This window comes from Pristiophorus japonicus, chromosome 2 (assembly GCF_044704955.1).
Source record: "Pristiophorus japonicus isolate sPriJap1 chromosome 2, sPriJap1.hap1, whole genome shotgun sequence".
NCBI lineage: Eukaryota > Metazoa > Chordata > Chondrichthyes > Pristiophoridae > Pristiophorus > Pristiophorus japonicus.
The window spans coordinates 135,436,704-135,508,792 of record NC_091978.1 but is presented as its reverse complement, the minus strand read 5'-3'; positions in this window follow the sequence as shown (position 1 = coordinate 135,508,792).

The window sequence follows — 72,089 nt, the reverse complement described above, 5'->3', positions numbered from 1 at the left end:
AAGGCCCTGTACAACTGTAGCAACACCTCCCTGCCCCTGTATTCAAATCCCCTCGCTATGAAGGCCAACATGCCATTTGCTTTCTTAACCGCCTGCTGTACCTGCATGCCAACCTTCAATGACTGATGTACCATGACACCCAGGTCTCGTTTCACCTTCCCTTTTCCTAATCTGTCACCATTCAGATAATAGTCTGTCTCTCTGTTTTTACCACCAAAGTGGATAAACTCACATTTATCCACATTATACTTCATCTGCCACGCATTTGCCCACTCACCTAACCTATCCAAGTCACTCTGCAGCCTCATAGCATCCTCCTCGCAGCTCACACTGCCACCCAATTTAGTGTCATCCGCAAATTTGGAGATACTACATTTAATCCCCTCATCTAAATCATTAATGTACAATGTAAACAGCTGGGGCCCCAGCACAGAACCTTGCGGTACCCCACGAGTCACTGCCTGCCATTCTGAAAAGTACCCATTTACTCCTACTCTTTGCTTCCTGTCTGACAACCAGTTCTCAATCCACGTCAGCACACTACCCCCAATCCCATGTGCTTTAACTTTGCACATTAATCTCCTGTGTGGGACCTTGTTGAAAGCCTTCTGAAAGTCCAAATATACCACATCTACTGGTTCTCCTTTGTCCACTTTACTGGAAACATCCTCAAAAAATTCCAGAAGATTTGTCAAGCATGATCTCCCTTTCACAAATCCATGCTGACTTGGACCTATCATGTCACCATTTTCCAAATGCGCTGCTATGACATCCTTAATAATTGATTCCATCATTTTACCCACTACTGAGGTCAGGCTGACCGGTCTATAATTCCCTGTTTTCTCTCTCCCTCCTTTTTTAAAAAGTGGGGTTACATTGGCTACCCTCCACTCGATAGGAACTGATCCAGAGTCAATGGAATGTTGGAAAATGACTGTCAATGCATCCGCTATTTCCAAGGCCACCTCCTTAAGTACTCTGGGATGCAGTCCATCAGGCCCTGGGGATTTATTGGCCTTCAATCCCATCAATTTCCCCAACACAATTTCCCGACTAATAAAGATTTCCCTCAGTTCCTCCTCCTTACTAGACCCTCTGACCCCTTTTATATCCGGAAGGTTGTTTGTGTCCTCCTTAATGAATACTGAACCAAAGTACTTGTTCAATTGGTCTGCCATTTCTTTGTTCCCAGTTATGACTTCCCCTGATTCTGACTGCAGGGCACCTACGTTTGTCTTTACTAACCTTTTATTCTTTACATACCTGTAGAAACTTTTGCAATCCGCCTTAATGTTCCCTGCAAGCTTCTTCTCATACTTCATTTTCCCTGCCCTAATCAAACCCTTTGTCCTCCTCTGCTGAGTTCTAAATTTCTCCCAGTCCCCAGGTTCTCTGCTATTTCTGGCCAATTTGTATGCCACTTCCTTGGCTTTAATACTATCCCTGATTTCCCTAGATAGCCACGGTTGAGCCACCTTCCCTTTTTTTATTTTTACGCCAGACAGGAATGTACAATTGTTGTGATTCATCCATGCGGTCTCTCAATGTCTGCCATTGCCCATCCACAGTCAACCCCTTAAGTATCATTCGCCAATCTATCTTAGCCAATTCACGCCTCATACCTTCAAAGTTACCCTTCTTTAAGTTCTGGACCATGGTCTCTGAATTAACTGTTTCATTCTCCATCCTAATGCAAAATTCCACCATATTATGGTCACTCTTCCCTAAGGGGCCTCGCACAATGAGATTTTGTAGGTGTAGAACCGGTACCTCACCATCAGAACACTTTCCTTCAGGTTCAGATGCTCCTGGACCAGTGTGCACAAATCATCGTACGATTTCGTTGTAGTAAGCAGATTTTACATTAGGCCATATGTTGGTGCCCTGCAGACAGCGAGGAGAATCGCCCTTCGTTTGGCAGCGTTCGCTTCTCCTTCCAGCTTCTTGACCACGAAGTATTGGTCGAGTCACTCCACGAATGTTTCCCAATCATCTCCCTCCAAGAATTTCTCCAGGATGCCCACTGTTCTCTGCATCGTTGGGTTCGTCATCTGTATCTCGTCACCAGTTGTTATGTATGAATAAAGAGTCTGACTGGACACTGTGAACTCAAAGTATAAAGTGTGACCATCGTCTTTTATTGCAGATCTCCAGAGTGCCTCTCCAGCCTGTGAGACCTCCTTAAGTACCTGTGCTCCCAAGGGATTATGGGATCCCTTGGGGCTCCAGGGGATGAGCCCTCTGGTGGCTGTACAAGGTATATACAAGTTTACATATATAACAGATTGAAAGTGCAATAATGTCTGTGAGCACATCCACGGCCACCACTGAAAACCTACGGGCCAGGTTTGCCATGCACGGCTTGCCTGATGTCCTAGTCAGCGACAATGGGCCGTGCTTCACCAGTGCTGAATTCAAAGAATTCATGACCCGCAACGGGATCAAACATGTCACATCTGTCCCGTTCAAGCCCGCATCCAATGGCCAGGCAGAACAGGCAGTTCAGACCATCAAGCAAAGCTTGAAACACGTGCCGGAAGGCTCCCTGCAGACCCGGTTATCCCAAGTACTGCTCAGCTACCGCACCAGACCCCACTCACTCACCGGGATTCCCCCAGCTGAGCTGCTCATGAAAAGGGTGCTTAAAACAAGGCTCTCTCTTGTCCATGCTGATCTACATGGTCACGTGGAGGACAAGTGGCATCAGCAAAGTGTGTATCATGATCGCGCAAATTTGTCACGCGTTATTGAGATCAATGATCCTGTGTTTGTGCTCAATTATGGACATGGTCCTAAATAGCTTGCTGGCACGGTCACAGCCAAAGAGGGGAGTAGGGTATTCCAGGTCAAACTGACCAATGCACAAACGCACAGAAAACACTTGGACCAAATCAAACTGCGGTTCACCAACAGCTACGAACAACCTGAAGAGGACACCACCAACTTTGACTTTCCAACACACACACAAGTGGCAACTGACATCACAGTTGACCACAAAACCGAACTCATCATCCTCAGCAGCCCGGCAAGGCCGGCTGCCCAACAGCCCAGTGAAGAACTGACCAACCCACCCAGACCAGCATTTGTACCGAGACGATCGACAAGGGAGTGCAAAGCCCCAGATCATCTCACCTTGTAAATAAGTGTACTGTTGACTTCACGGGGGAGTGATGTTATGTATTTAACCCCTTGTAACCTGCATCACACCTGTCCACCAGAGGGTCTACCTGTTGGAGTCCCAAGGGATGCCAGCATCCCTTGGGAGCACAATATATAAGCAGGACACCCACGAGGTACCTGCACTCTGGAAACTTAATAAAGGAGCAAAGGGCACACTTGCTCATTGCACACAGACAGACATTCAATCTGACCATTTATTATGAGTGTAACAGGTGGCTTGCCACTAATGCCCAAAAGCTGAAGCAGGCATGGGAGGTAATTACACAGGAGTTAATGTGGGATTATCTACCAAGAGAATCTGAAAGGATATCGGAAGGCCTCAAAAGGTGCCAAGGTGAAAAAAGTGAGTGTGAACTAAGGTCGTCTGCCATGTTTGTAGGTAGCTCCTGATGACAGCAAAAAATTACCGATGTCCAGTGAGTATGCTTGATCAGATTTGTATACTTAATCCAAATGTATCCAATAAATTCATGTACATGCAACAAGGAGGGACAAAGTGAAATGTGTGAAGACTAACACAGCAGGATCTGAAATAGAGAAACGAGACGAATGCATCTATAAAGGACTAACGTTGGAGGAGGAGCGGCAGTTCGAGCAGCGCGAGTCCAGGGTGCGTGGAGAGGCCTATAAAGGCCCAATGTCGGAGGAGGAGCGGCAGTTCGAGCAGCGCGATTCCAGGGTGCGTGGAGAGGCCTATAAAGGCCCAATGTCGGAGGAGGAGCGGCAGTTCGAGCAGCGCGAGTCCGGGGTGCGTGGAGAGGCCTATTAAGGCCCAACATCGGAGGAGGAGCGGCAGTTCGAGCAGCGCGAGTCCGGGGTGCGTGGTGTCGAGAGGCCTATAAAGGTGTGCTTGTGCAGCTCCAACCAGGAGAAAAAGCAAAAAAGAAGTAGAAAGAAATCAAAAGGTGACGTCACAGCCAAAGGGGTAAGTGATTGGCTGGTGATTGGAGAATAGCTTTTCTTTTTCTTTTTATATCAGTAAGTAAACCGTTAACATTGTTGTCTTTTTCTTTTTTATATCAGTAAGTAACCTGTTAAATTGTTGTCGCCAAATTCAGTGTATCTAAGGGTTAAGTCATGGCAGGAGAGCTCGGTCACATGATATGCTCCTCCTGTACCATGTGGGAACTCAGGGACACTTCCGGTGTCCCTGACGACTATGTGTGCGGGAAGTGTATCTGCCTCCAGCTCCTGACGGACCGCGTTGCGGATTTGGAGCTGAGCGTGGATTCACTCTGGAGTATCCACGATGCTGAAAATGACGTGAGTAGCACGTGTAGCGAGTTGGTCGTACCGCAGGTGAAAGGTCCACAGCCAGCTAGGGAATGGAAGACCAGCAGGAAGAGCAGTGCAAGGAAGGTAGTGCAGGGGTCCCCTGCGGTCATCCCCCTGAAAAACAGATACACCGCTTTGAGTACTGTTGAGGGGAATGACTCATCAGGGGAGGGCAGCAGCAGCCAAGTTCATGGCACCGTGGCTGGCTCTGTTGCACAGGAGGGCAGAAAAAAGAGTGGGCGAGCGATAGTGATAGGGGATTCAATTGTAAGGGGAATAGATAGGCATTTCTGCGGCCGCAATCGAGACTCCAGGATGGTATGTTGCCTCCCTGGTGCAAGGGTCAAGGATGTTTCAGAGCGGGGCGGGACATTCTGAAAAGGGGGCGTAGTTTATAAGCCCCCAAATAATAACTTCACGGTGGGGCGGACAATAATCAAGGGAATAATAGAGGCATGTGAAAAAGAAACGGCAGTAATCATGGGGGATTTTAACCTACATATCGATTGGTCAAATCAAATCACACGGGGTAGCCTGGAGGAGGAATTCATAGAATGCATACGAGATTGTTTCTTAGAACAGTATGTTACAGAACCTACAAGGGAGCAAGCTATCTTAGATCTGGTCCTGTGTAATGAGACAGGAATAATAAACGATCTCCGAGTAAAAGATCCTCTCAGAATGAGTGATCACAGTATGGTTGAATTTGTAATACAGATTGAGGGTGAGGAAGTAGTGTCTCAAACGAGCGTACTATGCTTAAACAAAGGGGACTACAGTGGGATGAGCACAGAGTTAGCTAAAGTAGACTGGGAACACAGACTAAACGGTGGCACAATTGAGGAACAGTGGAGGACTTTTAAGGAGCTCTTTCATAGTGCTTAACAAAAATATATTCCAGTGACAAAGAAGGGTGGTAAGAGAAGGGATAACCAGCCGTGGATAACCAAGGAAATAAAGGAGAGTATCAAATTAAAAACCAATGCGTATAAGCTGGCCAAGGTTAGTGGGAAACTAGAAGATTGGGAAAATTTTAAACGACAGCAAAGAATGACTAAGAAAGCAATAAAGAAAGGAAAGATAGATTACGAAAGTAAACTTGCGCAAAACATAAAAACAGATAGTAAAAGTTTTTACCGATATATAAAACGGAAGAGTGACTAAAGTAAATGTTGGTCCCTTAGAAGATGAGAAGGGGGATTTAATAATGGGAAATGTGGAAATGGCTGAGACCTTAAACAATTATTTTGCTTCAGTCTTCACAGTGGAAGACACAAAAACCATGCCATAAATTGCTGGTCACAGGAATGTGGGAAGGGAGGACCTTGAGACAATCACTATCACGAGGGAGGTAGTGCTGGACAGGCTAATGGGACTCAAGGTAGACAAGTCCCCTGGTCCTGATGAAATGCATCCCAGGGTATTAAAAGAGATGGCGGAGGTTATAGCAGATGCATTCGTTATAATCTACCAAAATTCTCTGGACTCTGGGGAGATACCAGCGGATTGGAAATCAGCTAATGTAACGCCTCTGTTTAAAAAAGGGAGCAGACAAAAGGCAGGTAACTATAGGCCAGTTAGTTTAACATCGAGTGGGGAAAATGCTTGAAGCTATCATTAAGGAAGAAATAGCGGGACATCGAGATAGGAATAGTGCAATCAAGCAGACGCAGCATGGATTCATGAAGGGGAAATCATGTTTAACTAATTTATTGGAATTCTTTGAGGATATAATGAGTATGGTGGATAGAGGTGTACCGATGGATGTGGTGTATTTAGATTTCCAAAAGGCATTCGATAAGGTGCCACACAAAAGGTGACTGCAGAAGATAAAGGTACGTGGAGTTAGGGGAAATGTATTAGCATGGATCGAGAATTGGCTGGCTAACAGAAAGCAGAGAGTCGGGATAAATGGGTCCTTTTCGGGTTGGAAATCGGTGGTTAGTGGTGTGCCACAGGGATCGGTGCTGGGACCACAACTGTTTACAATATACATAGATGACCTGGAAGAGGGGACAGAGTGTCGTGTAACAAAATTTGCAGATGACACAAAGATTAGTGGGAAAGCGGGTTCTGTAGAGGACACAGAGAGGCTGCAAAGTGATTTAGATAGGTTAAGCAAATGGGCTAAGGTTTGGCAGATGGAATACAATGTCGGAAAATGTGAGGTCATCCACCTTCGTAAAAAAAACAGTAAAAGGGAATATTATTTGAATGGGGAGAAATTACAACATGCTGTGTTGCAGAGGGACCTGGGGTCCTTGTGCATGAATCCCAAAAAAGTTAGTTTTCAGGTGCAGCAGGTAATCAGGAAGGCGAATGGAATGTTGGCCTTCATTGCGAGAGGGATGGAGTACAAAAGCAGGGAGGTCCTGCTGCAACTGTACAGGGCATTGTTTAGGCCACACCTGGAGTACTGCGTGCAGTTTTGGTCACCTTACTTAAGGAAGGATATACTAGCCTTGGAGAGGGTACAGAGACGATTCACTAGGCTGATTCCGGAGATGAGGGGGTTACCTTATGATGATAGATTGAGTAGACTGGGTCTTTACTCGTTGGAGTTCAGAAGGATGAGGGGTGATCTTATAGAAACATTTCAGATAATGAAAGGGATAGACAAGATAGAGGCAAAGAGGTTGTTTCCACTGGTCGGGGAGACTAGAACTCGGGGGCACAGCCTCAAAATACGGGGGAGCCAATTTAAAACCGAGTTGAGAAGGAATTTCTTCTCCCAGAGGGTTGTGAATCTGTGGAATTCTCTGCCCAAGGAAGCAGTTGCGGCTAGCTCATTGAATGTATTCAAATCACAGATAGATAGATTTTTAACCAATAAGGGAATTAAGGGTTATGGGTAGCGGGCGGGTTATCCAAGACGACTGGAGACCTGCTCTGCTGCACGGGCCTAGTGCGCACACATATCGCAGTGTGGACTGGCTCGTGCTGCCCCTGGGCCCCTGGCCCCAAACTCACGCCCCTCCTGGGCCCCAATCACATCCCTCCACAGTCTCTCGCCGCTCCTTCGCCCCGACCTCACCGCTCCTGCTGTATCTGCCCACGCTCCAATCACTGACCTCGACCTTCATGACATCACTCTTCGCTGTCGTCGCAGCTCGTGCTGCTCCCTGAAGTGGCCTCCACGCTGCTCCCAGGCGCTGCACATATGCTCCTTTTATGGCCCCGACCTGCCACTGGTGTTCTCACGCAGGTCAGGGCCTCCACGCTGCACACAACTCGACAGCAGGTTTCATTAATCTCCTGGACACTGCTGCGATCAAACCGGGAGGCATTCAAAAAAATGTGTTTTAATGAATTTTCTGCTTCAATTCTTGTGTTTACTAGTTATCAAAATATTGGAAGTGGGAATAAAGGCTGTTTGACGGGGTGGGGTGGTTGGAGATGGGTGTTCATGTGATGAAACCTCCAGGAATATGTCCAACCAGAGTTGGTAGCCCACGCACTGGTCTCAGAGCTCGGTAGGTAATCACAAATCCCCATGTTCCGAGTAACTTTATGGCAAGTCCAGGTTTGGTCTTATAAGTAGAGTTTGCTAAGTGTCGTCTCTTTTGTTATTTTTGTATTGGAGGAGCGTGAGTTAAAAGTTCTGTGAGTAATTTGGCCTCCACGTACCTCAACCCATCTGCACCCTGTCTTTTAATAAAGACAAGCTTTTTTGCAAATTTGTCTTTGAGGCACAAATATTTTGTACTGGGTACATTCTGGAGCAATAAAGTTTTAAAACCTTATGTATTGTTAATCTGTAAGTGATGTACTTTTTCTGCGCTTGTGAAAATTATGTACACTATGCAGATCGTGACATCAGTGAGTGCGACACTTGACTGCCAACCTGCCTTTTTCAATTTTGCAGTTCCAATTGTCGGAATGCCTTGGGTGCGACGAGCTGAGCAAGTATTGATGAGCAGGAGGGAGGCTCCAGCAACGGTATTAAAAGGATCATCAGCAACTTATTGCAGCTGACATGTTACTTCAATTTATGGAACTTTCTGCAACTGCAGCAGCTTTATAAACTTTCAATGCCTGAAGTTCACAGGGAGTGTTTGGGCAAGTGGAGAATGCCTTCATTCTTATTGAAAGCCTTCTGCTCACAACATTTGCTCACAGTCATGGGGGCTTTACTGGCAGTCCTCCTCGTGCTTGCGTAACTTAAGGAGAGGGAGTGGAGGCAGTGAAGAAGAAGAGAAGATGCGCGCAGAGAGAGGAGGCCAGGAGGGCTTTCAACAGGAGGCCTTGCGCACATAGTGTCTTCCAAGACCATTTCCCTTATATCCAATTCAGCGAAGAGCAGTGTATTCGGAGGTGCTGCTTCACGAAGGAGATGGTCACAGAACTCTGCCACCTCCTGCAACCAGACCTGCAGCCTGAGAGCAGTGCGGGACCACGGCTCTCCCAGTGGCAGTCAGGGTCACCGTGTCCAGCAATTGCTTTGCCAGCGGATCCTTCCAGTCGGCAGCAGGAGACATAGCTAACATTTCACAGTTCACTGTCCATCGCTGCATCCGGGAGGTCACCGAGGCTCTCGACACCAGAAGAAGCGACTATGTTATCTTCTCTCTGAGCAGAGAGTAGCAGGACAAGTGCGCATGTGGCTATGCCAGGAACGCGGGCTTCGCCATGGTGCAGGGTGCCATCGACTGCACCCATGTGACTTTGCAGAAACCATATAACAATCCTGAGATCTTCCAGAACAGCAAAGGCTACCACGCACTTTGGTCGACATGGTCTCTTCAGTTGTCTTCCATCACTTTCAGCCTGGAGATCCTTGGCTTCAAGCACCGCGCAGAGCCCCATGAAAAGTTGGAGGAGGACTCCTCCATGCACCTTGGCATTGCCAAAAGGCCCTCTGGCAGGCTTGCCATTGCACCTAGCAATTTGGTGTGCATGGCCATCACCCTTCTTCTGAAGGCCACCCCATCGAGGTCCTCATCTGAATCCAGTGCAGCAGAACACGTGCAAACCCGCCCTCCAGGGAGCTTGCCCCTGAGCTACCCTTGCCCACTGGCCTTGTTGTAGACCATTCGTGCCCTGTGCCTCACCCTGTGCTGATCCTGCTTCTACACTAGCCTCCAAAGTATGGACAGGGCTAGTTTCTGAGCTGATGTCTGCGAGTGAATCTGTGTCTTCTTCTGCTTCCCCTTCGCTCTCCTGCATCAGCTCGGGGACAGGCTGCTCAGGTGTTTGTTCTTCATTATCTGAAAGCAGAAAGGCACAAAGGTAGGGCTATGGTGAGGGGATGGGGGGCGGGGGGGGAGCAAGTTTTGCATGCACACAGCATCAGCAGCTTGAATGTGAGAAGAGATTGTGGATGAGGAGGAAGTGGGATGTGAGAAGGAGGATTAGGAATGAGCATACCATTGTTGTCCCAAAGGGGTTTAACCTCGCCAGTTGCCATGGCCTCTATGATCTGCGGCCCAATTATCTCCAGCTCCCTCTCCTCCAATTGGCTGAGGTCATGGATGGCACCCTACCTCCGATCTGTCTGCCGTTGCTCCCTCTGGTTATGCGCGACCTTGGCCTGCAAGAGTAAGAGAAGCGAGTGAGTGAGTGTGGTGCAATGTGTTTGGATTATGTGACTGCCATAGTTGAATAGCTGTCAGTGTGTGGAAGATGTGAGATGTGGGTGTGAGTGTTGCAGCATTGGTAAGGTTGTGAGGGTGAAGTGAATCTCTGATTATGAGGTGTGATTGGTGAAAGCTAGAGATTGTTGCAAGGTGAATGCTGGGGCTATGGTACATTGAGCAGTGTGTGTAGTGCTTGTGGTGCAGATGTTGGGATATGGCATTTGCTGAAGCCTTCACTCACTTTGATCTGCCATATGAGGTCATTAAACTTCTTTTGGCACTTGATGGCCGCACAGTGCTGGCCGTCACCTGGCGGCTATTTCCTGACAGAGCCTTCGAGAGGTGTGTGGTGAGGGTTTCCTGCCAGAGTGTGGGAAGATGACACCCACCTCATCTTCATGGCAACGACCAGTGCCTCAATAGCCACATTGCAGAATCTATGAGCTCTCTCCCTTTGCTGAGGCTCCGCCATGGGTTTGCACTGCCGTCTTCTTCCAGATGAAGTTGTGAGTGGCTTGACAATGAGGTGCAGTAGCATCAATGCACTTCCCCTTTAAGTACTAAATAAAGCCTCTGACAATGACTGGCAATTAGACTGGACCCGATATTGGCCAACCTGTTGAATGTTAAGCAGATAAGCTGTTGTTTTAGCATTGAAATCAAGGGAGCGAAATTGCCCTGCGCCCCGATTGGGGACAGTAACCCGCTCGTGATGGGACTTCCTGTGCCTGGCCTGGAAGTCCCTCCCTGCCCATTGAATTGAGCTTACCGCCCCTTAAAGGAAGTGGAGTACAATTTTGCGCTCTCCACTTCCTTTAGGAGTGGGACCAGTGCCGCTAACGGGATGCGATCGGGAGCTTGAAGGGGAGGGCTGCTGCACACTCTGCAATGCCTATTATGGCCTCCGCTGGACCACCAAGGCAGTGTGGTATCAGGCTTGCAGTCCATTTATCCAAAACCTCTATGTTCTGTTAGTTAGCCAATCCTCTATCCATGCTAATATATTATCTACCCCCAACACCGTAAGCTTTTATGTTGCATGGTAACCTTTTATGTGGCACCTTATCGAATGCCTTTTGGAAATCCAAATACACTACATCTGCTGGATCACCTTTATTCACCCTGTTCATTACATCCTCAAAGAACTCTCATAACTTTGTCAACACAATTTCCCTTTCATAAAACCATGTTGATTCTGCTTGATTGTATTATGATTTTCTAAATGTCCTGTTACTACTTCCTTAATAATAGATTCCAGCATTTTCCCAATGACAGATGTTAGGCTAACTGGCCTGCTTTTTGTCTTCCTTCTTTCTTAAATCAGGGCGTGACATTTGCGGTTTTCCAATCCGCTGGGACCTTTCCAGAATCTAGGGAATTTTGGAAGATTACAATCAATGCAATCACTATCTCTGCAGCCACTTCTTTTAAAACCCTAAGATGCAGGCCATCAGGTCCAGGGGACTTGTCAGACCTTAGCCCCATTAGTTTGCCTCGTACTTTTTCTCTAATGATAATGATAGTTTTAATTTTCTCCCTCCTTGATTATCTACTATTATTGGGAGGAGGAGGAATAGAAGGAGGAGGAGCAACAGGAGCATGAACAGCAGCGAGGGAGGAGACAGCCACTCAATCACACTTGTGGAAGGCTGGTTCATGACCGCCTCATCAGACTTTGGCTCTAATGAATTCAAGGCCACCTCCCGGTCACTCAGCACATACATTCCATTAATTTCTCATTCCATATCACACTCCAAAGCTGAAATGATGTATATATACATATACACATACAACATATATATAAGAACAATATTAACTAATCACTCTTGTGCAAACTCTTACTTCCTCTCTTTACCGTGCCTTTTCCTAATCTACTGCTCCTACATAGTGTGTCCCCAGAGGCTGCAGCAGGGCTAGAGGAAGGCTGCTGTGTGTCGGTGCCAGAGACTACACATGGCCTTGCAGGACGACCAGATCTGGCCCTGGAAGGCCTGGCTTTAGTCTGCAACACCGCAAGAGTGTGAGCTGGCTGGATGATAGGCAGCGACAAGTGCAATGGCGGAGTGGCAGTGGTGGGATCAGGAATGCTGTCATCCTGAGAGAGGACAGCAGCTTCCAGCTCCACTGACCCACTGCCACACCACCAGGGTAATATCACAGCATGCCGACCAGCCTGCTGGAGCACAGATTGGTGGCCTGCTGCGACACCGTAACATCCCCGCTGCACTCTGATGGATACAACGATGATGGCAGCAGTCAGAACTTGCGTGGCATCTAGTTGAGACTGCATGAGAGCAGTCTGAGACTGGATGCCACCAACCATTGACTGCATAAAGTGTTATATACGCAGACTATAGATATACTCTCTGTGTAGTCACTCTATAGTTGCATAAGATGGAGACTTGTTACCTGATGTACTTTCAATGAGGTTTACACTGTGTATATACTATGCTGGCACCACGAGAGGGTGCAACTGGTGGAGATCGGGGTTTCCTGCCCTTGTGGCAGAGGCTGTCCACCAGAGGGCACTGCAATGGGAGCCCTGAGGGTCACCTGCATAGCTGTGCAGGGCCCAGTATAAAAGGCTGCACACCATGCTTGTGCCTCACTCTGGAGTTACGAATAAAGGACCAAGGTCACTGCAGTTTGAGTACAACACATTGCCTTGTGGAGTCATTTATAAGTGCATTACAGATATAACAACTGGCGATGAGAATACGAACTTTCACGCAATTATGGCTACCTTTGGCACACTAAAAGACTTCGCAGAGGGTGATGATTGGGATGTCTTCACGGAAAGGCTTGAGCAATATTTTGTGGCAAACGACCTGGCAGGGGAGATGGACACATTGGCGGAGAAGCGCAAGGCTACATTGCTAACCAGGTGTGGGCCCAAGGTCTATCGCCTCGTCAGGGACTTGCTGGCACCCACAAAGGCCAAGGATAAGACATACGATGAGCTGGCTGAACTAATTCGCGACCAACTAAAACCAAAACAGAGCATCCTCATGACCAGGCACAGATTCTACACTCACCGCAGACCTGAGGGCCAGGAGATTGCAAAATATGCTGCCGACCTCAGGAGACTTGCGGCACTGTGTGATTTTGGCACGCACCTCAACGAAGCATTGCAAGATATCTTCGTTATAGGAATTGGCCATGAGGGCCTCCTTCACAAGCTATTATCTGCCGACACCACAGTCAACCTGCAGAAGGCCATCGGCATCAGTCAGGCGTTCATGACCTCGACGTGCAGCATCAAGCAAATTATTCATCCTGTGGATTCAAACCCGGCAACTACTGTACACGGAATGTGCCTTTCACAGGTAAGACTGTGGAACGTGGTTCTGCCCAGGGCAGAGAGCACAGACCTCAGGGTCCTAGAACTCAGAGTCCACCGAGTAGCATCATGCTGGCGTTGCGGACGAAACCATAGGGCTCACCAGTGTGGGTTTGCTGAGTATGTATGCAAAGCCTGTAACACGAAGGGCCACCTCTAGCATATGTGTAAAAGAAATACGACTCACCGTCTAGCAGAGGAGTCGGTAGATGACTTTGATTTGGCCAGAGAGGCAGCTCAGCCCCAAGAAGAAGTGTATGGAATGTATACCTGCATCACCGATTGTCCTCCAGTGAAGATAGAAGTCGAGATAAACGGCGTTCCAGTCTTCATGGAAGTGGACACAGGAGCGGGACAGTCAGTGATGAGCCAGGATGCCTTTGAGAGGCTATGGAACGAAAAACGACCCGAGCTGGTTCCAGTACAGGAAAAGTTGCGCACCTCCACCAAGGAGCTGGTCCCAGTCCTTGGTAGTGCAGATGTAAGTGTGATCCATAATGGCGTAGTGCACAAGTTACCACTGTGGATTGTTGCAGGTGATGGTCCAACGCTACTTGGAAGAAGGTGGATGGGGAAGATCCAGTGGAAATGGGAAGACCTCTTCACTCCAGCAATCGATGTCCCCCATCAGAGGCAGAACAAAACCTCACCATCGCTTAGGCCAGGCATCAGAGAACAGACCAGCGCAGCACCTGAGGCACAGACCATCCATCACGACTGTGTGACAATGATCTGACCGGAACGACCTACAAGTATCTTCCCGGCTCCAGTGGCAGGACTCCTGGGGAGGAAGATCGAATTCACAGGCACTCTTCCAGCTTTTGTGGCAGAATCGCGGGAGAGAAGGATAAAGGCAGTCGACCTCGAGGACAGAGATAAGATGGTGTTCCTGCTGCGGCGAAGTGCAGCATGGCTGAAAAAAAAAGATGGCTGCAGCCACATCAGGAGGTGCAACGCTGCGGGATCAACACGTGGTGCCTAACAAAGGATTTGATTGGGATAAAGCCAGCAGGGTTCTCTTAAAGGAGACCTGCAACCAACTAACCAACTGAACTTAAAGAGACATTGTATGCATGGCAATCAATGTAACGAACCGATTAAGATTGTGAACAAAATGTTGTTGCGAGATGTTGGTACCAGTCCTAATGTAAAGAACAAAATGTTGTTGCGAGATGTCAGGCATAAAGTGTTCCCAAAAGTAGCATGCGAGTGAATTTGGAAGGATAAAGACACTGATCCTGATGCCCTGCCCCAGGTGTCCCTACAAGTTATAGGCTAGCAACCTCAGCAGGGTGAAGGCACTGATCCTGATACCCTGCCCCAGGTCTATCCCACACTGCAGGCAGCCCATTGCACTATTCGCCACGGACCTGGAAATGAAAACGGCGCCAATACCCGGGTGGAGACGGCGCAGCCCCCAGACCCAGTCACTACCTCGGCCATGTCCAGGAGCGAAAGGTCAGAACCAACGAGTTCCCCAAACGGAACCTGGAACAGACAGGTTACCAACACTGTTAGGTGGCCCGGCAGAACCCACGGCCATAATTGTCAGACCAACCCGGCAGTCGGCCGACAAAAAAAATCATAGCGGCAGTGGCAATGCGCCCTCCCCTTTAAGGGTGGCTGCGCCGCCAAGCCACAGAGAGTGTACTGACAGCAAAAGCTGTTGGGGGTACCAATCGGCGGCAGGGTAGCTAATGTAACACCACTTTTTAAAAAAGGAGGGAGAGAGAAAATGGGTAAATACAGATCGGTTAGCCTGACATCAGTAATGGGGAAACTTTTGGAATCAGTTATTAAAGATGAAATGGCATCGCATTTGGAAAGCAGTGACAGGATCGGTCCAAGTCAGCATGGATTTATGAAAGGGAAATCATGCTTGACAAATTTTCTAGAATTTTTTGAGGATGTAACTAGTAAAGTGGACAAGGGAGAACCAGTGGATGTGGTATATTTGGACTTTCAAAAGGCTTTTGATGAGGTCCCACACAAGAGATTCATCTGCAAAATTAAAGTTCATGGTATTGGGGGTAATGTACTGACGTGGATAGAGAACTGGTTGGCAGACAGGAAGCAGAGAGTCAGGATAAACGGGTCCTTTACAGAACGGCAGGCAGTGACTAGTGAGGTGCCGCAGGGCTCAGTGCTGGGACCCCAGCTATTTACATTATACATTAATGATTTAGATGAAGGAAGTGAGTGTAATATCTCCAAGTTTGCAGATGACACTAAGCTGTGTGGCGGTGTGAGCTGTGAGGAGGACGCTAAGAGGCTGTAGAGACTTGGACAGGTTAGGTGAATGGGCAGATGCATGGCAGTTGCAGTATAATGTGGATAAATGTGAGGTTATCCACTTTGGGGGCAAAAACACGAAGGCAGAATATTATCTGAATGGAGGCAGATTAGGAAAAGGGGAGGTGCAACGAGACCTGGGTGTCATGATGCATCAGTCATTGAAAGTTGGCATGCAGGTACAGCAGGCGGTGAAGAAGGCAAATGGTATGTTGGCCTTCTCAGCCAGGGGATTTGAGTATAAGACCAGGGAGGTCTTACTGTAGTTGTACCGGGCCTTGATGAGGCCTCACCTGGAATATTGTGTTCAGTTTTGGTCTCCTAATCTGAGGAAGGACGTTCTTGCTATTGAGGGAGTGCAGCGAAGGTTCACCAGACTGATTCCTGGGATGGCAGGACTGACATCTGAGGAGAGACTGGATCAACTGGCCCTGTATTCACTGAAGTTTAGAAGGATGAGAGGGGATCTCATAGAAACAAATAAAATTCTGATGGCACTGGACAGATTAGATGCAGGAAAAATGTTCCCGATGTTGGGGAAGTCCAGAACGAGAGGACACAGTCTAAGGATAAGTGGTAAGCTATTTAGGACTGAGATGAAGAGAAACATCTTCACTCAGAGAGTTGTTAACCTGTGGAATTCCCTACCGCAGAGAGTTGTTGATGCCAGTTCATTGGATATATTCAAGAAGGAGTTAGATATGGCCCTTATGGCTAAAGGGATCAAGAGGTATAGAGAGAAAGCAGGAAAGGGGTACTGAGGTGAATGCTCAGCCATGATCTTATTGAATGACGGTGCAGGCTCGAAGGGCTGAATGGCCTACTCCTGCACCTATTTTCTATGTTTCTATGTTTTCTATTATCAATGGATATAAAAATGGATTTATTTTTCGCAGCACTTAAACAGGGCAAAATTGCCCTGTGCCACAATTGGGGGTGATAACCAGCTGTGACCGGTGTCATGTATTCAACCAGCATTGTAACCCATGTATAAACTGACCTAAGTTGTACACCGTGAGAACACTGACCACTAGGTGGGAGACACTCCTAACCTGGACCTTCAGGTATAAAAGGGGAAGCTCCACCCACCTTCATCACTTGAGTGCTAAGGAATAAAGGACAGGTCACAGACTGACCTTCTCTCAAGCATGGGCCTCGTGTGCATTTATACTGTGTAGTAAGGACGTATCAATGGCGACAAGAAACTGGGATTTAAACCACGCGAGCATGGCCACTAGCAGAACAGATGAGAGGTACTGTGTTAAGGAATGGATGGGACAGAGATTCAACATTGTTAAAGCAGCACACAGTTCTCCAGGCAGACAAGGGCAGTCAGGTATGCCCCAACATGTAGTCGAACCCAGATGTGGAGTTCGACAGAGACAATGGCAAGCTGAACAGCGATTCACGCCATTGCAAGGGACAATGCGGCCAGTAATGGGGCCATCAACACCTGTTAATAGTGCACTCAAGGACAATAACAGGGGCAGTCAGGGACGATCGACTGGCAAGGGACCTTTTGTTTCAAACCGCAACTCATGCTGGAGGCGTGGAGGCATACATTCAGCCGGAGTTTGCAGAGATGAGCAAAATACCTGCAGAAATTGCAGAAATGGACACTGGGGGAAATCGCTGGAAGCTGAAGTTCAGCAAGTTTATGTGGAGCACGTATACAGTTCATACACCAGGACGCCACCGATAATGATGAAAGTGCTCCTCAATGGCATCCCAATATCAATGGAGTTAGGCACGGGTGCCAGCCAGTCCCTGATGGGTATCAAACAGTTCGAAAAGTTGTGGGCATCCAAGGCCAGGAGGCCAAAATTATCGCCGATTGACACACAGCTACGGACTTACACAAAGCAGATAATTCTGGTGCTAGGCAGCGCCACGGTAGTCGTGACCCACAAAGATTCGAAGAATAGGTTGCCACTCTGGATTGTCCCAGGGGACGGTCCCGCACTACTGGGGAGGAGTTGGCTGGCTGTCATGAACTGGAAATGGGGCGATGTCAATGCAATTTCCTCTGTGGAGCAGGCATCATGCTCACAGGTCCTGGACAAATTTGACTCATTATTTCAACACGGCACTGGCATTTTCATGGGGGCCAAGGTTGTGATTCACATAAACCCGGACGCCAGACCAGTACACCACAAGGCCAGAGCGGTGCCGTACGTGATGCGGGAAAAGATAGAAGGCGAATTGGACCGCCTGTTGAGGGAAGGCATCATCTCGCCAGTCGAATTCAGTGACTGGGCGAGCCCGATTGTGCCGGTGCTCAAGGCGGATGGGTCGGTCAGGATATGTGGCGATTACAAGGCCACTATCAATCGGGTGTCACTCCAAGACCAGTACCCACTACCGAGAATGGAGGACCTCTTTGCGACGCTATCCGGTGGCAAACTTTTTTCAAAATTGGACCTGACCTCAGCTTACATGACCCAGGAGCTGGCGAGTGAGTCGAAGAAGCTGACCACCATCACAACACACAAGGGGTTGTTTGAGTACAACAGATGTCCATTCGGGATTCGCTCGGCCGCCGTGATCTTCCAATGAAATATGGAAAGCCTCCTCAAGTCGATTCCTAGAACGGTGGTTTTTCAGGACGACATCCTCATTACGAGTTACGATACTGAAGAACACCTCCACAACCTGGAGGAGGTGCTACGCAGACTGGACCGGGTAGGTCTCCGACTGAAAAAGGCGAAGTGCGTCTTCCTAGCTCCAGAGGTAGAATGCCTGGGGATGAGGCTAGCAGCAGACGGGATCAGCCCTACTGTATCCAAGACGGAAGCGATCCAGAGAGCACCCAGACCCCGTAACACGACGGAGCTGCGTTCGTTCCTGGGGCTCCTGAACTATTTTGGTAACTTTCTTCCCAAATTGAGCACGCTGCTAGAGCCGCTACACATGCTCCGACGCAAAGGTCGCGAATGGGTCTGGGGGGACAGCCAGGAAAGGGCTTTTAATAGAGCATGCAATTTGTTATGTTCCAACAATCTGTTAACGCTATATGACCCATGTAAGAAACTTGTGTTAACGTGCGATGCGTCGTCCTATGGTGTCGGGTGTGTGTTGCAGCATGTCAATGCCAAGGGTCAGTTACAGCCGGTAGCTTATGCCTCCAGGAGTCTGTCCCAGGCAGAAAGGGGCTACGGGATGGTAGAAAAGGAGGCGCTCGCATGTGTATATGCGGTAAAGAAAATATACCAGTACCTGTTTGGCAGGAAATTTGAGCTGGAGACAGATCACAAACCCCTAACGTCCCTTTTGGCCGACAACAAGGCCATAAATGCAAACGCATCGGCCCGCATACAGAGGTGGGCACTCACGTTAGCTGCCTATGACTACACAATTCGGCACAGACCGGGCACCGAAAACTGCGCCGATGCACTCAGCAGGCTCCCACTAGCCACCACTGAGGGGGCTACCGAGCATGGTGCTGAGATGGTCATGGCTGTTGAAGCTTTCGGAAGCGAAGGCTCACCCGTGACAGCCCGTCAGATTAAAGTCTGGACAAATAGAGACCCGCTATTGTCTCTAGTCAAGAAATGTGTCCTGAATGGGGACTGGGCAGCCACGTACAGGGCATGCCCTGAGAAATTTAAACCATTTCACAGGCGCAAGGATGAACTCTCGATTCAGGCTGATTGCCTACTGTGGGGAAACCGTGTAGTCATGCCCCAGATGGGCAGAGAGGTGTTCATCAGAGAACTCCACAATGGGCACCCGGGCATTGTCACGATGAAGGCAATTGCCAGGTCACACGTTTGGTGGCCAGGGATAGACGCAGATCTGGAACTTTGTGTTCGCAGGTACAACACGTGTGCCCAGCTGGACCATGCGCCCAGGGAAGCCCCCCTTAGCCCCTGGCCATGGTCCGCCAAGCCTTGGTCACGCATCCATGTGGACTACGCAGGTCCTTTCATGGGGAAAATGTTTTTGGTTGTAGTAGACGCCTACTCCAAATGGATTGAGTGTGCCATTTTAAATTCAAGCACATCCTCTGCCACGGTAGAAAGTCTTCGGGCAATGTTCGCCGCCCACGGTCTACCGGACATCTTGGTCAGCGACAATGGCCCGTGCTTCACAAGCACTGAATTCCAGGACTTCATGGCAGGCAATGGAATTGATCATGTTAGAATGGCACTGTTCAAGCCGGCCTCAAACGGCCAGGCAGAACGAGCAGTGCAGATCATCAAACAAGGGATGCTCAGATTCCAAGGGGGTTCCCTACAAACCCGCTTATCACGCCTCCTGTTGGCCTATAGATCCCGACCACACTCGCTCACAGGGGTTCCACCCGCAGAGCTACTAATGAAAAGGACGCTCAAAACCCGATTATCCCTTATACACCCCACCATGAAAGAAATTGTCGAGAGCAGGCGCCAGTCACAATATCACTACCATGACAGGAATGCGAGGACGCGATGTATTGATGTAAATTATCCTGTTTTTGTCCTCAACTATGCTGCAGGGCCCAAATGGCTCGCAGGCACTGTGGTTGCCAAAGAGGGAAATAGGATTTTGGTAGTTAAACTTACCAATGGACAAATCTGCCGCAAACATGTGGATCAAACAAAAAGGAGGTTCAGCAACCCCATAGAAGAAGCAGAGGAAGAACACGATATAGAGTTCACTCCACCACAGGTGACCGAACACCGGAACCAAAGGGAGGAGAGCCCAGTCACTGTGGGCAGCCCGGACAGGCCTGAGGCACTGCAAACAGCAGACACTCAGGCCAGTGCCCAACAACCGGAGCCCCAACTCAGGCGCTCTACAAAGGAGCGTAAACCACCAGAGAGACTCAACCTGTGATCCCAATAAGACTTTGGGGGGAGGTGATGTCATGTATTCAACCAGCATTGTAACCCATGTATAAACTGACCTAAGTTGTACACCGTGAGAACACTGACCACTAGGTGGGAGACACTCCTAACCTGGACCTTCAGGTATAAAAGGGGAAGCTCCACCCGCCTTCATCACTTGAGTGCTAAGGAATAAAGGACAGGTCACAGACTGACCTTCTCTCAAGCATGGGCTTCGTGTGCATTTATACTGTGTAGTAAGGACGTATCAACCGGGATTTTCTGTGCCAGGTGCAGAAGTCCTGGTCCCGCCGCTGAATCGGGCTTACCACTTCTTGAAGGAAGTGGAAAGCAATCTCGCGTGCTCCACTTCCTTTAGAGGCAGTTCGCGGCATGCTACTGGGGCAGTGAATGAAGCGCTACACGGATGTTCCACGTGGCACTAACTCACTTTAACACCCCTCCCCTTCACTTAAAGAGGATAGGCGCTGCGCACTCTTCAATGCCTCTGATGGCCTCCACTAGGCCACCAGGATAATGTGGGACCGGGCTTGCAGCCCAGCATCAAAAATGGAATGCCGGACTGCACGATGGTGTCCCGGACCATGTGGCGCCCACATTTTGGAGCTGACCCGCGAAAAGATGGCGACGTGGGGCGTTGGCGCCCTTCCCTTTAAGTAGCGCCCCGAGAGTGAATGTTGGCCAGCTTCACGACGCGCAGGCCACTTTCTCCCGTGGGGAAGTAAGGGGTAGGCACGTGGCAGTTAGGGTCACCACGTATGTCGATGACACCATCGCAGTTAAAAGTGCGGCCGAGGTCACGAATTGCGCCTCCGCAAGCTCCCAAGCAATTTCCCAGGAGCCGGTAGCACCACCCCCACCCCCCCCGCCCCACGCTGAGGTTTAAAGTCTGCTCCACCCCGTTCGTTCCCCCCTCGGGGCATTAACAGGTCTCTAAAAAAGTGGCCAATTTCGGCCCCTAAGACTTTATGTAGAAGTGTGCATGTATAAACTTGAATAATTGAATTTTTTCCCCTTGAACCAACAGAAATTACAAAGTGCTAATTAAAATCTCAGATGTAAAAAAAATTTGCAAATGCATTAGTATAAAATCAGAAGAAGCTGACTAAAAGTAGACATTATGACAATATATCCATTACAGAACCCGATTGGAAAATGCATTTGCTCTTGATAAAGGGACTGAATAATGCAAATACTGTCAATGCATTGCCAAATGAATGTTAAATGATGCATTTATATGTTTATTGTTTCATACTGAACCTTTGATTCCTGAATTGATTTTTCTAGTTGACTTAGTACTTTAAAATTATTAGTTCTGAGAGAAGACTATTTTACGGGATAATGCCACGGCATTAGCTTGGGTATTTCTTTACAAAATTATGTTTACAAGAGTTGTTTTATGCCCTATATTTATTTCTATTAATTCCAACATGAAATTAAATATAGTAGGAAGCTCTTAATGGGAGAGTTCATGTGGTGAGAAAAAGATTGTCATCATGCATATGTTCTTTATGAGGAAACATTGTATGAGAAGTTATTTGGTGATTGAAATGATGATCCTATTACCTACCATGTATTATCAATTGAATGCTGTGCCTTTTACTTGCAGCTACAAGTTACTTTAATATAAGCTGATCTATTCATCTTAAATCATTAATTTTAAGTGTTTCACTTCATACATTCTGGTCATGGGTACAAAGTAAGAATTTCCTAAGATGGGGCATTGCTGTAACTCTGTGATTTAGAATCATTCACTCGGTCTTCATTCCCATGTGGAAAGAGCAGACCAACGATTTTCATCATTCACAATTGGTCAGCTCATTATATTTGTTGCTCTTTTTGTTAATCTATCCCTAAGTAAAAGAATGCTTTTCTAGTGCATTCCTTTATCAAGTTGTTACACTTAATTTCTTTCTTTGCCTTGTGATCTTTTATCACGTACTTTTTGCTAACAGTTGGAAGTTACTCATCATCTGGCTGCCTTGTCTTATCATATGAGACATAATTTCTTCATTTTCTGACACAGAAGCCAGATTCTTAATGTTCCCTTGATATGCTTATGTCACCCAACTCCTTCAATAATGCTATATCAGCATATATTTTCTGCAGTCTATGTTTTTCTGATTGAAGTACCACCTGGGTTCCAATCCATACATTAAATATAGATTATACTATTATGGTTTTACAAGTATTACTTTAAATGGGCCATCAACTATTCATAACATCACATATTCTCTTGTTGACCAAACACCATATAACAACCCTCATGCTTCAAATGATAAATCTTGATTTTAATACCTCTTCTGTTTTTCATTAACAAACCATCATGCTATATATCTTTGAGTACCTATTGTTTTCCACCTACTGTCTCGAAGTATGCATATTTTAACTTTTTTACTGATAGCAGAAAGCGCAATATCTATTGATGGTTTTGAGAACAGAATTATTCAAAGGCTGCTCGCTCTCACTTATCAAATCAATGCCAGTGAAGTTCAAGTGATTTTTGAGTTCGACATTCGTATGTGCTTCTAATTTGTTATAGATTGCACAGCATCACTCCAGCATCACGAGGGATAAATGGGGCTATATTTCTACCCTTGTCCAAGCATGCTCTAAGCAATCTTGATAGCTGTGAGTTTAAGGTACTAATGGGACTGTTATAAATTCTTATATTAATATTAATCAGGTCTGCCTATAGTCTCCCACCATGTTTATCTATTTATAGATCTTGTTGGCAGATGCACTGAAAAGCTTCTCAACAGTCAACAAAATAGTTTTGTATTGTTGGCCTGATTACTTTCCTGCAAACTGTCTCAAAGAATTCTTGGCCAGGAAATTGAATCCATTTGCGCCGGCCATCAAGGCCGGTTTGGAAGAAAAAATGGTGGCCGGTTTGCTTCCATCTGCTTCCGGCGGGTCCCGCGGCAGCAACCATTTTGAGCAGGTTGGCAGCACTGCCATTGCCTGTGCTCGCTGCAGAAATGGAAATAAAGTAGATTGTGATGTCAATGAATGTGGAACACTGATTTGACACATGATCTGCCATTTTGGATGTCGCCATTCCTTTTAACACCCTCTACAAATTACGACCAGCTGAACATGCATTCAGCAGTAGGAAGGAGCCCAAACCAGCAATATTTAAAAAGGTCAGCAATAACTTGCTTTTCGATTTCTACTGACTCTGTGTACATTTGTGCAACTGTTTGGGGCTTTTTAAAGTTATTTAACATTGGTATGGTGAAAGGGAATGTTGCTGCAAGTGGAGAACCCCTTGCTTCTCATTTACAAGGCTCTATTCACACCACTTTCCCCCAGCCATGGGGGCTCTACTTGCAGTCCCCCTCATGCTCGAGTATGACAGGGAGTTGGAACGGAGGCAACGAAGAGGACAAGCTGCTTGCAGAGGAAGGAGGAGGAGGATTTGCAGGAGGGCTCTCAGCAGGAGGCCTTACTCACCAAGGGTCTTCCGAGAGCACTCCTACCAGCACTTAAGCCAGGGGCAGTGTATTCGGAGACTTCACTTCACCAAGGAGATGGTCACAGAACTCTGCCACCTCCTGCAACCAGACCTGCAGCCTCAGAGCAGGGCGACCATGGCTCTCTCAGTGGTCCTCAATTTCTTCACCAGTGGATCCTTTTAGTCTGCAGCAGGAGCTATAGCTAAAGTCTCCCAGTTCGTCATCCATCGCTGCAACCGAGAGGTCACAGAGGCGCCCTACTCCAGGGGAAGGGACTTCATTGTCTTCTCTCTGAACAGAGAGAAGCAGGAGGAGCATGCACGTGGCTTTGCCAGGGTATCAGGCATCCCCATGATGTAGGGCACCATCAACTGCACACACATAGCTTTGCGAGCACTGCATATCAGTCCTGAGATGTTGCGTACCTGCACTTAACGTGCAGTTTTTGTGCAACCACGGCTAGTGCATCCTGATGGAGAATGCCCGCTATCCTGGCAGCAGTCATGATGCCTTCATCCTGCACCAGTCCAGTGTGCCAGAAATCTTTTGGCCACCATGTCAAACACAAGGGTGGCTGCTCAGAGACAAGGGCTATCCGCTCTACACCTGGCTGATGACTCCCCTCCGCAACCCCACTATTCATGGCCGGCACTCATAATGACAGCCCTGCTGCCACGAGGAATGTCATCGAGTAGACCATCGGAGTGCTCAAGCACCAGTTCCACTGCCTTGACTGCTCGGGAGGAGCCCTTCAGTAGTCGCCGGAGTGGGTTTCCCATTTTGTGGTGGTCTGCTGCATGCTCCAAAACTTGGCCATCATGAAGGCACAGCCCTTTCCATCACATGTTCTGGGAGGGGAAGAGGAGGAGGAGGAGAAAGAGGAGGAGGAAGAGGAAAAGGAGGAGGAGGAGGAGAAAGGAAGGAGGCAGGCAGTAGATCCCCATTCTGGACAGGTTGCCCATGAGTGCCTCCTCAGACTCTCGTTCCAATGAATTAATCCCCAGATCCCCATTGCTCACCACTTCCATCTTACCATCTGTCTGTCATGGAACATCAGAGCGAGCCCATGGGCACAAAGCTGAAATAAGAGCCAAATTAAAACAAATGTTCCAAACATAATTTATCAATTTATAAAATCCAAATGAAAACAACAACGTCAACTAATCACCCTTGTGCATTCCTATAGTGTCTGTCTTTCACGCTCTTATTCCTATTGTAGTGCTCCTATGAAGTGCTCCTCCATGGCTGCAGCATGGCTGGTGGAAAGCTGCTGACTTTCAGTGCGGGACACTGCAGATGGCCTTGCATGATGACCTCGAGCAGCTCGGAGCCTAGAAAGCCCAGCTGTAGGCTGCACCACCCCATTACCATCATCATCGGCAGCGAGGATGACTTGCTTCCACACCAAAAAGGGATGAGTTCACAGGTGTTTCAATGAAGGACCTAATATTCCAGATCCGAACTACATCTTGGAGGATGGAAGATGCCTGTGCTTGGATTTTTTTAACGTGTGGTGACCGTTGCATACCAGCCACCACACGGGCTTGACAGAGCTAGGTCTAGGTCTTACCCAAGACGACTGGAGACCAGCTCTGCTGCATGGACCGAGCGCGCACACATATCGCAGTGTGGGCTGGCCCGTGCTGCCCCTGGGCCTTCGCCTCTTCTGGGCCCCGACCTCTCACCTCTCCTGGGTCCCGGTCACTTCCTTCTACAAACTCTTGTCGCTCCTTCGCCCCTCCTGCTGTGCCTGCTCCCACTGCAATCAGCGACCTGACTTCGCAGTCGTCGCCCTCCTGCGGTATGCCACCGCATGCTGCTCCCTCTGATGGCCCTGGCCTGCTGATGGTCTTGCAGGCTGGGACCGCGCCAATTTCCGGGCCAGGCCGGGCCGCCGCATGCTGATGGCTCCGGCCTGCTGATGGTCTTGAAGGCTGGGACCGTGCCGGGCCGCTGCACGCTACTCCCTCTAATGCAGCATTTCAATCACAGTAAATCCTCTTCAATTCACTAACGTGGTCCATTCACAGCACAGGCGGCAGTAATCTAGGCTGGCTGGCTGACAAGCAGCAGCAAGGGCACTGGCAATATGGCAGTACAAATGCTGTCGTCCTGAGAGAGGACAGCAAGTTCTTGCTCCACAAAGCCATTGCCACTCTCCCAGGGGCAGTGCCTCAGCATTCCAAGCCATCTCTTGGGGGACAGATTGCTGGACTACTGTGATACCCCGCAAGTCCCTTTTCAAACCCGTAAATCCAGCTACGATGGTAGCAGTCTGAGCTTCCACTGCAGCACTGAGATGTTTGGCTGCTTCCACCAGTCCTGCAATGGAAGCTGCAACATCACCCATCATACGCAGCATCATGGTTGAGTCCACAAGGTCTCTCATGGAGTTGCCTATCATTTCCATCCTGGAAATCAAGGGATCCAAGCTCCACCCAAAGTCCAGTGCAATGTTGGAGATGGACTCCTCCATGCTTCTTGACACTGACAAGAGGCTCTCAAAGTTTTGAGAAACTTTTTTTCTCATGTTTCCATTCAAACTTATTTGCAGATCGCTGAACGTAAAATCTGCCATGAAATAGCACAATCGGGCAGCGTTTCAGAAAGTAATTAAAAAAAATGTTTTGCTTTAAAAAATATTTCTTGATTTATTTAAGAGTGGTAACTAATACAGCTGAAAATGGATTTATCACAAACAATAGTGTTTAGTGCATCGTCTGTAAGTAACCCGATTTTAAATAACTAAAAATGACTTTGAAAAGATATATAGAACTATTTGCGAATTATATTGGGGTACAATAGTCAGTTTCATAGTTAAAAAAATAGATATATATTCAAAAGCTGAGGGCTAGACTTTCAGCACATGATCGCCCATCTATCGCCGATATAAGCAGGCTATCGCCATTTTTGCTGAAAAATGGAAAATAGGACCGAATCATCGCCCATTCATCGCTGGCCCAGTTTTCGGTACACATGAATGTGCTGCATTGCACGGCCTAAGGCTATCGTCCAGATGATCGCCGACCACAACTTTCGCCATATCGCCCAAACTTCACCGAACTGATCGCTCGTCGAAAAGATCGCTGGCACTACTCAGCAGTACTCGGTACTACGGACAAAATTTTGAACGTCGGAGGATCTATATTGAAAAGCTGCTTCAAGTGCTTATGGGGAGAATCAATTTGTGAATGATTTTAAGGGCCTTTTTGACTCTTGCCAATCATCTAATTACATTTGTATCTCTTGAGGACAAACTAAGGGCATTTATAGCAATTTATAGTGATGGGGTCTGCAATTTCTCTACCAGTACTGGTCACTAATCACATGCTGCAGACTGAAGATGGGAGAAGGTAAATTGAAGAGCATTATGTGCCTAATCAAAGAGATGGCAGATTGCTGCAGAGGAGGAGACCTTACACCAAACGCATACACAAGTAATAGCGACCATACCTGAACTTGTCCGATAACACGTGCGTTGGGAGGTTGCACTTCCGAAAGGAGGTCATCAGTGAGATATGCCAGCTAATTCAGGGAGATCTGCAGCCTAACAGCACCATCAGGATCGCACTGTCCATTGAGGTTAAGGTTACTGCGTCACTTTCCTTCTACGCATCGGATTTCTTTCAGGCCTCAGCTGGCGACATTTGAGGTATCTCTCAGCACGCCACACATTGCTCCATTCGACAGGTGACTGAAGCCCTTTACGCACACAGGATGGACTTTATAAGCTTCCCTATGACCAGGACTGAAAGGGCTTTGGGTTTTCCGCAAATAGCAAACTTCCCCAAGATACAGGGAGCAATAGATTGTATGCCCATCGCCATGCGCGCATCTTTACAGGATGCAAGGTGTTTCATAACCGAAAGGGATTCCACTTGCTGAATGTGCAACTCGTTGTCGACCACAACCAAATAATCATGGCAGTAAATACTAATTTTCTACGTAGCATCCATGATGCGCACATCTTTCGTGAGAGCACTGTTTCTGACCTATTTAAGAGTCAACCACAAGTTCACGGTTGGATGCTGGGGAATGAAGGATATGGCCTTGCCAGCTGGCTCATGAACCCTCTGCGTAATCCCCAGACGGAAGCTGAGAAGCGCTACAATGAAAGCCATATAGCTACAAGCAATGTTGTGGAAAAGACAATTGGAGTTCTGAAGCAGCGCTTCAGATGCCTGGACCACTTGGGAGGCAACCTACAATACCACCCTGAGCAGGTCGCTGAGTTGATTGTGGTGTGCTGCATGTTGCATAACCTAGCTATCAGGAGAGGACAACAGTTGCCAGATGGGACTGCCAGTCCACCTCAGAAGAGAAGGGAGGCAGAAGAGGAAGACAAGGAGGAGGATGATGAGGGCCTCAGGGAGGATAATCAGCCTGGCGATGAATCCATGCCCCAACGTGGCCCCGCAAGACTGGAAAAGCCCCGTGGTAGTTATGCAGCTGCAAAACTCTTGTGTCAGCAGCTCATAAATGAACACTTTGTGTAACTTACATTGGTGACAGTTACAATTGTGTTACATTTCATCCTTGCCTGGCCTGTCCTGGCCATTGTTTCCAACCATTGTATTGATGTTTTACCTTACATTATTAGAGGACTATTTACAATCTATATTAACGACTTGGAAGAAGGGACTGAGTGTAATGTAGCCAAGTTTGCTGACGATACAAAGATGGAAGGAAAAGCAATGTGTGAGGAGGACACAAAAAATCTGCAAAAGGACATAGACAGACCGAGAGTGTGCAAAAATTTGACAGATGGAGTAGAATGTTGGAAAGTGTGAGGTCATGCACTTTGGCAGAAAAAAATCAAAGAGCAAGTTATTATTTAAATGGAGAAAGATTGCAAAGTGCTGCAGTACAGCGGCACCTGGGGGTACTTGTGCATGAAACACAAAAGGATAGTATGCAGGTACAGCAAGTGATCAGGAAGGCCAATGGAATCTTGGCCTTTATTGCAAAGGGGATGGAGTATAAAAGCAGGGCATTCTTGCTACAGCTATACAGGGTATTGATGAGGTCACACCTAGAATACTGCGTGCAGTTTTGATTTTCATATTTACAACAGGATATATTTGCTTTGGAGGCAGTTCAGAGGTTCACTCGGTTAATTCTAGAGATGAGGGGGCTGACTTATGAGTAAAGGTTGAGTAGGTTGGGCCTCTACTCATTGGAATTCAGCCGAATGAGAGGCGATCTTATCGAAACGTATAAGATTATGCGGGGGCTTAACAAGATGGATGCAGAGAGGATGTTTCCACTGATGGGGCAGACTAGAACTAGAGGGCATGATCTTAGAATAAGGGGCCGCCAATTTAAAACTGAGATGAGGAGAAATTTCTTCTCTCAGAGGATTGTAAATCTGTGGAATTCGTTGCCTCAGAGAGCTGTGGAAGCTGGGACATTAAATAAATTTAAGACAGCTATAGACAGTTTCTTAAACGATAAGGGGATAAGGGGTTATGCAGAGTGGGCAGGGAAGTGGAGCTGAGTCCATGATCAGATCAGCCATGATCTTATTGAATGGCGGAGCAGGCTCGACAGGCCATATGGCCTTCTCCTGTTCTTATTTCTTATGTTCTTATTGTTGTGTATCTGTAAAGCATGTACTCCCATGTTCCGCCACCAGGGAGCGCATCCCCTGAAGTCCCAAGGGATTCCAGCATCCCTTGGGAGCACTGTATATAAGCCGGACCCTAAGGCTTGTTACTCACTCAGGAGCGGCTTAATAAAGACTGAAGTCACTGTTACTTTAACTTCCCTGTGTGCAGTCTCATCTGTGTTAGGAACACAACAACTGGCGACGAGTACACAAATCCAACACAAAGATGCAACAAACTATAGGCATCCTGGAGAAGTTCTCGGAGGACTGGGAAGCCTATGTCAAATGGTTAGACCAGTACTTTGTAGCCAACGAGCTGAACGGAGAAGGAAGCGCTGCAAAAAGGAGAGCGGGCCTCCTCACAGTCTGCGGGGCACCGACCTATAGCCTCATGAAGAATCTTCTAGCTCCGGTGAAATCCACAGATAAGTCGTATGAAGATCTGTGTACACTGGTTCGGAAGCATCTTAACCCGAGGGAGCAAATGCTCAGAGACTTTTTTGTACTGGGCATTGGCCATGAGACCATCCTACGGAAACTTTTGACTGTAGAGACATCAACCCTCAGTAAGGCCATTGCGATAGCGCAGGCGTTTATTTCCACCAGTGATAACACCAAACAAATATCTCAGCACACAAGTGCTAGCATTTTTCATAAATTACCTGGAACTGTGTTTGTGAGCAGAAATGTACAAGGTAGAAACCACGAGTCAGCAACTACCAGCAGGTCTCAGGTCACTCAGATGACTCAGAGTCAGCAACAAAAGATGAATGCAAGCCAATTCGTACCTTGTTGGCGTTCCGGAGACTTTCATTCAGCCTTTTTATGACACTTCAAAGGGTATGTTTGCAAGAGCTGTGGAACAATGGGGCGCCGCCAACGAGCTTGCAGACGAGCTGCAAGCTCTGCAAAACCTGCTAACCACCACGTGGTAGAGGAAGATCGGTCCATGGTGGATCAAAGCAATTTCGAGCCTCGGAGAGAGGAGGCAGATGCTGAAGTACACGGGGTGCACACATTTTCGACAAAATGTCGACCTGTAATGCTAAATGTAAAATTGAATGGCTTACCCGTAGCCGTGGAACTGGACACTGGCACTAGCCAATCCATCACGAGTAAAAAGATGCTTGAGAGACTGTGGCGCAAAAAGACACTCAGACCAGCCCTGAGCCCTATCCACACGAAACTGACAACGTACACCAAAGAGCTTATCACTGTCCTGGGCAACGCCATGGTCATGGTCAAGGTCACCTACGAGGTAACGGTGCAAGAACTGCCACTCTGGATTGTCCCGGGCGATGACCCCACACTGCTTGGAAGGAGCTTGCTGGGCTAAATCCGCTAGACCAGGGATGACATCCGAGCACTATCACATGTCGATAAGGCCTCATGTACCCAGGTTCTTAACAAATTTCCTTCCCTTTTTGAGCCAGGCATTACAAACTTTTCCGGAGCGAAGGTGCAGATCCACTTTGTCCCAGAGGCACGACCCATTCACCACAAGGCGCGAGCGGTACCCCACATGATGAGGGAGAGAGTGGAAATCAAGCTGGACAGGCTGCAATGCGAGGGCATCATCTCCCCAGTGGAATTCAATGAGTGGGCCAGCCCGATTGTTCCAGTACTCAAAAGTGATGGCACGGTCAGGATTTGCGGCGATTATAAAGTAACTATTAATTGTTTCTCGCAATACCCACTACCTAAGGCAGAAGACCTATTTGCGACGCTGGCAGGAGGCAAGACATTTACCAAGCTCGACCTGACTTCGGCCTACATGACGCAGAAGTTGGAGGAGTCTTCGAAGGGCCTCACCTGCATCAACACGCACAAGGGACTGTTCATCTACAACAGATGCCCATTTGGAATTCGGTCGGCTGCAGCCATCTTCCAGAGAAACATGGAGAGCCTACTCAAGTCGGTATCACTCACAGTGGTTTTTCAGGATGACATATTGGTCACGGGTCGGGACACCATCGAGCACCTACAAAACCTGGAGGAGGTCCTCCAGCGACTGGATCTCGTAGGGCTGCGGCTGAAAACAAGGGGATAAATACGAATGTTTCAGGTGGGCACTCGCGCTGTCAGCGTATAACTATACCATCCGCCACAGGCCAGGCACCGAGAACTATGCGGATGCTCTCAGTCGGCTACCATTGCCCACCACGGGCGTGGAAATGGCGCAGCCTGCAAACTTGTTGATGGTGGTGCAGCCCGCAGACTTGTTGATGGTCATGGAAGCATTTGAAAATGATAAGTCACCTGTCACGGCCCGCCAGATTTGGACTTGGACCAGCCAAGATCCTCTGCTATCCCTAGTAAAAAACTGTGTACTGCATGGGAGCTGGGCCAGCATCCCCGTTGAAATGCAAGAGCTAATCAAGCCATTCCAGCAGCGAAAGGAGCTGTCCATTCAGGCAGACTGCCTGTTGTGGGGTAACCGCGTAGTGCTACCCAAAAAGGGCAGGGAAACATTCATCTCGGATCTCCACAGCACACACCCGGGTATAGTAATGCTGAAAGCGATAGCCAGATCCAACGTGTGGTGGCCCGGTATCGACTCTGACTTAGAGTCCTGTGTACAGAAATGCAGCGTGTATGCTCAGTTAAGCAACGCACCCAGAGAGGCACCACTAGTTTGTGGTCCTGGCCCTCCAGACCATCGTCGAGGATCCATGTCGACTATGCGGGCCCGTTTCTTGGTAAAATGTTCCTGGTGGTGGTGGATGTGTTTCAAAATGGATTGAATGTGAAATAATGTTGGGAAGCACTGCCATCGCCACCATTGAAAGCCTGAGGGCCATGTTTGCCACCCACGGCCTGCCTGACATACTGGTCAGAGACAATGGGCCATGTTTCACCAGTGCCGAATTTAAAGAATTCATGACCCGCAATGGGATCAAACATGTCACCTCGGCCCCATTTAAACCAGCCTCCAATGGGCAGGCAGAGCAGGCAGTACAAACATCAAACAGAGCCTCAAACGAGTCACAGAAGGCTCACTCCAAACCCGCCTGTCCTGAGTACTGCTCAGCTACCGCACGAGACCCCACTCGCTCACAGGGGTGCCCCCGGCTGAGCTACTCATGAAAAGTACACTTAAAACCAGACTCTCGCTGGTTCACCCCAACCTGCATGACCAGGTAGAGAGCAAGCGGCAGCAACAAAATGTAAATGATGGTCGCGCCACTGTGTCACGGGAAATTGATCTGAATGACCCTGTGTATGTGCTAAACTATGGACATGGTCCCAAGTGGATCGCTGGCACGGTGATAGCTAAAGAAGGGAGTAGGGTGTTTGTAGTCAAACTAGACAATGGACAAATTTGCAGAAAGCACCTGGACCAAACGAGGCTGTGGTTCACAGACTGCCCTGAACAACCCACAGCAGGCACCACCTTTTTCGAGCCCACAACACACACCCAAAGGATCAACGACACCACGCCGGACCAGGAAATTGAACCCATCACGCCCAACAGCCCAGCAAGGCCAGGCTCACCCAGCAGTCCTGCAGGGCCAACAACACGCCAGCCCAGCGAGGGCACAGCCAACATAACAGAACAAACATTTGTACCGAGGCCATCCACCAGGGAAAGAAAGGCTCCCAACCGCCTCACCTTGTAAATAGTTTTCACTTTGACTTCGGCGGAGAGTGATGTTGTGTACCAGGGAGCGCATCCCCTGAAGTCCCAAGGGATCCCAGCATCCCTTGGGAGCACTTTATATAAGCCGGCCCCTAAGGCCTGTTTCTCACTCTGGAGTGTCTTATTAAAGACTGAGGTCACTGTTACTTTAATCTCCATGTGTGCAGCCTCATCTGTGTTAGGAACACAACACTTATGTTCTTATTAAGACACTTCAGGACAACTGTAAAGTTAAATAAAAGAATTTAACCATTAAACAGGAATATGAACATTTTTAACTCAAACATATATAACACCTCCCCCTCCCACCCCAAACGTTCAACAATAATTTTAACACTACAATAATATAACAGTGAACATTTAACAAAAATTTATTTTTAACAAGAACTAACAATATAACCCTCCCCTCACCCCCCGCCCCTCCCTACCTGTAGCCACGCTTCCCTCCTGATTCTTGACCCTTCCTTGTCTTAACCCCCGTTTTAATCGCTGAGTAATGGGACCAATACGTCTTGCAGCAGGGGATTTCAAGGCCTGCTGCTGTGGCCGGGGGTGGGAGGGGGGCGGGGGCAGGGCGTGGGTGACTTTGGCGGCGCAACACTCATGGTATTTCTCCAGCGCTTTGAGGTGACTACTATATTTGGTCCACGTCTCTGAGCCATATAGGAGGGCGGGTATCACTACAGCCCTTTAGACCATAAGCTTGGTGCAAGATTTGGGGTCCTGGTCTTCAAACATTCTCTTCCTCAGGCGACCGAGGGCTGCGCTGGCATACTGGAGGTGGTGTTGGACCTCGTCGCCGATGTCTGCCCTTGCTGATAGTAGGCTCCCGAGCTATGGAAAATTCTCCATGTTGTCCAAGGCCGTGCCTTTGGATTTGATGACCGGGGGGCTTTGCTGTGTGGCGGGGTCAGGTTGGTGGAGGACCTTTGTCTTACAGTTGTTTAGTGTAAGGTCTATGCTTTTGTATGCCTCGGTGAAGATGTTGATTATACATCATCAAGATGGCGGATGGGCTGGCAGCTCCCAAGGGAGCTCTCCCTGAACAAATTTCCCTCTGGCTATCTACTACCATCCTTCACTTTTCTCTTCCCCAACCTCGCCCCCCACCCCCAACACTGTTTAAGCTCTCTCTGGCCCTAATAGTGTGTGCATTTCCTGCCCTTAAAGTATTTTCCTTTCCCCTAAAACCTGTGCTGCAAGGGCAGCTACCTGGGCCCACTGCCCACCCCCCAACCATGCCTGCTCATCTTCATCACTGAGTATCAGACTTACCTTCCAGATCGACCTTCATGCTATCAAGCCTTTTGCTCCCCACTGGACGTGGCCGACTCAGCTGCTTCACCCGATCCCCGACGGCGTCTGGTGAGCCTCCGACCAGCTCTGACCACAGGTTTGTACCCTACCTTCTCTCTCCGCCCTCACCTTCGGGCCTCCATCCCTCCGGCGATGTCCTGGCCTTCATTCCTAGGCTGGCTCACTCTTTGTCGGACGGCGCGGACACTATGGGCTGAAATAGCCTTCTTCTGTGCTGTAAATTTCTATGATTCTATGATTCTATAATTAGTTTATCTAGTTAGGCTATAAATTTACGATAGTACTTTATAGTTTCCCACACCTCGCTTAAACCACTGTGCTAGATTAGTTAGAAAAGAGAGAAAAAAAACCCGAAATACTCACCAACCAATCATCTACCTGCTGTCCTTGTTTTGTTTGGAAATCGGCGAAGCTTCCACTGCCATCGATACTGCCTCCAATTAGGTCCTTCCCCCTCTTCTCTGAATTCCCACTCTTGCCAAATTCCTAAATAAAATACCCTGTTCAAGTGCACTCTGTTCAATCCCGCTCTGTGCAGCATGGCACCAGCCTGACAATTCCATTACCTGAGCAATTGCATCTGCAAGGTTCTCAAAGTGGGAAAGATGTCATGTAAGTGCCTCCACTTCCCAAAACAAGAAGGGATAACTCAATCTATCACTGGGCAGACCAGTGAGTGTAATCTGGTCTCTCGCCCCTGTGGCTGAGAATGGAAGTGAGAACCAAGCTTCCCAACCCTTATAGAATAATGGAATCATACAGCATAGAAGGAGGCCATTCTGCCCATCGTGTCTGTGTCGGCTCTTTGAAAGAACTATCCAATTAGTCCCACTCCCCTGCTCTTTCCCCATACCCCTGAACTTTTCTCCCCTTCCAATTCCCAAAATGTATCCAATTCCCTCTTGAAAGTTACTATTGAATCTGCTTCCACCACCCTTTTGGGCAGTGCAATTCCAGACCATAACCACTCGCTGCGTAAAAACATTCTCCTCATCTCCCCCCTGACTCTTTTGCCAATTACCTTAAATCTGCAGAAGGTTACTGAGCCTTCTGCCACTGGAAACAGTTGCTCCTGATTTACTCTATCAAAACCTTTATTTTGAACACCTCTATTAAACCTCTCCTTAACCTTCTCTGCTCTAAGAAGAACAATTCCAGCTTCTCTAGTCTCTGCATAACTGAAGATACTTCAGCACAGCTTATTATTTATACATCATCAAAAAAGAGCCATAACTACTCCATTGTTGCTGTAACATTCCCAGCGTGAAGACAATCCATGCCTCCCTAAAGTGGCCACTGCATCTGTCAGCTCTTTCTACAATCTGGAAAAATGGGGAGCTCCCAAAGGGACTGGCCTCAGGGGATACAATGCCTGATACAAGAATGGAATTACTAGATATAGCCAGGTCAACTATGAGGGCCAGATTATGCCCTTCCACCTATTTTCCTGAGGCATGAAAGAGGTCACGCCAGCCTACAGCAGGACCTGCACAATATCCAAGCTTGAGCTGACAAGTGGCATGCAACATTCGCACCACAGAAATGCCAGGTAATGGCCATCTCAATCAAGAAAAGACCCAAAAACCTCTCACTGACCTTCAATGGCATCATTATCACAGAGCAGAAGTTAGGTGCCTTGCGATGAAGGCTGAACTCCTGACCCATCAAAGCTTGTCCACCATCTTTAATGCTCATGTCAGGACTGCTCATCACTCACCTGGACGGGTGCAGCAACAGCAATAATCAGCTTGATATCATTTAGTATCGAGCAGTTTGTCTGTTCTGTGACCTGGCCACTAGACTCAACCCCTTCACTACTGGCACAACATGGCTGCATTATATATGATCTACAGGATTCAATGCAATAACTTACTTCGGTTGCTTCAACAGGATATCCCTCCCCTGCAACCTCTACCACTGAGAAGCACAAGAGTAGCAATGTCATGGGAACACTATCACCTCCAAGTTCCCCTTCAATGCATATATCACTCTGACGTGGACATATATCACTGTTCCTTCAACATCATTGGATCAATATCCTGAAATTACCTACCTATCAACATGGTGCAAACATCATTACCCGCAAGAACTGGAGCGGTTCAAGGAAAAGGCCCAGAATCAGCTCCTCAGGGCAATGAGGGATGGGTAATAAATTTGCTGATGCATCTCCAGAGTTTGCTTATTTGCACTGACAGGCTTCCCTTTGATGGTTGGATTTCCGCTGGAAGCCTGCCAGGCCTACTTAATGAGCCCTGACCCAGGAAAATCAGTTTTGTCTGGGCAGAATATGGAGGGACAGGCAGAAGTCCTGCTCTGTCAGAACCCCACCTCAAATGTGGCACTCTTGTCTTTGAGTCTGAAGACTGTGGGTCATAATCCCACTCCAGAGACTTGAACACATAATCTAGGTGGACACTTCAGTACATTACTGAAGGTGTTGTTCTGTCTGAGGTGCCATCTTTTGGATGAGACGTTAAATGGAGGTCACATCTGCCCTCTCAGGTCAACATAAAAGGTCCCATGACATTATGTGAAGAAGAGCAGCGGAGTTCTCCCTGATGTTCTGGCCAATTTTTATCTCTCAGCTAACATGACTAAAACAGATTCTGGTCATTTTTTCATTGCTGTTTGTGAAAGCTTGCTGTGCACAAATTGGCTGCTGCATTTCCTACATTACAACAGTAAATACACTTCAAAAGTACATAATTGACTGTAAAGCATTTTGGGACATCCTGAGGTCATGAAAGGCACTATATAAATGCAAGTCTTTTTTTTATCAAAGAGGAGAATTCTCTTCCCCTGCCTCCCCCTGCCCTATATCTTTTGCACAAGTCCTCTTCTCCAAACTTCTGGGAGGCGATACTGATAAACACTCTTGTAAGTTGAGGTCCATGTAAAATCAAGAAGCTAGTTCATTTTGGAGAGCATGTGTGACTAAGCAGCATAGTATTTGAGCTCAAATGAAAGTGTCATCTCAAAGATAATAGATGTGGACATTTGTAGGAAGTTGGAAATGAGAAAACAAACTAATGATTGTCCCCGGTCATTGTGGAAGGCATCTTCAATGTCTGGCTCATTAACATTAAACTCCTCAGCAGCTGCAACATATGGCTGTAAGGAGAATTTTTAAATTGGTGCGAACCCACTTTCATTTAAAATATACCACTTCAATGTCATTTCCAAATACTCTCTGCGGAAAAATGATCAAAAACCTTGAAACATAATATAAAAGGAGTACGTAAAGACAATAACAGTGTAATAATAGGTGATTTCAGTGAATCAAATGTAAATTAAACATTCTTTAATGGAACTGGACAACAGAGCTAGTCGGCATAATACAATATTGATGTTAACCCAACATGGCCAGTTTTATAAAAGCACAGAATCTTGCCTGCTGGGAGTTCGCTTTCATAACGTTGGTCCTCATGTGATATTGATCTTATTATCAAAAACTCAGGTGCCTGCTGCACACAATCTACTGATCATTTAAATCAACGACAGAAAAATGTGTGCAGTATGTTCCCACATTTCTGCTATGTTCTCCCGACACGTGGAGCTCTTTGCCAGCAACGCAAAGTCAGAAAGTTACCCCGAGGATGTCAGGATTGGCACTTCTGCTGCCAAGACTCCGGTTGAGTCCCAGAGTTATGAGCCATTGTCTGGTTTCGACAGCTCCTTTTCCTGATGAGGAACAGCAAGATCATAAGAACATAAGAACATAAGAATTAGAACATAAGAACATAAGAACATAAGAATTAGAAACAGGAGTAGGCCGTCTAGCCCCTCGAGCCTGCTCCGCCATTCAACAAGATCATGGCTGATCTGGCCGTGGACTCAGCTCCACTTACCTGCCCGCTCCCCGTAACCCTTAATTCCCTTATTGGTTAAAAATCTATCTATCCGTGACTTGAATACATTCAATGAGCTAGCCTCAACTGCTTCCTTGGGCAGAGAATTCCACAGATTCACAACCCTCTGGGAGAAGAAATTCCTTCTCAACTCGGTTTTAAATTGGCTCCCCCGTATTTTGAGGCTGTGCCCCCTAGTTCTAGTCTCCCCGACCAGTGGAAACAACCTCTCTGCCTCTATCTTGTCTATCCCTTTCATTATTTTAAATGTTTCTATAAGATCACCCCTCATCCTTCTGAACTCCAACGAGTAAAGACCCAGTCTACTCAATCTATCATCATAAGGTAACCCCCTCATCTCCGGAATCAGCCTAGTGAATCGTCTCTGTACCCCCTCCAAAGCCAGTATATCCTTCCTTAAGTAAGGTGACCAAAACTGCACGCAGTACCCAGGTGCGGCCTCACCAATACCCTATTCAGTTGCAGCAGGACCTCCCTGCTTTTGTACTCCATCCCTCTCGCAATGAAGGCCAACATTCCATTCGCCTTCCTGATTACCTGCTGCACCTGCAAACTAACTTTTTGGGATTCATGCACAAGGACCCCCAGGTCCCTCTGCACCGCAGCATGTTGTAATTAGGAACAGGAGTAGGCCATGCAGCCCCTCGAGCCTGCTCCGCCATTCAACAAGATCATGGCTGATCTGGCCATTGACTCAGCTCCACTTACCCGCCCGCTCCCCATATCCCTTATTTCCCTTATTGGTTAAAAATCTATCCATCTGTCACTGACCAGGTTTCAGACCCTCAGGTTGCAAAATATTTAAGTGTCTGAAAGTATGCCCTCAGACCTGGACGGTGAGGCAGAGGAAGTGGAAGATATTGGATCATTTGTTAGAATGAGGACTGGGTCGAAGGTGAACGAACACAAGTGACCCAATAATAATATTAGGAGAATTTTCCAAGTATGATGGGGAAACTCACCAACGTACCAGAAATTCTTTGCAATAATTTATTCACAAGTATTTACTCGAGAAATTATCCCCAATGTTCTTTAAGTAGTTGGTCTTCAATTTGTAGCTGCTGGAAGTCTGCAATTTCCTTTGGCAGCAGCAATGGATATTCCTCACTCAATTTTCCCTACTTTCTGTCAGATTTAGCACCAATGGTACTGAGCACCAGCCACAAAATACAGCAGAGAACTTAGCCCCTGCTGGGTGACTCTTGTGATCTCTTTATATATCATTTTGGCTTAGTTGGTCGCACTCTTCCTCTGAGTCAGAAAGTTGTTGATTCAAGCCCAAAGATGGACTTAACCACATGATCAATACTGACATTTAAATGCAGTACTGAGAGAGTGCTGCCTTGTCAGAGGTGCTGTCTTTCAGATGAGATGTTAATACCGAAGCCCAGTCTGCCTGCTCAGGTGGGCATAAAAGATCATATTTGAAAAAAAGTATATGTGCATGTTGTGAATGAATTGAGAAACTTAGTCATCTGCATTTTAACATTCCTTTATTATTATGAATTGATCTTCAAGATCATTTCCAATTGAGTAGTGCAACAGGTACCAAATATTGCAGGCAATTTTAGTATTATGTTGAATAAATACTTTTCATAGATTAAATCTCATATGTAAAGTTTGATATATTTATTATGAAGTTACATAAGGTAGTTTTTGGGTTAAAGCCAGTGCAAAAAGCTGTATACAATTACTAAGCATTGATTGATTGATATTCCCAAACAAATACATTGTAAATAAAATCATACTCTGGTTAATTTGCTTGAAATGAATTACATTCAGCTCTTGGTTGAGCAGTACATTTGGCAGGGCAGCCACATTATAGTGAGAGCAGTTAGAATTGAAGAGAGTGCCACTCTTACTCCCAACTGGAAGCTGAACATTATGCTCACTGGAATCTGACTTGAATACATTTCAGAGGCTGGAAGCAACCATTATGGAACTTTAAATGAAGGTGAAAAGACAGCATATCTAATAATTGATGAGAAAAAGGTGCAGTGCCAGAGGACTGGCGGATAGCTAACGTAATATCGATATTTAAGAAGGAGGATAGAACATGTCCAGGGACTTAGAGACCAGTCAGTTTAACACTGGTGGTAGGAATAATAATGGAATCCCTACTAAAGGAGAACATAGTAGAACATCTAGAAACCAAAAATATAATAATGAATAGTCAGCATGGATTTCAAAAGGAAAATGTTGTGTACGTAAATAACCAGACTAACTGAAACAGGAGTAATGTAACTTAACTGTGTCCTTTATAGCAACTCCCAAAATAGTGCCTCAAACCAACATGTTTACAGCAACTGTGAATCTCTCCCACAGGGTCCGAATGCCTGTCTAGTGAGGGTTCGTGCAACAAACAAAGAGTATGAATGCAACATATTTCCCCCCTTCTGAAAACACACTCTGTGAACAGACAAAGTCCTTGAAATAGCCAGGCCATGTTCTGATGCGCTGAGACCAGCGTGGGGCTTGCGATGTTAGATCAAGGTTTCCAATTGGGAAACAGAATGGTGCCTCTGTTCCACCCTGCTGGTCTGTTGGCCTGTGAGTTGGGGTCAGTCAACGAGTGTTCCATCAAGTTCCATCATTGAGCTCGAAAGTGTGAGGGCTGGACTTTTGGAGGCGAAAGTGAAAATGTGAGCTTATGACTATGGTTTGGGCGCTTAACTCTAACCCAATCTCCGTTCTTCAGTTGGGGCTTTTGCGCGTGTCGTTTTGTGTCAGTGTAGGACTTCACTTTTTGTTGGCATTCCGAAATCTGGGATGCGAATGTGATTATCTTTGCGCTAGGTTTGGCTGAGGGTTTGAGAATGTCAAGTAGCCAGCGAAGATTCCGAACAATCATGAGCTCAGTGGGTGTCTTCCCCATTAGCGAGTGCTTTGTCGAACGGTATGTGCAGAGAATAATTTGAACCGCTTCGTCGATGGTTGGCCTGCTGTGAGGTTGGCTTTCATACCCTCTCTGATGATGTGGTTAAATCACTCAACACCTCTGTTGCTTTGAGGATTGTACCGAGCAGTAAGGCAATGCTTGTTAGCATGACGAGTGAGGAAATCCGCAAACTGGTCAGACACAAACTGTGGTCCATTGTCAGTGATTATGACCTCTGGGAGGCCCCACTTCATGAACATACATTGCAGAATAGTGACGATCGTTGATGAGGTCACTGAACTTGTCACGATTTCTGGCCATTTGGAATGCAGGTCATGTCCTACAACAAAGAAATGCTGGTGCTGTGGAGCTGCTTCAACTGGACCAAAGATATCCAACTGAAGTTGTTGCCATGGTCTTTGTGGCCATGGAATGGGCTTCATTGATGCTGGTTGGATGTTTATGGCCTTTTCGCTCAGAGTACATGCTTTGCAGTGTGAGACAAACTCCTCAATGGGAGTGTCAATCCCAGGCCACCATACTGAATCGTGACATCTCTGCTTCATGCGGACAATGCCAGGGTGTCCACCTTGTGCCAATTAGAAAACGCGCTGTTGAAGCGACTTGGGAATTACTGCTCTATCACCACGATCTAGGCAACCATCGTTCCAAACCGAAACTTCATCACAAAGTTTGTGGAAGGCTTTCAGCTCTTCCGGAATTTGCTGAGGCCACTCAGTCTGGAGGAAGTGGTACACGTGCTGGAGCGTAGCATCATGCTGTGATTCGGTTTTGAGTTCGTCGCAGGAGACAAGGTTTCTGATGGACTGAGTGATGATCGACGTGACATATGTGTGGTCATCTGTAAACAAGTCAGCACCAGAGTCCGAAGCAGGTGTCGAGCAGCTGAGCATGTCAGCTACATGGTTGCAACTGCCAGCGATGTACTGTACATCAAAGTTACACTGATGAAGGCGATCTGACCATCAGCTGATTCGTAATGGTCTGTGCCCAGATCCAGTTGTAGCAAGTAGCGTAGTTACGCTTGGTGATCCGTACGGAAGGTAAATTTCCTGCCATTGAGGTAGATGTGCCAGTGTTCACATGTATAGATGCAAGTGAGTGCTTTGCATACCCCTGTCGAGTATTTATGTTCTGCAGATGAGAACGTGTGAGAAGCGAAGGCTACTGTGCGTTCCAGACCATCAATCAGAGCCTGATGCATCCGTGGTGACGTACATAGAGCATTCGGATCAAAGTCGCGAGGATAGGAAGGGGTGTGACTTTCTCCTTAAGTGTGGCCTGGGAATCTGTCCAATCCCAAGGATCGTCCTTGCGCAGCAACTTGTGAAGTGGTTCGGCAACGTTTGCGTAGTGCGGGACGAACTTCAGATAGAAGTTGCAAGTGCCGAGGAATGATGAAAATTCTTTGATGTTGGTAGCCTCCTGCATTCGCTGGATCGCGTCAATGTTATCACATGTCGGCTTGACACCTTTTGCTGTGACTCTGTAGCCCAGAAAGTTTATTTCTCCAGGTGCGAATGTACACTTATAGGCATTAAGTGCAATGTTATGTTTAGCAAGTCTAGCCATAACTGCATGAAGTCGTTCGTCATGTTCTTCCATTGTCCATCCATGGATGATGATATCGTCAAGCAGATTGAGGGCTCCCTCTATGCCTGCTAGCATAGTAGTGACAATCTTCTGAAATGCACTTGGTGCAGAAGATAGTCCGTAGGGCATGCATCGATACTGACACAGACTATCATGCATCGTGAATGCCGTGAGCGGTTTGCTGTCCTCCTCTAGGGGTATTTGCAGGTAACTGCGGCGCATGTCGAGTTTCGTGAAAACTATTGAGCCGTGGAATTCTGAAGATAGTTCGTCGATGGTAGGAAGAGGGTACTTGTCAGGGATGATGGCTTTGTTGCCCTCTTTCAGGTCATTGCATAGGCAGATCTCCCCAATTTTACGCCAAGCAATGACTAAGTTCGAGATCCAGGGTGAGGAAATTGCCCAGGAGTTGCTGTTTTTTTTGGAGCAACTTGATTTTTCAGGAGTATCTTAAAAATCCCAATTTTGCACATTCAATTTGCGCCAATGTAAGTGAGTTAGCTAGGATTTTTTTAGTTTTGTTGTGTTCAGAATAAATCCTCAGAACTGTATTGCAAGCTCAAACTGTTGTGACCTTAGTCTCTTTATTCAGACTCTAGAGTGGAGAAACAGCATGGTGAATCACTTTTTATACCTGCTTGCCCCAGGGTGCACAGGTGAGCCTTAGGTCTCCCACAGGTGTACCCCCTAGTGGCAAGTCTTACATATTGGTGAGGTTTACATACATACATAACATCACTCCCCCGCAAAGTCTTATATACAAGTTATTTGCAAGTTGAGGCGATCTGGCGCCCTGCGTCCCCGGGTCGATCGCCTGGGTTGAAGTCCTGAAGCGTTGGGTTCATCCTCATGGTTGACGGCGAGGTCGATTGTGTTAGTGGGTCGCTGGGGGCCAGCTCCTTTCACAGTGGTTCCTGATTATCTGTTATTCGCAGTTTAGTCTTGTCCAAATGCTTTACTCATTAGCCCTGTACCTGGTTTCACAATCAAACACTCCATTTTTCATCACAAACACTCCATTCCCCCCCTTGGCTAATGCAGTGCTAACGGCCCATCTGGGGTCCTGAACATGATCTACATCACTTATTCTGATGTCGCGTGGAGGAACCGTGCGATTATGGTACATTCTCTGCTGATAGCATACAGAAGACTCGGTTCTGAGTGATTCTGTCCGGTGACTGCATAGCAACTGGGATAGCCGGGTCTGTAGGGAGTCTACCGTGACACATGTGGTGCTTGGCTTTGTGATTTCGGCTGCCTACTCCGGACTATTGTCGCTGACCCTAAGGTCTGACAAGTCCAGGATGGCCGATATGCCCTTGAGACGTTCAGTGGTGGCGGGAGACCTCGTGCTTCCCGTAGATCCTGGGCCATGGTATGGGAGCCCGGACTATCGACTGTGTGTAGCCACCTTGCCTGTCTTTGTAACGTTGGGACGGGCTTTTCGTCTTTGCGATGGATAAGCTGCAACATCCCGTCTAACGGTTCACCATTGGCAGGTGCTAAAATGGGATCCTGGCTGGATCAGGTACTAAACTGGGAGGCCATTACGGTTGACCCCTCGCTTTCTAGCACTTCCACAAACACGAGTGGGTCTGCAGGCTGCGCCGTTTCCACCGCGGTGGTGGGCAACAGTAGCCAACTGAGGGCATTAGTGCCGTTCTCAGTGCCTGGCGGACCATGTTACAGTGCAGTGTTAAACATTCTCGAAACAATGCATTGATAATGGTGCCTCTGCTCTCCCAAAACTGGGATGGGCAGCTTGTCTAACTCAAGCAAATATGGGGACCCTCTTTGGTACGTCTCTTTTGTCCTGGGAACCCAAGCTGCTGCCTTGGTTAACTTATTGGATACATGTGCAACCAGTTGCAGCTCGCGCGCTACTTTGGCTTGCTGCACAACACGTCCGACCCCGTGCGGTAACACATCACTTGCTACGAATACTTTTTTAGATACATATACAACTGGTTGGGATTCTCCAGCTAGTTTGGTTTGCTGGACAACACGCCCGACCCCATGTGATAACACATTCACTTGTTACAAGTACTTTGTCAGATACAAATACGACCGGTTGGTGTTCGCCTGCTACTTTGACTTGTTGTTAGGTGCCCCCGACTCCATATGATGGTACATCATTGGCCGCGAAAGAATGCTCACATGGGTTACATAGAGCACACAACTTATTGGAACATTGTGGGTTCCTGGCCTTCTCAGCGGCCGCCCCTTTACCTTTGCCGCAAACGCAGTCATCTTCCATGCTGGGAAACACATTCCTCTTTTCTGTTGCGGCGACATCCTGTGGTCTGGACGCTCTCTCGTCCATGTCCATGATGTCGACTGCCACGAGCTTTCTCCCCAGGGATTTAGCCTCTGGCATCGGGAAGACGCATTCGGATCGTTTCGGCTGGAGTCCCACTCTGCATGGTCAATCTGGTGCCTCTTCCATCGTCACGGTGAGGTCGTCGGCTTTGGGTGGTGTGTACCGCGCCTGTACCACTGCTCGGTTGATCTTCACCTCCTCGTGGTTGTGATGAGCGGCCTGTGCCTCGGGGATCTGCAAATGGATTTGCATTTCAATGCATGGTTCAGCTGAAGGTGGGGGTTTGCTCAGCCTTTGAGCAGGGAAACGTTGTTCGCCGGAGAACGTACGCAGAGGTCTTCCCAGTTCCATCGAATCTTCCCCATCCACCTTCTACCAAGCAGCGTTGGCCCACCACCTGAAACAATCCACAGTGGTAAATCGTGCACTGCTCCCTCATGGGATACATAGAAACATGGAAACATAGAAAATAGGTGCAGGAGTAGGCTATTCAGCCCTTTGAGCCTGCACCACCATTTAATAAGATCATGGCTGATTATTCACCTCACTACCCCTTTCCTGCTTTCTCTCCATACCCCTTGATCCCTTTAGCCATAAGGGCCATATATAACTGCCTCTTGAATATATCCAATGAACTGGCATCAACAACTCTCTGCGGTAGGGAATTCCACAGGTTAACAACTCTCTGAGTGAAGAGGTTTCTCCTCATCTCAGTCCTAAATGGCTTACCCCTTATCCTTAGACTATGTTCTCTGGTTCTGTACTTCCCCAACATCGGGAACATTCTTCCTGCATTTAACCTGTCGATTCCCATCAGAATTTTATATGTTTCAATGAGATCCCCTCTCATCCTTCTAAACTCCAGTGAATACAGGCCCAGTTGATCCAGTCTCTCCTCATATGTCAGTCCTGCCATCCCAGGAATCAGTCTGGTGAACCTTCGCTGCCCTCCCCCAATAGCAAGAACATCCTTCCTCAGATTAGGAGACCAAAACTGAACACAATATTCCAGGTGAGGCCTCACCAAGGCCCTGTACAACTGCAGTAAGACCTCCCTGCTCCTATACTCAAATCTCCTAGCTATGAAGGCCAACATACCATTTGCCTTCTTCACCGCCTGCTGTACCTGCATGCCAAATTTCAATGACTGATGTACCATGACACCCAGGTCTCATTGCACCTCCCCTTTTCCTAATCTGCCACCATTCAGATAATATTCTGTCTTCGTGTTTTTGCCCCCAAAGTGGATAACCTCACATTTATCCACATTATACTGCATCTGCCATGCATTTGCCCACTCACCTAACCTGTCCAAGTCACACTGCAGCCTCTTAGCATTCTCCTCACAGCTCACACCGCCACAGCTTAGTGTCATCTGCAAACTTGGAGATATTACAATCACTTCCTTCATCTAAATCATTAATGTATATTTTAAATAGCTGGGGTCACAGCACTGAGCCCTGAGGCACTCCACTAGTCACTGCCTGTCATTCTGAAAAGGACCCATTTATCTCTACTCTCTGCTTCTTGTCTGCTAACCAGTTCTCTATCCACGTCAATACATTACCCCCATTACCATGTGCTTTTAAGTTTGCACACCAATCTTTTGTGTGGAACCTTGTCAAAAGGTCTGCACTACAAATAACTGGTATCAGTTCCTTGGTATCGGTGCGCAGCTTTGCCTGAATTGGGATCAGCTTGGGTCGCTGTGCTTTGTCGCCCCACAGCGGTCTCGAATACCTTCTGGCTCATAACTGATTGACTCGCCCCCGTGTCCAATTCCATGGAGAGTGGAGTGCCGTTGAGTTTAACTTTTAACATTATCAGAGGGCTTTTGGTGGTGAAGGTGTGTATCCCATATACTTCCTCTTCATCCTCAAGTTGAGTTGCCTCTCCTGCTCGTTCAGCATGATCCTCACTGGATCGGTCGTCCTCTCCTGACTCTGCCACGTGGTGAGTCACAGGTCATTTGCACATTCACTGGAGGTGCCCCATTGTTCCACAGCCCTTGCACGCACAGGACTTGAATTGACATTGATGAGCTCTATGACTGCCCCCGTAAAGCCAAAATAATGCTAATGGATACGAATTCACGCATCACGGCGGACTCTGAGTCACTCTAGGCCTAGGTCTGGCCTCTGCAGTCATATGGACCCTGCTCTGTACAGTTCTGCCTGTTGAAAACATTATTTTATGCACAGTACTTGCCGGTGAACTTCGATTCTGTGAAGATATCTGTTTCGTGTTATCGCTCGTGGATATGAAGGCTTGGGCTATCGTGATGGACTTGCTCAGATCTAGGGATTCAGCAGACAGCAGTTTGTGAAGAATTACCCCATGGCCGATTCCATGCACGAAAAAGTCCCGCAACATTTCCCCCAATGATCCTGCAAATTCGCACAGTCCCGCAAGGTGTCTTAGGTCATCGACAAAACTCGCCACGTTCTGGCCCTCGGAGCGATGGTGCACGTAAAAGCGATACCTGGCCATCAAGATGCTCTCCTTCAGCTTGAGGGGTTCCCTAAACAGCATACAGAGCTCTGTGTAAGACTTGTCCATTGGTTTGACAGGTGCCAGCAGATTTTTGAGAAGACCATATATCGAAGACCCACATACGGTGAGGAGAATCGCCCTGCGCTTGATCACCATCTCAGTTTTGTCCAATTCGTTGGCCACGAAGTACTGGTCGAGGCATAGAACATAAGAACATAAGAATTAGGAACAGGAGTAGGCCATCTAGCCCCTCGAGCCTGCTCCGCCATTCAAAGATCATGGCTGATCTGGCTGTGGACTCAGCTCCACTTACCCGCCCGCTCCCCGTAACCCTTAATTCCCTTATTGGTTAAAAATCTATCTATCTGTGACTTGAATACATTCAATGAGCTAGCCTCAACTGCTTCCTTGGGCAGAGAATTCCACAGATTCACAACCCTCTGGGAGAAGAAATTCCTTCTCAACTCGGTTTTAAATTGGCTCCCCCGTATTTTGAGGCTGTGCCCCCTAGTTCTAGTCTCCCCGACCAGTGGAAATAACCTCTCTGCCTCTATCTTGTCTATCCCTTTCATTATTTTACATGTTTCTATAAGATCACCCCTCATCCTTCTGAACTCCAATGAGTAAAGACCCAGTCTACTCAATCTATCATCATAAGGTAACCCCCTCATCTCCGGAATCAGCCTAGTGAATCGTCTCTGTACCCCCTCCAAGGCTAGTATATCCTTCCTTAAGTAAGACTCAACGAAGACTTCCCAGTCATCACCCTCAACAAATCTCTCAAGAATACCAATGGCAACCATTACCGTGTGCAAGTTCGTCACCAATTTGTTGTGTTCAGAATAAATCCACAGGATTGTATTGCAAGCTCAAACTGTTGTGACCTTAGTCTCTTTATTCAGACTCCAGAGTGGAGAAGCAGCATGGTGAATCACCTTTTATACCTGCTTGCCCCAGGGTGCACAAGTAATCCTTACATCTCCCACAAGTGTGCGCCCTAGTGGCAAGTCTTACATATTGGTGAGGTTTAAATACATACATAACAAGTTCAGTTTAGTTTTGTTCAAAAGGGGGCATTACCAGCCACCTATGTCCGTTTTGGCTATTTAAGCCACGTTGGACAGCTAATAGTTGCTCCATACTAACTTAGGTCAGTGTATGTGGTCAATTGTGGCTGCACAGAAAACCCTTGTGGAGAGTTAAGAAATCAGCGCAGGTAGCCAGAGATGGGGGTGGAAGGTGAAAGATCAAAATTCATGGGAACTCCCCCAAGTGTTTGAGCTCATTGGAAAGGAAATTTAATTTGGGACTGTCTGCAACTGTGGGAAAGTTTGAAATTCTAAAGTGTTTATGGAAGAAACTACGAACTTTAATCGAATTTTGGACTTTTACAAAACAAATTCAAGTCTGTGGGCGGGCCTAAGGAACTAAAGGAGCCAACTTGATTATTGGAACTGTCTGGGTGTTGGGACTAAGGTAAATTATCTGGAGAAATGGATATTCGAAAACACTTCTCCACAAGAGATATTAACATTACAAAAATAACTCAGAGATGGCCAGCCATCAAACTGAACCGAGAAAAACCATTTTCAGCATGAATAAGAACAAAGGGCCCACTATAGCCTGCATGTGAAAACCAAGCACAAAAAGATATTGCAATAACCAAGCTAATATTTCCATCAGTAAACAGATTTATAAGAGCAACCCACTCAAGATATAATAACTTTTAACGAACCCACCAAAATATTACAAAGAAATGTCAAGCCCGCCAAATTTAAACAAAGAATTCTGGACTGATTTGGCATGAAGATAAGGACAATTCAAACCGTATAACTGGCCCCCTGTTTTAACAAAGCGTATGTCATATTATGCCTGTGCGATACTGCGACTATGCCATCAAGAAGGGAGAGAAACCAATGCGACAGTTGAAAATCAACTTCTCTTGCCTCGAAGTCCTGAAGTCCAAAAGGAAGGGAGAACATCACCATCGCGGCAGCAACCAACCACAGCCAACGTGGTACCACCGAAAAATCACCGCGATCGACCAATTTCGAAACGAAACTCCACAAGGAAGAAACCGAAGAATCGAAAGTTTCCACTCTACAATCTAAGTCCTGACTACCAACAGGTGAAAACATTACCTAAAGAGACTTTGAACCTATTTCTAACGAAGGAAACCGGGTACTTACCCCATAGATCCAAAAGGCGCCTTACCGCATCAGCGGACTCAACCCAACTGAAGATTGTGCAGTAAGAAGTCTTCTCCGACATTCGGGGTACGGCAAGCAGAACCTACAGAATTCAACGAACCCCAAAATCGCGAACTACCGCTAACTAACAAACAATTGATAAGCATAGTCCCTGCCTGCCCTGGAGTCTAACCTAGCTAGGATTAGGTATTGGGAGGTGGGAGGTGTAATTTTTGCTGTAACCCCCTTTGAATGTGTAATGTATTGTTCTTTATTAGAGTGATTATAAGTTTGACATTGTACTTACTTGTCTGCAATAAAATCAAAGTTCTTTTGCATCAAACTAGTTGTCCTTTGCACTTCATCACACCCCTCAAATAAATCCAGAGTCTAGAACCCAAGGGTGTGGGAGCGATTCGAACCGCTCAAGTAGGTCAGAGGTGAACCTGACCCCCGGGACCACTGCTTACAAAATGGCGACCGTGGCAGGACACTTATACAAGGGGTGTGATGCGGAGAGTGCTGGTTTGGGGGAAAGAACCAAGATGGAAGAGTGGATTTCCTCCTATGTTTATAAGAAAGTGAATGTCACTAAAGAGTGGGTGCTTGGTCTATTGCACGCTGAGCGTTCAGTTGACACTGCAGCCCAGTAGACAAGCAAGCAAGGATCACAAAGAAGCAGTAGAGAAGACAATTTGGTTGGTCAGTCTACAGCGATAGGCCCAACTCCGAGACAAAACCAATGAGTCACTACAGGCAGAACTATGGGAATGCGCAGAGGCCCACCAAGAAAGGGCTATGACAGAAGAGAGGTTATGGGGAGAGCTCCGTAAGCTAAAACAGGGAAAGACCCAGCTAATGGAAAGGTTTAAAAACAGTCAGGACTATTTTCAATGTCAGGTTACCGAGGCCAAAAATAATGAAAAGTTACTGCAGGAGGAAAGCACTCGCCTCACCCTACAAGTAAAAGAGCTCCAGGAAAAATTAATAGATGTGCAGGCAGCGTATAAAGTAGCTAGCACTAATGGGTTTGAATCGGGAGACCACAGTCCCTGCCAGCAACAAATCAAAAGTTTAAACCTTGCTCTGTCCAAGGCAAAAGACATGGTATGCCTAATAAGCCCGGGTACGCCCCAGGTAAGTCTGGAAGAGAAGGAAGAAACTGTTCGACCACCACCTGTGGCACCGGTGACTACACCGGTGCAGCAGCAGGAGGGACGAATGAGTTGCGAGGCAGACAGGGATAACGAACCACCATCACCTGTGGTGCCGAGTTTCAGCTTGGTCTGGCAGCAGGGAGGAGGGGTAGGCGAGCAAGAACAAGGAGAGCCAGAACCAGGGCCAATGTGCCCGGTCCGGCAACAGCAGTTTGGTCCGCCCGCCAGTGGCGAGGGCCAAGGGCCCCTGGAAAGTCAAATTTGTGATTCCCCACACTCCCCAACAGCTTAGGGCTATGATAAGCCACCTGGGAAAGCTAACTCCAAAAAGAGCCTCGGTCCACTTTATGAAAGTGTAACAGGCAGGGGATATTAATGGGTGCGATGATGCAGAAATGGCAAAGATGCTCCTCCTATCTCGGGACAGCAAGCTGTACCAGTCCCTCTCTACTGAGAGCAAAAGGGGATGGAGAACATTTGCCACCGTCCAAAATGACATTTTAGAAGCCATGGGCTGCAATGACGGGAGTCCCTTCTCCAGAGTAGAGAAAACGGTACAGCTCACAGGGGAAACCTCACAAGCTTTCACAGACCGACTGTGGCCTGTGTACCAGAGCGCCTGTGGTGGGGACCTCAACCGAAATCACTTAAGCCCGGATGAGTTGGCCCACTGGCTCCGAAGCCTAGTGGCTAACAGTTTACCCCGAATAAGAGCCAAGGCTGAGGCCTGGTTCGACCCAAGAGATCCCCAAACCACCGAACAGGGAGTGCTTAGGCAACGGACCCTAGCTTACCGGAACGGCAGAGGGACAGAAGAGCACCTACAAAAGGGAAGGGTCCACGAAATCCTACCTAGTCAAGATAAGAGGGAATCGCGCTACAAGGGGGGCAACCCCTCCAATACAAAATGTACCTGCTTTGGGTGCGGAAAAAGTGGGCGCTCGAGAAAGGATTGTAGAAATCCTTGGAAGAGTAGCGCAGGAAAGAGCTCTCCAGCCCCGGCCACAAGACCATGAAGCCAGTCCCTCCCCACTCGTTCGATACCTTCCTAACCACATTCCGAACCATGTTAGATGGCCCTGGAAGGGTAGCCACCACCACCGGTACCGAAATCCCAGCTGCCCCATCCCAACCAAAACCATGACTAGGACAGGCACAGCCTGTCCACCTGTGTTCCCTCGGGAATGATGCATGGGGGAGACCGACTGTTCAGATGGAAGTGGAAAAGATGAAAGGGACTTACCTGCTGGACACCGGTGCCTCAAGCACCCTTGTCTATGCAGCTAACCCCGATGCCTCACCTCTATCTAGTGGGGTACCCTACAGCTTGGTGGGTTTCATTGGCACTGAACAGACTGGCTCATTCTCCGTTCCACTCTCCATTCATTTAGGTACACTCCACACTAAGTGGACTTGTGTCCTGATGAAGTGGGAACAGGAAGGGAGAGGGATCCTGAGGGATGACTTCATCCTAGGCCACGGGATCCTAATGGATTTAAGAAACCACCGTCTTTGGGGATCAGTCTGTACAGGACAGGAGATTGAGGTGATGGTTATCCCGGGAAAACAAGGTAAAGGGACGGTGTGCACCATGAAGCCAAAGGAGGGTTACGACCTTGAATCATTGGTCAGCAACATTCCAATAGAACACCAAGAATATGTGAGGAAAAACCTTGCAGCTTTTGCCACTCACAAACACGACTGTGGGAGAATAAACGGGGTCGAGGTGAGCATAGATGGGGACCCCATGAACCAATCACAGAAACAGTACAACTTCCCCAGGGAGGCGGAGGCAGACATGGAAATAGCCTTGGGTTCTCTGGTTAAGCAGGGGGAAAAGAGACCAATAACTACCCATATGAACTCTCCATTATGGCCGGCTAAGAAACCAGACAACTCCTGGAGAGCCACGGTGGATTATCGAGTACTCAAATCAGAGCTATCAGAGTTGAGGGAGCAGGATAGTTAGAATAAATACGCGGCTTGAGCAGTGGTGCAAGAGGGAGGGATTCAAATTCCTAGGACATTGGAACCAGTTCTGGGGGAAGTGGGACCTGTACAAAAGGGACGGTCTGCACTTGGGCAGGATTGGAACTGATGTCCTAGGGGTAACATTTGCTAATGCAGTTCGGGAGTGTTTAAACTAATATGGCAGGGGGATGGGAACCTGTGCACCGAGACAGGGCAAAGTAATATGGAGTCAGAAACAGATGGCAGAAAGGTAAAAAGCAATAGTGGAAGGCCAAGTAAACAAAAGCAAGGAACAAAAAGGGCCACACTACATCATAATTCTAAAAGGACAAAGGGTGTTAAAAAAACAAGCCTGAAGGCTTTGTGTCTTAATGCAAGGAGTATCCGTAATAAGGTGGATGAATTAACTGTGCAAATGCATGTTAACAGATATGATGTGATTGGGATTACAGAGACGTGGCTCCAGGATGATCAGGGCTGGGAACTCAACATCCAAGGGTATTCAACATTCAGGAAGAATAGAATAAAAGGAAAATGAGGTTGGGTAGCATTGCTGGTTAAAGAGGAGATTAATGCAATAGTTAGGAAGGACATTAGCTTGGATGATGTGGAATCTATATGGGTAGAGCTGCAGAACACCAAAGGGCAAAAAACATTAGTGGGAGTTGTGTACAGACTTCCAAACAGTAGCAGTGATGTTTGGGGAGGGCATCAAACAGGAAATTAGGGGTGCATGCAATAAAGGTGTAGCGGTTATCATGGGTGACTTTAATATGCATATAGATTGGGCTAACCAAACTGGAAGCAATACGGTGGAGGAGGATTTCCTGGAGTGCATAAGGGATGGCTTTTTCGACCAATATGTCGAGGAACCAACTAGGGGGGAGGCCATCTTAGACTGGGTGTTGTGTAATGAGAGAGGATTAATTAGCAATCTAATTGTGCGAGGCCCCTTGGGGAAGAGTGACCATAATATGGTGGAATTCTACATTAGGATCGAGAATGAAACAGTTAATTCAGAGACCATGGTCCAGAACTTAAAGAAGGGTAACGTTGAAGGTAAGAGGCGTGAATTGGCTAAGATAGATTGACGAATGATACTTAAGGGGTTGAGAGTGGATGGGCAATGGCAGACATTTAGAGACCGCATGGATGAACTATAACAATTGTACATCCCTGTCTGGCGTAAAAATAAAAAAGGGAAGGTGGCTCAACCGTGGCTATCAAGGGAAATCAGGGATAGTATTAAAGCCAAGGAAGTGACATACAAATTGGCCAGAAATAGCAGTGAACCCGGGGACTGGGAGAAATTTAGAACTCAGCAGAGGAGGACAAAGGGTTTGATTAGGGCAAGGAAAATAGAGTGCGAGAGGAAGCTTGCAGGGAACATTAAGACGGACTGCAAAAGCTTCTATAGATCTGTAAAGAGAAAAAGGTTAGTAAAGACAAACGTAGGTCCCCTGCAGTCAGAATCAGGGGAAGTCATAACGGGGAACAAAGAAATGGCAGACCAATTGAACAAGTACTTTGGTTCGGTATTCACAAACAACCTTCCGGATATAAAAGGGGTCAGAGGGTCTAGTAAGAAGGAGAAACTGAGGGAAATCCTTATTAGTCGGGAAATTGTGTTGGGGAAATTGATGCGATTGAAGGCCAATAAATCCCCAGGACCTGATGGACTGCATCCCAGAGTACTTAAGGAGGTGGTCTTGGAAATAGCGGATGCATTGACAGTCATTTTCCAACATTCCATAGGCTCTGGATCAGTTCCTATGGAGTGGAGGGTAGCCAATGTAACCCCATTTTTTTAAAAAGAAGGGAGAGAGAAAACAGGGAATTATAGACCCGTCAGCCTGACATTGGTAGTGGGTAAAATGATGGAATCAATTATTAAGGATGTCATAGCAGCGCATTTGCAAAGAGGTGACATGATAGGTCCAAGTCAGCATGGATTTGTGAAAGGGAAATCATGCTTGACAAATCTTCTGGAATTTTTTGAGGATGTTTCCAGTAGAGTGGACAAGGGAGAACCAGTTGATGTGGTGTATTTGGACTTTCAGAAGGCTTTCGACAAGGTCCCACACAAGAGATTAATGTGCAAAGTTAAAACACGTGGGATTGGGGGTAGTGTGCTGATGTGGATTGAGAACTGGTTGGCAGACAGGAAGCAAAGAGTAGGAGTAAATGGGGACTTTTCAGAATGGCAGGCAGTGACTAGTGGGGTACCGCAAGGTTCTGTGCTGGGGCCCCAGCTGTTTGCATTGTACATTAATGATTTAGACGAGGGGATTAAATGTAGTATCTCCAAATTTGCGGATGACACGAAGTTGGGTGGCAGTGTGAGCTGCGAGGAGGAAGCTATGAGGCTGCAGAGTGACTTGGATAGGTTAGGTGAATGTGCAAATGCATGGCAGATGAAGTATAATGTGGATAAATGTGAGGTTATCCACTTTGGTGGTAAAAACAGAGAGACAGACTATTATCTGAATGGTGACAGATTAGGAAAAGGGGAGGTGCAAAGAGACCTGGGTGTCATGGTACATCAGTCATTGAAGGTTGGCATGCAGGTACAGCAGGCGGTTAAGAAAGCAAATGGCATGTTGGCGTTCATAGCGAGAGGATTTGAGTACAAGGGCAGGGAGGTGTTACTACAGTTGTACAGGTCCTTGGTGAGGCCACACCTGGAGTATTGTGTACAGTTTTGGTCTCCGAACCTGAGGAAGGACATTCTTGCTATTGAGGGAGTGCAGCGAAGGTTCACCAGACTGATTCCCGGGATGGCGGGACTGACATGACAAGAAAGACTGGATCAACTGGGCTTGTATTTACTGGCGTTCAGAAGAATGAGAGGGGATCTCATAGAAACGTTTAAAATTCTGATGGGTTTCGACAGGTTAGATGCAGGAAGAATGTTGGGGACGTCCAGAACCAGGGGTCACAGTCTAAGGATAAGGGGTAAGCCATTTAGGACTGAGATGAGGAGAAACTTCTTCACCCAGAGAGTGGTGAACCTGTGGAATTCTCTACCACAGAAAGTTGTTGAGGCCAATTCACTAAATATATTCAAAAAGGAGTTAGATGTAGTCCTTACTACTAGGGGGATCACGGGGTATGACGAGAAAGCAGGAATGGGGTACTGAAGTTGCATGTTCAGCCATGAACTCATTGAATGGCAGTGCAGGCTTGAAGGGCCGACTGGCCTACTCCTGCAACTATTTTCTATGTTTCTATGTTTCAACAGTAACATCCCTGCCGGTGCACCCACCGTTGCTGCTGTCGCCGACCTCATTGGAAGTATCCCAGCCTCCGCGACCACCTTCACGGTGCTGGATATTTCCAACGGGTTCTGGTCCATACCTTTAAGAAACGAAGATCAGTACAAGTTTGCTTTTACCTTTAAAGGACAGCAATACACTTGGAACTGTCTCCCTCAGGGCTTCCACAACAGCCCCAGTATTTTCCACCAGTGTATGGCCAACTGTTTAAAGAGCTTCAGCAGACCCCAGCAGCTCATACAATATGTGGGTGACCTGCTCCTGTTCACCGATGAGGGGGAGGAGCATGGTCCACTGCTGGCTGAACTACTGGAGCTGCTGAAAGAAGAAGGGTTTAAGGTAAACCCCAAGAAGGCACAGATTGGCCTGAAGGAAGTAAAATTTCTAGGATTGGCTGTGCGCGCTGGGGAAACAGACATTGACAAAGCTAGAAGGGAAGCAGTGCAGAAGTTACCAGCCCCCAACACAGTGACAGGAATAAGATCTTTTCTCGGGCTAACCGGGTACTGCAGAGATTTCATTGAGGATTATGCAGCCACCGCAGCCCCTCTGCTCCGACTCCTACACAAGGGAGTGGAGTGAGAATGGGACAAAGGTTGAGAGGCAGTATTTGTCCAACTCAAGAAAGACCTGCAGACTGCGCCAGATCTCGGAGGCAGCGATGGGGGTAAAGAGTTTTTCCTGGAGTTAGCAGCCAGTGGGGACAGCCTGAGTGCAGTACTGCTCCAAGAGCGGCACGGCCAGCTGAGGCCAGTGGTCTACTCCTCCAGGATACTCACGGACGTGGAGAAGGGATACTCTAACTGTGAGCTGCACCTCCTTGCCACTCACTGGGCTGTGAAAAGATCACTGATCTTCACAGCGGGGGGGTTCCCTATCACACTCCTTACCCACTATATGCCCACCCAAATGCTCCTGGACGGGAGAATCAAAGACGGGACAGTGACAGTGCCCGCATTGCTCGCTGGACCCTGCTCCTCTCTCAAATGGACCTAAGGGTAAAGGGTCTCTGCGAGCCAAGACTTGCAGCCAACATGATTTATCCAGGGACAGCCCACCCATGTTCCATAGAAGGGGTATGGGCAATTGACATCGGCTTTTGGGCTGGGTTACACCCGACAGGCCGAGAGATCTTTGTGGACGGTTCAAGCACGGTATCTGCGAGTGAACGACGCACAGGCCACGGAGTTTATGACCCCGAGGCAGACATTGCCCTGGCGATTAAATCCCCAGTACTATGAGCACCCAGCACGCTGAACTGTCTGCGATGGTGTATGTAGTCACACACCCCGAAGAATTCCCTACCCCATACACAATTTGCTCGGACAGTATGTTCACATACAATTCGTGTACAGAGTATCTGGCTATCTGTTCCCATCGCAGGTACACACCGCAGACGGGAAATCCCTGGCAATTAAGCCCCGACTGGAAAAGATCATGAAAGCCGTAGGGGAGGAAGAGAATATCTACATACATAAGGTGAAGGTACATTCCACCACAGAATCCCGTAGCGAGGGAAACCAGCAGGTTGACATATTGGCCGAGCAAGGTGCCCGGACGGGCAAGCTCTGAGATCCATACAACCCAGGACCCATAGCAGCAGTCAGGGGCAGGATGGGGGTGGCAGGGAAGGCACGGATAGCTTTGCCCCTGGACCTAAAAATGGTTCAGACCCAAGACCCCGTCCTCAAAACTGTCTTGAACACGCTACCTAAAGGGGAAAGGATAGACGGCCCGTACGGCACCGCAGCAATTGCCATCAAAGAAGGCATGCTGTTCAGTGGGGAGCAATGGGTAGTACCGCAACAACACCGGAGAGAATTCCTCCAGCTGGCCCACGAGGATCCAGGAGCAGGACACCCCGGACCTGAGACCACTTGGCAACGAGTGGAACAGGCAGGGTGGTGGCCAGGACTCAGGGAAGATGTCCGCGAGTTCTGTGCTAGCTGTCTGGTGTGCACGGCCAACAACCCCGACCCCCGGAAATGAAAGATATCTATGCGACATATCAGGAGTACAGAGGGACCCTGGCAGTCGATCCAAATCAACTACATCGGGCCCCTAACCAATGCCCAGGGAGGCTACAAGTACTGTCTAGTATTGGTGGATGTATTCACGAAATGGGTGGAAGCCTTCCCATGCCGAACAGCCACTGCCCTGGGAACAGCCAGGATCCTGGTCAGAGAAGTGTTCTCCCGATGGGGACTACCACAATACGTGGAGTCCGGCCAAGGGAGTCACTTCACCGGACAACTGATGCAGGAGACCCTTAAGGTGCTCGGCATCAAAGGAAAATTGGCATGTCGCCCACAATCCGCAGTCATCCGGGCCTGTGGAGCGTTTAAACCGCACCATCAAAGAAAGGCTGCGCAAAGAGACAGGGAACTCACCCAAGGGGTGGGCAGAGGTCCTACCATTGATCCTCATGGGGATCCGGACCAGCCAGTCAAAGAGCACAAAGACCGGCAGAGCCATGCGAACCCCCACCCATGTGTTAGCCCCGGTACTCATGGAAGGTCAGCTTAGGGAAGTGAGCCGGGACAGCTTTGTCGGGAATCTGTTTGAACACCTTAAACAGATTCACTGGCAGACTGCTAACAACATAGGAAAACAGCATCGGAGCAACCGACTACTGCTAGAGCCCCGCAAACACCACGAATGGGAGATAAGGGACCAGGTCATGGTGAGGAACTACACTAGAGTAGGGGTCTTTGAGGCACTGTACATGGGACCGTATCATATTGGCGACAAGGCAAGCCCCATAGTCTATGCCATAAAAATGACCCGCCATACAAAGTGGTTCCACATAAACCAGTGCAAACTATTTAACCCCGGGATAGCAGCTAAGCCTAAGGGACAGCCAAAAACTGTAAGCCGTACTAAAGACAGGGACCCCCAGCCAGCATCCCCCGACTGTGGAATTCCCACAGGGGATGTGGCACACCCACAGACTGCACCTAGAGGTTCGGTGGACTGTGTTACTAGAGGAGCTATCCCCCCAATCATTTGGGACTCGGACGCAACCCAAGTAGCCAGAGCTTTCAGAAGGTCTCCCCGCACACCATGGCCAAAGACACCGTGGTCACCAGCGCCCCAATTTAAATGCTCCAGCCCCGGAAAAGGGACCAGCCACGAAAGGGTACCTAAGGTCGGGGATCAGCCCGCGAGCAGGGACCCCCAGCCGGTAGCCTCGGGCAACGAGGGAACCCCAGAAAAGATGGTGGTGGACCAGCCACAAATTGGGAGTCCCCAGCCCATAGGCCTTGACAAGATAGAACCTCCCAGGGGACAAGATGAATCATGCAGCCACCCACAAAGGAGCGGTGTGCTGCAGCACCGGAGGAGCGTTCCACTGAAAGAGTGGGACTCAGACCCACGTCTGGTCAGGACACTCCGGGTCCTGCAGTACAGGCTGTCTTACTACTAGCCCCCCTGGAGGCAAAAGAAGAAAGTAGGCAGTAATTAACCTGGCCACCCGGAGACGGGTGGCAGATGTACATATATAGTACAATATGAATGTAAGAATGTCTCATGAGTAATTTAGAGTAGTGTAAGATTATCTGTGTAATGATAGTATATATGTATTAGTTACTGGGGTAAGGAAAAGAATCTACCTGTGCAGCTATTAAAAGAGGCACAGGCTGGGTAATAGCCAGGGGTAAGAAGAATCTACCGGTATAACTATTAAGGGAAGCACCGGTGAGATAACAAGCAAAACGGCTGTGAGATAAAAGTTAGAAGCAGACATCAATCCACAAGGAACTGAATAAGACAGCCAGTCGATTAAAGACTATACTATGTCTGAAAGGAAGAGAGCCCAAATTGGAACTCGGTCACCTTTGTCAAGCCAGAGAGCTTTCTCAGAGCTAGACAATCTGTTTTATGTGCCCCTACAGGAAATAGAACAACATGTTCCTGCTCGCCCTGATAAGGATGAGCAGCAGCGACCGAGGAGACGTGGAAGAATCCCTCATTTACGGGTGCTCAGGAGAGAGCGCACCGATCGTAACCGCCGGGGGTGGCACCCCAGGTGTGGAAGAACTCGCCGTTTACGTCCATGAGGGAAGGTGGCCAGGGTGGCTGGGATCTAATTCTACTCTCTACTCCAGCCAGGAAGGCTTCACCTACAGGGAGGCCTCAGTTCCATGCCCCTGGATACTGATCTTCGCTGTCCGAGTCAGTGTTACAGAGGGAAAACGTGTGTGCTTGACTTGCAAAGGAAAGGTTCCCCTGGGAAGATGGTGGTGGTTCAGAAAACTCAGCAAGGACGCATGGGACCAGGAATCGGACTGGGAAAGACTCGGTAATGGTACGTACCGCACCATCATGGGTACACGGGGAGGAATAAAAATGTGTTGGGACAAATGGTGGGAATCCGAACAAGGAATTTACATTTGCATGTGGGGATCAGAGAGTATTTGTCCCGCAGGCATATCAATTGCCTTCGCCAGGCAATGGCAAGGTGAAGGGAAAGGGATGGGGTGGGATTCCAGCCTACACAGGTGCGCAGTCCCACACTCTCCACTCCCAATTAACACCACCGAACTAAGAGCACACATTAAGAAACCCCTGCCCACATCCCCGCCAATACGCACAGCAATAGAAAGGTGTCCTACCACCACCAAGAACCTGGGAACGGATTAGTATTGGTACCGACCGAAAAGGTGTTATACCAGGGAGTACATTATGCAGTAGCTTCAGTAATTTTAAACCTTACCGAGGTACACCTACCTGCATAGTGCCCGAAAGAAACACAACTGCTATACCAGGCCCTACTTAGAGAAAGGTTCAAGAAAATTTATGAGTTAGACTTTGGAAATGTAGATAAAGCAGACCTATACACACTAAATGCTAGGGAGACCATGGGCTCGGGGAGACCTAGAAGGGGAATCATAAATGACATTTTCACTGCCTATAATACAGGATCCTCTGTAATAAATAGCCTCGATGACATAGAACTGCAAATACAGATAAACGGTTTAAAGAACCAATTGAGGAAAATCCTGAAACAAGAGAACACAGTAGTAGGTTCAGAACTACGAGGACCAGGCTATGACTATCCATTTAAAAGAAATAGTGGCTGAGCTGGAAAATCATGCACAGACAGTGAATGCACTCATATGGGAGGATAGAAACACTTCCGATCAAGCTGCATAGTACTGTATGGGGCATGGTTGTTGGGCGAGGGCCACAACAACCTGGTGGATTTAAAACAAGGTTTAGTCCCCTCTTGGATCAGGAACAAGCAGCTCGCAACCCTCCACCCATACAGCAATTCACTAAGCCCGTGCCAGCTCCGCATAGCCTCTGAAGCCTATCCTGTCCCAGTAGACTGTGGGAAATCTAACCACACCATTATGGGAATAGAACTAAGGATGCCGGTTATGGGTGGGATAGCCCGACCCGCACCGGTATACCGGGTGGAAAACATTGGTGTTATTCAGGGAGGTGCACCCTATGTCATAAAGTGGGAGCACGCTGTAACGGGTACTGACTTCTCCGGGTGCTGGAGCCAGGGTGCACATGTAATACTGTGTCCCCAGTAGTTGAGTGCCCATTCAAAGTCACAGTGTGGGTTTAAAGCTGCTGGTGCACAGCCTATTAACTGTACCATGGAGGTAATGGCACAAGACCATGTCCCTCCACAGGTAGTATACATAGGGGCTGGGACATATTGTGTCACCACCAGTGCACCCCACTACCAGCATGGACACTTCTGGTGTCCGGTAAGTGACAGCAGTTTTTGCTTCAAACCTGAGGCATCAGTTCAAGTAGCCCAGGAACGGGTTGTCCCCATTCCTGAACCATCCACTGTCCACCTCACTGTGAATGAAAACATTACAAACCTGCAGGATTATGTTGTACATTTTGGCTATGAAATTCCTCCTCTACCCGAACAGCTTACCACTCTGCTAAAAGCTGTAATTATCTCACAAAAACACTTCTACAGTCTAGAACAGAAAACAATTGAGATAGGGAGAAAGATTCTCGAGATCACAATTCCACCTTGGTGGGACCTTTTCAGAAATATAGAAGTCCCAATCTGGATCTGAATCACTTCCCACACTTTAGTTATCTGTCAACTTGCGATTATTCTTTACTTATGGTGTCTCACTTGCTGAGCGAAACGCAGAGGCCGTCGGGTCAGGCACCAAAGGGTGCTGTACGCTCCTTGGCCAAATTTGGGAATCGCGCAGGGAGGGATGACACCAAACTACAATGTTTAATTTGTGTTTGATTTCACCTGCTGTAAAACGCAAATATCGAGTGTTGTAAGAGCTTTACTTAAAAATCTGTTTAACTACGTACCTTTTATTTTTTTTACTGCGCTTAAAGTTGTGTTTGACCGTATACCGTTATTTTACTGTGAAAACAGAGTAAAAGAGGGACATGGGACCTCCTCTATGCTGTAACCGAATTGTAGTGATTGTATTTGCCTGTAAATTGCATTGCATTTCAAAGGGGGATGCACGTTAATGTTTAGCAATATAAATGCGGGGAAGGTTGACTCTCGGGATCAGGAATTTTGCTAACCTTGCTTGGCACTCAAGAGTTTAGAGTGTCACAAGGGGACTGAAAGGTAAAAATTCACGGGAACCGCCCCCCCCCACCCCCCCACCCCGCAAGTGTTTGGGCTCATTGGAAAGGAAATTTAATTTGGGAAAGTTTGAAATCCTAAAGTGCTTATGGAAGAAGCGACAAACTTTAATCGCATTTTGGACTTTTACAAGACAAATTCAAGTCTGTGGGTGGGCCTAAGGAACTAAAGGAGCCAACTTGATTATTGGAACTGTCTGGGTGTTGGGACTAAGGTAAATTGTCTGGAGAAATGGATATTCGAAAACCCTTCTCCACAAGAGATATTAACATTACAACAATAATTCAGAGATGGCCAGCCATCAAACTGAACTGAGAAATGCCATTTTCAGCATAAATAAGAACAAAGGGCCCACTATAGCCTGCATGTGAAAACCAAGCACAAAAGGATATTGCGATTACCAAGCTAATGTTTCCATCAGGAAACAGATTTAGAAGAGCAACCCACCCAAGACATATTAACATTTAACGAGCCCGCCAAAATATTACAAAGAAATGTCAAGCCCGCCAAATTTAAACAAAGAATTCTGGACTGATTTGGCGCGAAGATTAGGACAACTCAAACCATATAACTGGCCCCCTGTTTTAATAAAGGGTATGTCATACTACACCTGTGCCATACTGCGACTATGCCATTAAGAAGGGAGAGAAACCAACGCAACAGTTGAAAATCAACTTCTCTTGCCTTGAAGTCCTGAAGTCCAAAAGGAAGGAAGAACATCACCATCGCGGCAGCAACCAACCACAGCCAACGTGGTACCACCGAAAAATCACCGCGATCGACCAATTTCGAAACAAAACTCGACAAAGAAGAAACCGAAGAATTGAAAGTTTCCACTTTACAATCTAAGTCCCAACAGGTGAAAACATTACCTAAAGAGAATTTGAACATATTTCTAACGAAGGAAACGTACTTACCCCATAGATCCAAAATGCACCTTACCGCATCAGCGGACTCAACCCAACTGAAGATTATGCAGTCAGAAGTCTTCTCCGACGTTCGGGGTACGGCAAGCAGAACCTACAGAATTCAACGAATCCTGAAATCGCAAACTACCGCTAACTAACAGAAAGGATTGGTAAGCGTAGTCCTTGCCCATCCTGGAGTCTAACCTAGCTAGGATTAGGTATTGGGAGGTGTAGGTGTAATTTTTACTGTAACCCCCTTTGAATGTGTGATTGTTCTTTGTTAGAGTGATTATAAGTTTGACATTGTACTTTCTTGTTGGTAACAAAATCAAAGTTCTTTTGCATCAAACCAGTTGCCCTTTGCACTTTATCACATCCCCCAAATAAACCCAGAGTCGAGAACACAAGGGTGTGGAAGCGATTCTAACCACTCAAGTAGGTCAGAGGTGAACATAACCCCCGGGATCACCCCTTACAAAGGGAAGCGGAGAGGACCTTGCAAAACACTAAGCACCTTCACAACAACATTCAAGATGCATAAAAACAATCAATAATAAATGAAAAATAAAACTTAAGTTCTACCTTCCTAACTTGGCCCAGGAAGTCAGCGGGCTGGCCGGTGCGAGAGGCCACTCGACCGGGGATAGGTGCGGGCGGGACGACCGGGCGGGAGAGCACAGGGAACTGGCCACAGGCTCGCAGAACACACACACAGGCAGGCTGGACTGGGCTCGCACAACACACAGACTGCAGGAATCAATGGACAGCAGGCTGTGCTGCCAGTGCGAGAGGCCACTCGGCCCGGGATAGGGGCGGGATGCATCGGGTCCCATGCTGCAACATGCATCATCATCATGGGAGGAGCTACTGCGCATGCGCGAACCCTCAAATGCGCATGCGGACAACTGCCGACACTCTTTCACGTGCAGTGGCCCCGGGATAGACGACAGGGCGGCTAGATTCCGGGGACATCTTTTTGGCACCGTTTTGAGCCCAGGAAGTTGGCGTATCTCACGAGAGTGCGCCAAAAAAATGGGTGGGCCACATTTGGGCCCAATGATTCCCTCAGATTCGAGTCACGTTAATTCTGCGGATACTTGGTTGCGAACCGTGAATGGGAGACGGCATAAGTTGCTGCGTAACCGGTTTGACAGAAGGGTCAATGCGGGGACGATGGCAGAATTTTGTTGTTACTCCAAAGCCCGTGAAGATTGAGGGATACTGATTGTCAAAGTCCATCATGTACACAGGTGTGCTGGTTGGGTCATAAACTTTGAACCCAAACTTGTCAAAAAGATCAACACCCATGAGGCTTTGTCCCTTAGCAACATGAAAGGAAAAGTGCTTGTCGTATATCGGGACAGATATAAACCCAAGTTCATCAATTTTGGTGTCGGAGTAAGCATGTAGAGTTAAGAGTTGTTGGCTGCAGTTGACAGTGCATGAAGTGGGTTTTGCGCATAGCCTTGCTCAATATGGAGACTTTTGCTCCAAGGTCAATGAGGAGGCAGATGGGTGTTCTGTCAATGTTTACATCACAGTCCTTGAATTTCCCCGAACCGATGTGCGAAATGTCACTAACGGTGTAAACCATACTGGGTTCATTAATATCGGGGTTGTCCACATGTCGAATATGCTGCGATGAGTGACAGACACTAGCAAAATAGTTCATTTTACCACATGCAGTGCATTTCTTCTCACGTGCAGGAAAGTTAGGTCGAATTGCTGCATGTGATTTGCCCCCACAATTAAAGCAGTGGAAGTTAGGCCCGCGATCCGTAGTGGGTGGCTTATTACTAGCCCTCCGGCGCAGCCCTGGACAACGTGGGGAATTTTTCCATACCTCGGGAGCGTCTTATCAACAAGAGCAGACATCGACGACGAGGTTCAACACCGCCTCCAGCCACCAGAGCAGCCTTCGGCTGCCCTGAGGAAAAGAGTTTTCGAAGATCAGGCCCTCGAATTTGCCACCAAGCTCATGGTCTACATGGCTGTAGTGATACCCGTCCTCCTGTATGGCACAGAGACGTAGACCATATACAGTAGATACCTCAAATCGCTGGACAAATACCACCACCGATGTCTACGCAAGATCCTGCAAATCCCCTGGGAGTACAGACGCACCGATGTTAGCATCCTCGATCAGGCCAACATCTCCAGCATCGAAGCACTGACCACACTTCAATCAGCTCCATTGGGCAGGCCACATTATTCGCATGCCTGACACAAGACCCACAAAGCAAGCGGTCTACTCGGAATTCCTACACTGCAAGCGAGCCCAAGGTGGGCAGAGGAAACGTTTCAAGGACGCCTTCAAAGCCTCCTTGAAAAAATCCAACATCTCCACCGATACCTGAGAGTCCCTGGCCAAAGACCAACCTAAATGGAGGAAGTGCATCCAGGAGGGTGCTGAGCACCTCGAGTCTCGTCGCTGAGAGCATGCAGAAAACAAGCGCAGGCAGCGGAAGGAGCATGCGGCACTTTTTTAAAAAGGAGGGAGAGAGAAAACGGGTAATTATAGACCGGTTAGACTGACATCAGGAGTGGGGAAAATGTTGGAATCAATTATTAAAGATGAAATTGCAGCGCATTTGGAAAGCAGTGACAGGATCGGTCCAAGTCAGCACGGATTTATGAAAAGGAAATCATGCTTGACAAATCTTCTGGAATTTTTTGAGAATATAACCAGTAGGGTGGACAAGGGAGAACCAGTGGATGTGGTGTATTTGGACTTTCAAAAGGCTTTTGACAAGGTCCCATACAAGAGATTGGTGTGCAAAATTAAAGCACATGGTATTGGGGGTAATGTACTGACGTGGATAGAGAACTGGTTGGCAGACAGGAAGCAGAGAGTCGGGATAAATGGGTGCTTTTCAGAATGGCAGGCATTGACTAGTGGGGTGCCGCAGGGCTCAGTGCTGGGAGCCCAGCTATGTACAATATACATTAATGAATTAGATGAAGGAATTGAGTGTAATATCTCCAAGTTTGCAGATGACACTAAGCTGGGTGGTGGTGTGAGCTGTGAGGAGGACACTAAGAGGATGCAGGGTGACTTGGACAGGTTAGACGAGTGGGCAAATGCATGGCAGATGCAGTATAATGTGGATAAATGTGAGGTTATCCACTTTGGAGGAAAAAACACGAAGGCAGAATATTATCTGAATGGCGGCAGATTAGGAAAAGGGGAGGTGCAACGAGACCTGGATGTCATGGTACATCAGTCATTGAAATTTGACATGCAGGTACAGCAGGCGGTGAAGAAGGCAAATGGTATGTTGGCCTTCATAGCTAGGGGATTTGAGTATAGGAGCTGCAATTGTACAGGGCCTTGGTGAGGCCTCACCTGGAATATTGTGTTCAGTTTTGGTCTCCTAATCTGAGGAAAGACGTTCTTGCTATTGAGGGAGTGCAGTGAAGATTCACCAGACTGATTCCTGTGACGGCAGGACTGACATATGAGGAGAGACTGGATCGACTGGGCCTGTATTCACTGGAGTTAAGAAGAATGAGAGGGGATCTCATAGAAATATGTAAAATTCTGACGGGACTGGACAGGTTAGATGCAGGAAAAATGTTCCCGATATTGGGGAAGTCCAGAATCAGTGGACACAGTCTAAGGATAAGGGGTAAGCCATTTAGGACTGAGATGAGGCGAAACTTCTTCACTCAGAGAGTTGTTAACCTGTGGAATTCTCTACCGCAGAGAGTTATTGATGCCAGTTCATTGGATATATTCAGGAGGCAGTTCGATACGGCCCTTGTGGCTAAAGGGATCAAGGGGTATGGAGAGAAAGCAGGAAAGGTGTACTGAGGTGAATGATCTGCCATGATCTTATTGAATGGTGGTGCAGGCTCGAAGGGCCGAATGGCCTACTCCTGCACCTATTTTCTATGTTTCTAAACCAGTCCCACCCACCCTTTCCTTCAACAACTGTCTGTTCCACCTGTGACAGAGACTGTAATTCCCGTATTGGACTGTTCGGTCACCCAAGAACTCACTTTGGAAGCAAGCCTTCTTCGATTTCGAGGGACTCCCTTTGATGATGACAACATAAGAACATAAGAAATAGGAGCAGGAGTAGGCCATAGGGCCCCTCAAGCCTTCTCCGCCATTTAATACGATCATGGCTGATCCGATCATGGACTCAGGTCTACTTCCCTGCCCGCTCCCCATAACCCCTTATTCCCTTATCATTTAAGAAACTGTCTATTTCTGTCTTAAATTTATTCAATGTCCTAACTTCCACAGCTCTCTGAGGCAGTGAATTCCACAGATTTACAACCCTCTAAGAGAAGACATTTCTCCTCATCTCAGTTTTAAATGGGCGGCCCCTTATTCTAAGATTCTGCCCTCTAGTTCTCATCTCCCCTATCAGTGGAAACATCCTCTCTGTACCTACCTTGTCAAGCCCCCTCATAATCTTATACTTTTCAATAAGATCACCTCTCATTCTTCTGAATTCCAATGATTAGAGGCCCAAACTACTCAATCTTTCCTCATAAGTCAACCCCCTCATCTCAAGCCTGCTGCACCATTTAATAAGATCATGGCTGATCTGATCATGGACTCAGCTCCATTTCCCTGGCAGGTCCCCATAACCCTTGACTCCTTTATCGTTTAAAAATTTATCTGTCTCCACCTTAAATTTATTCATTGACCTAGCCTCCACAGTTTTCTGGGGCAAAGAATTTCACATATTTATGACTCTCTGAGAGAATAAATTTCTCCTCATCTCAGTTCTAAATGGGCGACCCCTTATTGTTAAACTATGCTCCCTAGTTCTAGATTCCCCCATGAGGGGAAACATCCTCTCTGCGTCTACCTTGTTGAGCCCCCTCAGAATCTTATATGTTTCAATAAGATCCCCTCTCATTCTTCTAAACTCCAATGAGTATAGGCCCAACCTGCTCAACCTTTCTTCATAAGACAACCACTTCATCTCAGAAATCAACCGATTCAACCTTCTCTGAACTGCCTCTAATGCAAATATATCCCTCCTTAAATAAGGAGACCCAAACTGTACACAGTATTCCAGGTGTGGTTTCACCAATACACTGTACATTAGTAGCAGACCTTCTCTGCTTTTATACTCCCTTTGCAATAAAGGCCAACATTCCATTTGCTTTCCTGATTACTTGCATAATAACTTTTTGTGTTTCATGCACAGAAGCCCCCAGGTCCTTTGTAGATGAACAAAGGGATCTCAGAGTACAAATACACAAATCACTAAAAGTTGAGACAGGTAAGCAAGGCCGTTAATTAAGCAAATCAAGCACCAGGTTTATTTCCAGAGGTATAAAATTTAAAAGTAGGGAGGTAATGCAAAACCTGTATTGAACTTTGGTTAGAACACACTTAGGGCTAGATTTTCCACTTTTGTGCTTATCGCCTAAAAATGGGCGTTATTTCCAGCGTGGGTAGTAAAAATGAGTTTTCAGATTTTGAGTGCGGTGGTGCTTTTGTCGTGCATATGCTATGTGTAGCACTGGACTCACCTTGTGATCCTAGCACCCCTTTCTCCTCTAATAACCTCATTTGTGTTTTGCAGCTCAGCCAGCAATGCAGCCCCAGGCAAGACCACAGAGGCCAGAAGATGGGGGCATGGGACCCAACTCTCCGGTCGATCCTACATCTGGTGCTGAGGAGCTCCGATTCTCACCCGTCCATCTGCTGGATGTGTTCTCCACGGATGAAAGTACAGACTTCGAGGAACCCGCATCACCATGCTCCAGAAGCCATTCCACCCCAAGGCCATCTAGTGGTCTTCCGATCATTCCTGCCTCCACTCTGGAGGTACCAGCCCCAAGCACCTTGCCACAGGGCACCCATTTGTCCCCAGGAAGGCGCCGACCCTGCGGAGGCCTCGTGGACGCGGAAGGTCTGTTCCTTGAGCGCCACATGAGAGCAGAGACATGGTACAGTAGTCCAGGAGGACTTTAGACATTGGTGACCAGCTCATCGAAGCATTGGGGGGTATATCCCGACACCGGCCACCATGACTGAGTACATTCCACGGATGGCGGAGGCCCTGGATGCGATAGCCAGAAACACTGCTGGCACAGGTCTCCCAGTGGTCCCAGAGAGCGGCACTTCACCCCTAGGTTGCGAACGACAGGTGAGAGCAAGGACCAAGATCCTGCTTCTGCATCAGAGAACGTTACCCCCTTGGCACCCCAAGCACCCATACCCGTGCAACCAGCGCATCTGCCTTCATCACCCCCCAATGAGGCACTGCCTGAGGAGCTCCTCGGCCAGGCACCGTAGAGCGAGGAGGGGAAGGGGTAGAGGTGGGGAGAAGAAGGGGAGGGGGGAAGGAAAGTGAGATGCATGTCCACAGGTGATGGCTGTGTTATATCTCCATCTGAGTGTATAAAATTTGTTGTAAATTATAGGGGCTGGGGACCACCCTCCTGCTTTGCCTTTGTATTTGTTATATATGCAGACTATAGATATATTCTCTGTGTAGTCACTGTATAGTTGCATAATATGGAGACTTGTTTACATGATGTCCTATCAATAAGGTTACCATTGTGTATGTACTATGCTGGCACCACTAGAGAGTGCAACTGGTGGAGACCGGGGTTTCCTGCCCTGGTGGCAGGGGCTGCATAAAAGGGAAGCCACCATGCTTGTGCATCACTCTGGAGCTTGGAATAAAGGACCAAGGTCACTACAGTTTCAGTGCAACACATTGCCTCGTGGAGTTATTCATAAGTACATTACAGACATAACAACTGGCGACTTCGCAGAGGGTGATGATTGGGATGCCTTCATGGAAAGGCTCGAGCAATATTTTGTGGCAAACGACCTGGCAGGGGAGACGGACTCAACGGCGGAGAAGCGCAAGGCTATATTGCTGACCAGTTGTGGGCCCAAGGTCTACCGCCTCGTCGGGGACTTGCTGGCACCCACGAAGGCCAAGGATAAGACATACGATGAGCTGACTGAACTAATTCGTGACAAACTAAAACCAAAACAGAGCATCCTCACGGCCAGGCACAGATTCAACACTCATCGCAGACCTGAGGACCAGGAGATTGCAAAATATGCTGCCGACCTCAGGAGACTTGTGGCACCATGTGATTTTGGCACGCACCTCAACGAAGCATTGCGAGACATCTTCATTATAGGAATTGGCCACGAGGGGCTCCTTCACAAGCTCTTATCTGCCGACACAACAGTCAACCTGCAGAAGGCCATCAGCATCAGTCAGGCGTTCATGACCTCGACCTGCAGCATCAAGCAAATTATTTATCCTGTGGACTCAAACCCGGCAAGTATTGTACACAGAATGGTGCCTTTCACAGGCAAGACTGTAGAACGTGGTTCTGCCCAGGGCAGAGAGCACAGATCTCAGGGTTCCAGAACTAAGAGTCCGCCGAGGGGTGCTAATTGAAAAGCACCATGCTGGCGTTGCGGAGGAAACCATAGGGCTCACCAGTGTCGGTTTGGTGAGTACGTATGCAAAGCCTGTAACACGAAGGGCCACCTCCAGCGTATGTGTAAAAGAAATACGACTCACCGTCTAGCAGAGGAGTCGGTAGATGACTTTGAATCGAGCAGGGCGTATGATGATTTGGCAAGAGAGGCAGCTCAGCCCCAAGAAGTGTATGGAGTGTATACCTGCACCACCGATTGCCCTCCAGTGAAGATGGAAGTTGAGATAACCGGCATTCCAGTCTTCATGGAAGTGGACACAGGAGCAAGCCAGTCAGTGCTGAGCCAGGGTGCCTTTGTGAAGCTATGGAATGAAAAATGACCCGAGCTGGTTCCAGTATAGGAAAAGTTGCGCACCTACACCAAGGAACTGATCCCAATCCTTGGTAGTGCGGATGTAAGTGTAATCCATAATGTCGTGGTGCACAAGTTACCTCTGTGGATTGTTGCAGGTGATGGTACAACGCTACTCGGAGGAAGGTGGATGGGTAAGATCCAGTGGAAATGGGAAGTCCTCTTCATTCCAGCAATCGATGTCCCACGTCTATCCCACGCTGCAGGCACCCGATGGCACTATTCGCTCAGAGGCAGAGCAAAACCTCACCTTCACTTGGGCCAGGCACCAGAGAATAGACCAGCGCAGCACGTGAGGCACAGACCATCCATCACGACTGTGTGGCAATGATCTGACCGGAACGACCTAAAAGTACTTCCCGGCTCCAGTGGTAGGACTCCTGAGGAGGAAGATCGAATTCACAAGCACTTTTCCAGCTTTTGTGGCAGAATCACAGGAGAGAAGGATCAAGGCAGTCGACCTCGAGGACAGAGGCAAGATGGCGTCCCTGCTGCAGCGAGGTGCAG